The sequence below is a fragment of the Leucoraja erinacea genome, chromosome 21 (genome assembly GCF_028641065.1).
Source record: "Leucoraja erinacea ecotype New England chromosome 21, Leri_hhj_1, whole genome shotgun sequence".
NCBI classification, from domain to species: Eukaryota; Metazoa; Chordata; class Chondrichthyes; order Rajiformes; family Rajidae; genus Leucoraja; species Leucoraja erinaceus.
In genome coordinates this window covers 7,923,684-7,984,631 of record NC_073397.1, presented here as the reverse complement: position 1 = coordinate 7,984,631, position 60,948 = coordinate 7,923,684, and the positions used below count along the sequence as shown (strand labels likewise).

The window sequence follows — 60,948 nt, the reverse complement described above, 5'->3', positions numbered from 1 at the left end:
GTCTGGACCCGAAACGTCACCCATTCCTTCTCTCCAGAGATGCTGCCTGATCCGCTGAGTTACTCCAGCTTTTTGTGTCTATATTCGATGTAAAACGGCATCTGCAGTTGCTTCTTACACAATAGTCATCAAAGAACATAGAGCGGTTTACATACACACCGCTGGTGTGAGTGAGCTGCCGGGGCGGAACCGATCAGTCGCCTCCGCGCTCCGCATCCCGGAAGTGCCGGTTGAGCAGGCGACCCGGAAGTGCCGGGAGGGTGATGGCGGTTCCCATGGCGATGGGGCCTGGTCCGGGCAGCCGCCTACTCCTCGCCGTCGGGCTGTTGGCGGCCGCCAGATCAGCCCTGCCGCTGGGCACGGGCCAGTGCGCGCAGCGCGACCGCTTCGAGGAGGAGCTGGTGCTGAAGCCGCTCAGCAGCGGCGATGTGGCGGCCAATTTCCAGTTCCGCACCCGCTGGGATGTGGATCTGGGGCACGGAGACGGCGGCAAGAGCCGGGGTGAGTGGAGACTGGGGCCGGCGGTGGAGCAGTGCAGACCGGGGAGTGGGGGGGAGGGAGGAGCAGGCATGGAGGTGGCATCCAGGGCGGGAGAGGGGAGCCAGCAGGGACGGGTGAGTGGCTCATTTGTAGTGGAGGGATGGGTATTGCAACGTGGGAGAAGGTGGGGTAAAGGGATGATCACTGGAGTGTGCGAGAGTATGTCCTGGGCAGGGTGTGTTCTGGAGGAATGGTTACTGGAGGAGGGAAGGTAATAGTGGAAGATGATGGAGGTTTTGGTGCTATTTCCAGTAATGTAACTGAACGAGGTTGTCAGACAAACATGATCAGACCCAGTGACATAGACATAGAGACATAAAGCAAGAAAACAGGCACTTTGGCACACTGTCCTACATACACTCACACCATTTTGTATTCTCTTCACTTTTCATCAACATGCTCCCCAGTTCTCCTTCTTATCTACACACCAGTGGCTAATTAATGTACGAATCTGCTTTTTGACACGCGGGAGAAAAAAAGCTCCCAAGGGAACCCCACACGATCACAGGGAGAAGGTGCAAACACACAAATAGTACCAGAGATCAGCACTGAATCTTGGCTCTGGTTCTGTCCATGTGCTCAAAGCTTCCTTGAAGAAACACAATGTTCTGACTGATTCCTGGGTATCTCTGGCCCATGGCTGCTCAAAGTGAAGAGGGAGCATATGTTGTGGTGTTGGGGAACCTTGTAGCCATGAAACCCACAAGGCCCTGCCTAGTTGGTGATAAGAGTGCATGCTCTTATAATACACACCTAAATACACACCGTACTAAATTCACACGCTCCATCTGATGAAGAAACTACGATTTCCACATTAGCCTCATCAGTCACCACAGACCCCATAAAACCGCGTGAAAGCAAGTTATTCTCGATCCCAAGGGACTGCCAAGAACAACAACTAACGGTTATAGTTGGTGGGGCTGTTCATTTAACTCACTAAAAAATGTTTAATTTGGATTTAAGTTCTCCACTTCCCTTGTCAATTCCTCACAAGATTGTACTGTGATAATGATGCTCAGCTATAGTTTTATATTTGCAACTGATGCTAATATCCAGTTTGTGGCTGCAGTCTCTCACTACAGGCTCTTTCCAAAGTCACTGGGGCAGGTGCTCTCCAAATTCGCTGTACGTGAGCTGCATCTTTCTTTCACTCATGGTTTTTGGAGGCGGACAGGATGGGGGCAACCTTTCTTACAGGCCCCACCAGGTGCAGAACTCTGGGTCTGGTTTCAGCCATCCGTTACAGAGTAAGTAGCAAGTCCTCTTTGACACATTTATCTGATAATAATGACTGTTGATGACTGTTTACTGAAGACGGGCCATCATGGCACATTTGGAATTCAGCCTTCAAGTCATCTTTAAGTTTGTTGGAGCCTTATACTGAGGTCTTACAACGAGTCTCAACAAGATCAAGGTCCTGCACCAACCTGCTCCAAGCTCTGCCGTGTATCCTTTCGGCATAAGCATTGATGGCTTCAGTTGATCACTTCAAGTACCTGGGAAATGTCATCTCCTCTGGTGACTTGACATGGAAATAGCAGCTCAAATCAGTAGTCAGTCGCTTGGTCCACTGCATTATCATGCAATAAAACATGTCCCCACTGTCAACCAAGATCAAAGTGTACAAAGCAGTCGCACTCACAAGCCTTTTTTGGCTATGAGAGTTTTTGGCTATGCGACTTTACAGGAAACATCAGACAACTCAACTGTTTGCACATGAGATCTCTGATATCTGGGCAACTAGTGGCAGGCCAGGGTGACAAAAGTGGAGGTCTGGATAGGGCTGGTGTGGTCAACATTGATGCCAGAATCCTAAGGGCTCTGTTGTGATAGATGGGTCATGTAACCCATATGGACAGCCCAGAATGTCATGTTAACTCCTTTGCAGAGTTCTAATACTGGGCCACGAGACCAAGGGCGTGCAAGAAAGTAATACAAGGATTCTATCCAAGACAGCCTCAATCACAGTGGCATTCTTCTGGAGCTGGAATGTTGTGCAGGATTGAATAGGCTGTTGTGCTTTGACCAAAAGGCACCTTATTAACTTTGAAGGCAGCCAGCAGGGTGGAGTCACCAGAGCCAGGGAACACAGGAAGGGCCTCTGCCAGAGCATCCATGCCATGCCAATGATCAAATGATGTAATCTGATAATATTTTAAACCTCTTATGTTTCTTGGTTTTAAGTTTGTTGAAAGTTCAGATGAATAATGCAAAATGTTTGGACAGTCTGATCTTTTTGGAGAGACTGTAGTGCCTTCACTAGCTGTCATGTGTAATTAAACTATCACAGGTTTGCTGTTTTTACAGGAATTTATAATGGTGCTAAAATAATAAGAATAAAATTCCTGAATAAACACTGCATTTTGCTCCATGATCTCTAACCCTACTTTAGAATCATAGAGTGATACAGTGTGGAAACAGGTCCTTCGGCCCAACTTGCCCACACCAGCCAACATGTTCCAGCTACACCAGCCCCACTTGCCTGCATTTGGTCCATCTCCCTCCAAACCTGTCCTATCCATGTACCTGTCTAACTGCTTCTTAAATGTTGGGATAATTCCAGCCTCAACAACTTCCTCTGGCAGCTTGTTCCAAACACCCACCATCCTTGGTGTGAAAAAGGTACCTCTCAGATTCCTATTAAATCTTTTCCCCTTCACCTTAAACCCATGTCCTCTGGTCCTCGATTCACCTACTCTGGGCAAGAGACTGTGCATCTACCCGATCTTAATATCTTACATAAAGATATTGCTGTTCTCTCACAGCACCAGTGACCTTGGCTCAATTCTGAACACTAGTCCTGTCTGTGTGGAGTTTGCGCCTTTTACCTTGTGGCCACACAAGTCTCCCTTGGATGTTCTGATTTCCTCCCACATTTGTAGGTTAAATGGCCTCTACAAATTACCCCTAGTGTAAACGGCAGGTGGGAAAATTAAGGAATTTTAAATAGATTACATGGAAATAAATGACCGAAATGGGATTGCTCTAAAGAGCTAGTATAGCACTAAGGAAGCAAACATGTATATGTGTATCTTCAAAAATGCATGTATCAGTGGTGCTGAAAACCCAGCTTTTGCCCACTTATCAACATTGCAGATCCACTGAATCCATTGACAGCTGTTAGGAACACCACGTAAGCGTTGCAGACATGTGTAGCCCTCTTTGTTTTCCAAACCAGTTAATGTTTCAAGCAAAAACCTTAATCAGACGCAATGTGTAGGAAGGAACTGCAGATGCTGGTTACACCGAAGATAGACACAAAATGCTGGAGTAACAGCGAGACAGGTAGCATCTCTGGATAGAAGAAATGGGCGATAATTCGAGTCAAAACCCTTCTTCAGACAGTCAGGGAAAAGGGAGACTAGAGATATGTGCAAGATCCTTGTAAACCATCACTTAATGTTGGAAATGCTCTGATAACTTGCTGAACTAGGCACATCATTAAATCTTCAAGTCTTATTTCAGCATGGAATCGTCAGAAATGAATTTGATGTTGATCAGTTGCATTTTCTGTTGGATATATCAGAATTGTTGAGTTGCTTTATGAACTCCATTTGCTTGGCTGATTACAGGAAGCTTTCGTTGACTAAATGAAGTGTTTTAAAGCTAATCTGTTTTTATACTGTTAATCACTATTGTTCTCGCTAAATTGAACATTGGGAAAACACTGGATAGGACAACAGGGCTGCACATTAGCCTTTTTAAAAATCGGATTACTTGTTTTGAATTTAGTGTAAGCAGATAATGAACATTTTGATACCTTGAGTCTGATATGACATAAATTTATCCGTCCTTAATGGGCAAAGGTCTGAAATATAGAGGTAACTATTGAATTAAATGTTTAATTTTAGACCAGTTATAATTTCAACCCTTTTCTTACAGTGTTGACACCACCTGGAAGGAACTGAGTAATGTTCTCTCAGGTTTATTTTGTGCATCTCTTAATTTCATTGATTCAACAAACACTGTTACTCCAACGGCTTCTTTCAAACCTCTTGGCATCATTAATGGTAAGTAATAGACTATATTGGCAGGGCATATATAGTTATTCGTTTTGTCCAATGTGAATTCATACAGTGTTTGTCAATTGTCACATCTTGTGGCAGTGCAGTTAAATTATCATACTAATGATCCAGCATCTCAATCTGAAATCTGGGGGGGGGGGGGGGGGAGAGAAACGGGGGACAACAAGTTGTCTTAGTGGAGTTGGTCACAAAAAGTGCCAGATGGTCTTAATTCATTAATACATTGCAGAAGGGAATTATGCTATTCTTATCCATTCTGACATGTTTGAGTTCAGATCATGTGGTTGTCTTTAAAATGCCGTTTAAAATGATCTAATGTTAGGTTCAAAGGCAATTTGGGATGGGCAGTTGACCCAAGTTTTTTTTAAAAGGAAGTCACCTCTCACTGCATTTTGTATGTAATGATCTGTCGACACAGCTCATGTTCTTCTTCCAGCAGACCAAAGAGTGAATCAAGGAATGTGTGGAAAATGGCACTATTTTCTTTTGGGGCTAATAAGCAGAACATAAGCAACAGGGGCAGGCCAGTTCACTCTTTGAGCCTACTTCACCAGTCAAGTAGGTCAAGGCTGATCCAGTCTTGACCTCATCACCATTTTTCTGCACTCTCCCCATATCCAGATTCTTTTGTCGTTGAGATGTCTGTCAATCTGAATATATTCAATGATTCTGCGCTTACAACTCTGGAATAGAGAATTCCAGAGATTTATGACTGGGAAAATAAATTTGTGTGACTTTAAGTCTCCCCCCCCCCCCTCTCTCTCCTCTCCGCCCCTCCTCTTCCCTTCCCCCCCCCCCCCCCCCCCCTCTCCTCCCCTCCCCCCCTCCCCTCTCTCACCTCCCTCCCTCCCCACCCCCCCCCCCCCTCTCCCACCCTCACTCTTCCCCTATCCCTCCCCCTCCCTCCCCTTCTCCTCTCCCCCTCTCTCCTCCTCTCCTCCCCCCCCCCCTTCCCCCTTCCTCTCCGCCCTTCTCATCCCCTCTTCTCCCCTCTCCTCCCTCTCCTTCCCTCTCTCTCCCTCCCTCTCTCCACCTCTCTCTATCGCCCCCTCTCTCTATCGCACCCTATCTCCCTCCTCACTCCCCATCTCTTTATGTCCCCTCCCTCTCCTCCTCTCTCCCCTCCCCCCTCCCTCCCTCTCTCTCTCCTCCCCCCCCTCTCTCCCCCCTCTCTCTCTCCTTCCCCTCTCTTTCCCCCCCCCCCCCCCCCCCTCTCCCCCCCCCCCTGCTCCCCCTCTCTCCTCCTCCCCCTCTCCCCCTCTCTCCCCCCCCCCTCTCTCTCCCCCCTCTCTCCCCCCCCCCCTCCCCCCTCCCCCCCCCCTCCCCCCCCCCCCCTCCCCCCTCCCCTCCTCCCCCCCCCCCCCCCCCTCTCCCCTCCCCCTCTCCTCCCCCCGCCCTCCCCCCCTCCCTCTCTCTGTCTCTCTCCCCCCCCCCCTCTCTATCTCTCTCCCCCCTTTCTCTCTTCCCCCCTCTCTCCCCCCCCCCCCCTCTCCCCCTCCCCCCTCCCCTCTCCCCCCCTCTCTCCCTCCTTCCCTCTCTCCCCCTCCCCCCCCCCCCCCCCCCCCCCCCCCCCCCCCCCCCCCCCCCCCCCCCCCTCCCCCCTCCCCCCACCCCCCCCCCCCCCCCCCCCCCCCCCCCCTCCCCCCACCTACAGTGACCCCCTCCTCTCCCTCCCCCCCCACTCCCCATCCCCCCCCCCTCTTCCCCCCTCTCCCCCTCTCCCTCACTCCCCCCCCTCCTTCCCTCTCCCCCCTCTCCACCCCCCCCCCCCCCCGCTCTCCCCCCCCCCTCTCCCCCACCCTTCCTCCCCCGCCTACTCCCTCCCTCCCTCCCCAATCTCTCCTGGACCCTCCTCTCCCTTTCCCCTCCCTCCCCTCTTCTCTCCCCACCCCGTCTCCCTCGCCCCCCCCGCCTGTGAGTGTGATGCCGCAGCCCCCCTTCCCCATTAGCCTTCCTAATTACTTGCTCTACCTGCATGCCATCATTTTCTGTCATGCATTAGGGCCTCCTGTTCTCTCTGTAATACAATATTTTGTAGTCTCATTCCATTTAAATAATGTTAGTAATAAAAATAATAATCAACTTTTTTATTTCAAAGTGTATAACATATTTTCCCATCCACTTAAACTGGTATGGAACCAGCAGTAAATTGGAAAATGTGGCTCATGCTTTAAAAAAGGCAATGGAGAAAGATTTGAGGGAGGGAAAAGGTTAGAATTATGTATAACAATGTTTAGGAAAAGAGCAGTCATTTGGATAAAGATAGTATGTTATCAAAATGGATCAAATTTAAATGATAGCAGCATAACAATATATTAACAAAGAGTCTAATCTGGAGGAAATTAATGGAAGATCAAAAATGATGATATTTTATCTCAGTGCAAGAGGTATTGGTAAGAGACTGGATAATTATGGGCACAAGTAATATAAATGGGTTTTAATTTATTGTCATTGCAAGAGGACCGAGGGTTGGGAACTAAGAATGCCAGGATGTGAAATATTCTGAAAAGATTGGAATAATTTTGGGTGGATGTAATCATGATTCCAAATAAATTATCACGAGGAATAGGAATACTTTATTGTCACATGTGACTGGGCACAGTGACATTCTTTGCTGGCATACACAATGTATACAAATAGCAGCCACCTACAGCGCTGATAAAGTTACGAAGCACGCCGGCTCCTCCTTTTGTTCCTCCCCCCCCCCCCCACCACTGCGGATTCCCTACACCAAAAAGATCATGAAGTAGGGAAAAGAGAAAATAAGGGGCAGAAAATAATGGGATATTTCACAGCTTTCCAAATAATAATGATATATGACTAGTATATCAACAAATGAATAATGAAAAATTGTGACAAAGATAATGAAGTAACGTCAAAGGTTTTTTAAATTTGTGAATATCGACTGAATCAACTGGACTTAAATACTGCAATCACATTCCTGGAATATATGTGAGAACCAAGAAGTAAACTGGATATATCGGGCATCTAGGGGAATTGAAGGATGTGATGATGAGGCAAGAAATGGAGTTGAGATTGTTGAATAGTAGAACAAACTTGAGTGGCCTGCATCTGTCACTGTTCCTTGTTGTCCTGCAGCTAAAAGCCACAAGGAAGGTAAACTAGCTTCAATGTTTTCCCCTTAATTTATCTTCTTAATTACGGTACTTGCAATACCTACATGTTTCCCTTTGTCAATTTACAAGAGTCTACATGTCTCTCTGAATAAGAAAGTTTACCAGTGTTTTTCTTTTCTAAAACAAATATTCTTACCATAGTGGATAATTTCACACATTGAATCAACATACTGTTTCTGCCACTTTATCCCATTTGTGGAACTGGTATAAATACCCCTGGCATTCATCTCAAAGTTTGCTTTTCTATTGAGCTCTGCATTAGCTTACACTTACTCTCCACTTTTAAAGCCATTGATTAGATTGTAAATAGTTGAGGTCTAATGATATCGCCTTACAATATTCTTTTGTTTACAGCCTGCCAACCCTCAAGTGATTTATTTATTCCCAGATTTTGTCTTCTTTGGTTAACCAGTTCTCTTGACATGCTGATATGTTACTCCCAATCCCACAAATCCATGCCTTTTGTAGATTGCCTGATGACATTTTAAAATACTGTCAGGTAATTACAGTTCATCATGAATGTTGGTAAAATCCTTAAAAAAAAGATTTTCAAACTACAGTGAATGATTATGCTTTGATTTTTTATTAATTCCCTGTTACTAGTCATCTAAATTCAAGCTAACCAAGTGTAATTCTGTACCAGCTGAGATATGCTAAGATAAAATAATGGTCTCACTCCACTGCCATCTTCTATCTCACCTGCTTTGCATCTTATGCTGTTCATGTCATTGTAAGTTGCTTTATTTCCCAACAGAAACCAACCATAACTATTTAAGATATGCAACACTGCCGAGAGAGATTGTGTGCACTGAAAATCTTACTCCGTGGAAAAAACTCCTGCCCTGTGGTTCAAAGGTAAATCTTGTTAGAGTGAAAATAATCAGTAACATTGAAGATACTGAAAATATAATATGACTAACGAAATCCAGATGCAGGAAGTATTAGCAATAACTAAATTTTAGAATAAAAAGTGGATTTATATGTATACCAATGGGACTAATCTGAGGTAGAAAAAACATAAATAATAATCATTTATTAAATTTTCTCCAAAGATGATTGTATGATAACAGAGCACCTGTCTTGTGCGAAATTTTGGTAACTAATTACCCAGAAGGAATACAGAATAGTCAGCCCAGAATTAGCAACGGCAGCATCCAAGTTCTGGAGCAGGTGGCGTGTTTTGCCTGTCGAAGATAAGTGCTGATTTGGTAGCACTGGAAGGGAGTTTTGGCAGCAGAGCTGTTTTTGGATTTGAGGATTATTTGGAATATTGCTATTGTTATAATATAGTATGAGGCTGCACATTAGGTTTAGGTTTATTATTGTCACATACCGAGGTACCGTGTGCGGACATGGCATCAAAGGGCGAGAAGCTGAACCAAAGAAGTGGAAGCCAAATAACCGAACGGAAATAAAGCTGAAACGCCAACTAACCAAAAGGATGGGATGCCTAAAAGCAAACTAACCGAAAGGCCGCTCTGCCGAAACGCCAACTCAACGAATGGCTGCATCGCCTACAAGCAAACTCACCAAATGGCTGCTCTGCCGAAAAGTCAAATAACGGACATGACGTCGCCGGAGGGGGACTTGTCAGCGATTTGTCCAGAGCCCCGCGTCCATCACATCACTGGCCGATGGAGACGGGAAGGTGGGGGTCATTTTCTCACGCAAGCCATAGGTGACTGGGCACTCTGAACCCAAGCACCAAGTTATAAACGGCCGCAGGAGCGCATCCCTCGGGACAGCCCCCACTTTCCCACGGCCACGGCCGCCATCCGCCTCGTCTCCCCCGTGTGGCCGCACTGTGATGAGCAGTGTGTCGGCAGTGCTGGGTGGAGCAGAGGTGTGGGACAGGCTGGTCCCTCCACCCACCCAGAGTCACTGACCGCGATGCACCACCATCGGACCCCAACCCCCCTACCAGGGTGATTCACCCCACCCCGGCTACGGGGACAGACGGCTTGGGGCATTGGCAGCCATAGTAAATCGCTTTTAAAACATGGGGGGGGAGGGGACACAAATTCCCTGGCGGGCCAATGACAAGTGTGCATGACAACGAACAATTTTATTTCCTCCCACTCCTCCTTCTTCCCCCCCCCCCCCCCCCCCCCCCCCCGACAACAAGAAGCACATTTTATTTATTGTTTAAACACAGTAATACAGTCTGGTTGCCTGCGTAACACACACAATCTCCCACGCTCAAAACACCAGATAATCTGTAATCTGTTTTAACCGAAGATGGACACAAAAAGCTAGAATAACTCAGCGGAACGGGTAGCATCTCTCGAGAGAATGAATGGGTGGCGTTTTGGGTCGAGACCATTCTTCAGACCTGAAGAGTTGACCATATTATGGTCACTACCTCCTAATGGCTCCTTAACCTCATTCCTTTATCAAATCCGGTTCATTACACAACACTAAATCCAGAATTGCCTTCTCCCTGGTAGGCTCCAATACAAGCTGCTCTAAGAATCCATCACGGAGGCACTCCACAAACTCCCTTTCTTGGTGTCCAGTATCAACCTGATTTTCCCAGTCTACCTGCATGTTAAAATCTCCCATAACAATCGTAGCATTACCTTTACGACATGCCAATTTTAACTCCTGATTCAACTTGCACACTATATCCACACTACTGTTTGGGGGCCTGTAGATTAGTCCCATTAGGGTATTTTTACCCTTACAATTCCTTAGTTCTATCCATACTGACTCCACATCTCCTGTTTCAATGTCACCCCTTGCAAAGGACTGAATATCATTCCCCACCAACAGAGTTACCCCACCCCCTCTGCCTACCTGTTTTTGATAGGAGGTATACCCTTGAATATTCAGTTCCCCGCCCTGTCCCTCTTGCAGCCATGTCTCTGTAATTCCCACAACATCATACTTGCCAATTTCTTTCTGAGCCTCAAGCTCGTCCACTTAAAGAAGAAGGCAGGGAATTAATGCAAAAAAAGATATAAAATATATCAATTGATGTAGATATTGAATAATAGGTCCATGTTCGGGTTGAAGTTGAAAGGATCATAATGTTTGTGTGACACATAGAGTCATACAGCACGGAAAAGGCCCAACTTGCCACAGTCTGTTAACATGTGAAATGTTAGTTTGTCCTTTCTAGTGAAACGAATTGATTAACTTGCCACCAATTTTCAATCTATTCCATTGTGTCCTTTTATGTATTTCTTGGTTTTAATAAGGAGGTATGTTGTTTTTAGGCAGGGTTGGGTGTGCTGCTGAAAGCTGAACGGTTATTTCACACCAGTTACCATTCGCAAGCTGTCCACGTCAGACCTGTTTGCCGGGTGAGTGCTAAAATCTATTTTCCATTTTATATTACTTGGCATAGCACCTTCTGAATTAAGCAGTCTTATCCAAAGATCTTAGAGCAGAGCAAGATGGGCCACTCCTGCGAAATGCAATGGGCTGACGTGCAGTACGCTACGGAGGGGATCCTGGGCATTTTTTACCGCCCATTTTAGTAATCAGAGCCGATCTGACCCGACCCGACTCGCAGTGTAATCAATGTTGCGGGGCAACAGTTTGTGTGTGTGATATAAGGTTAGATTCATAATTCTGTCAGTTCATACTTCTTGTCAAGAATAAAATTTGACTCTGGTAATTGTCTTTTTTAATGTTTTTTAAATCATTTCTTTTTAAATGGCTCACAAGCAATGTTTGAGTTGATTTTGTAGTAACCGGAACCGACCCGACTCGCAGGGTAATTGACATTGCGGGGGAAGTTTTTGTGTGTGATATAGGGTTAGATTCATAATTCTGTTAGTTCATAATTCTTGTTAAAGAATAAAATGTTTATAAACACACATACATGAATGTGATATAAATGTATATAATCATATAACACACACAATTATACTTCTTCTGATCCAATGATCTATACTTCTTCTGATCCAACTTTATTGCAGACTAGACAAGGGACATTAAATAAGAAAACATTGTAAACCTCCCCCAACTTCACACACACTCCTTATGCCCCCCGGCACTCCCTCCCTGCTACAATGTCTCCCCCCCCTCCTATGCCCCTCTCCCTGCTGCCCCGGGCCGCACACCCCCTCTCGGGCCTCCCTCTCCCCGTTGCCCCGGGCCGCACACTCCCTTTGTTTATTTTCTGGCAGTGGTAGAATTCTGGATAAACCTAGTGGTGAAAATTTGCCAGTGGCCATTAGGATTGCAGTTACATTGGGATTAGCCTTGATCTTACAGAACGGTGGGTGGGCTCAAGGGGCTGAGAGGGAGAGAGGGAGGGGTGGAGAGAGGGAGAGGAGGGAGAATGGGAGAGAGGGGGGAGATAGGGGGAGCAAGAGGGAGCGAGGGAATAAGAGGGGGAGAGATAAAAAGGGGAGAGAGGGAGGGGAAGGGAGAGAGAAGGAGGGAGTGGGAGGGAGAGTTGGAGGGAGAGGGAGCAGAGACAGACACATGAGAGCAGGTTGAAAAAACGAAGACAATGAAAGCTGTTGGAGGCAATGAAAGCTGCCTTGACACACATAACACTGTACAAGTGAGTAACAGAAGCAAGCAGATACAGTGTCGTTACATAGATCTGTTTTGCCTTGTTCTTTGTGTTGTTGGGTTTTTTCGCGGGCACATGTTAACAATAAATAGTACACAAGAAGCATTTTTGAAAATTTCAGGAAAATACCATCAAATTCCAGGAAATTTGGGATTCTATTTAAGGACATTTTGTTTTGAGGTGTGGAAGCACTGCTTTGACCTGTCCTCTTTGCCAACTACTGTATGTGATGGGTGAGAATCTTAGCCAGGCCATTACTTAGACTGTTTAAATCACCCTTAGCTCCTGAATTGCATCTTTATTTCCAAAGATGGATAGCAATTAGAATTGCGTTAGGACCTGATGGAAACCAATATCGTGTGACTAGTACCAAAATATTTTTTAAATTATTATGTGTTCCATGGAACTTTTCAACCAATTAATTTAAAACCGGTTCACACTTCGGTTGCAAATTTGCGTAATCGTAAGGGATTTTTCCTGTCTGATATTTTGTACCACTAGTATTTGAATTAATTCATCCAAGGCAGCAACATTAGATTTATTTATTTATATATTGTCACCCTGATTGCTAAGAATTCATGAAATGCTTGTCAATGTCTTCATCTGTACCACACTGAAATGCTACTTAAGATAGGTACTTGACCCAGGAGTAGGACTTGATCCTATAATGTTCTGTCTTGGAGATGAGTGTTGCCAGTGTGTGGGAAGGAACTGCAGATGCTGGTTTACACCGGAGATAGACCCAAAATACTGGAGTAACTCAGAGGGACAGGCAGCATTTCTGGACAGAAGGAATGGGTGACATTTTGGGTTGAGACCTTCCTTCAGAAGGGTCACTGAGCCACTGAAGTGTCACGTGCCACTAAGTCTGTTAACATCTGAAATGCCCTTTCTAATGAAACAAATTGATTAGTTTGCCACTGGTTTTCAATCTATCCACATTTTCCACTTTTACTGTACTGAATATATTTTCATGCTGTCTGCCTAGGATCAGCTGTGCACCAGTATCTCCTGGGAGCTGACATTGAGCCTGTCTGTCGTGTTTGACCTCCATGCTGCTGGCTCTGGAAAACGAGGTAGGCTTATTAATATGAAATTAAAGAAATGAGAAAAGGATGAACAGCAGGATCCCAGACAGGCCATTGCTTGGGGGTGTTTAACTTGTCCTATTTAACTTATCAAAAGTTTAAACAATGTAACTCAGGGAACTTAATTTCCGGTAGCACAATTGTAGGCAGTCAGAATGCGTAACACAAAAATAAATGTCAAAGGAATCGGGGTGACATGGAAATGTTTTATTCCTTGTATTGTTCAGATCTGGACATACAGCCTTACAGGGTGTGAATGCAGTTTCAATAGTAGCTTGCATAAAGTGATGGGAAAATACATTGTCCAGGGAAAGAGGCAGATAATGGGATTGATTAAATAATTTCTAAATGGCTGGCACTTCAGACGGAAGAATGGTCCCGACCTGAAACGTCATCAGTACATTCCCTCTACAGATTCTGTCTGACCTGCTAAGTTCCTCCAGTACTTTGCAAACATGCCTCCATGATATTCACCAGCCTTAACTCACCAAAGTAAAGTTGATGCATTCAACAACATTTTGGATCAACAGAATGTCACTGACTTGCCACCTACACAACATCGCTGTCTCATGCTGCAGGAGTTTCTCAATGCCTTTGTTTCTTATGGACCTGACCATTTGAAAGCTTATTTATTCAGTTCCCTGCCCCCCACTCTCTGTCATAAATTAGCTCATTTAAAACTGCTACCTCTATTGTAACTCTGACCTCAAATTATTTTCACATGTTTTCTGAGTACTTAATGGCCATCTGTACAATTGCTTCAGGTCGATCAATGCCTCCGATTAAAAAGAAAAAGCAAACTTGTGTTCAAGGTTTTCTACAGACTTGTCCCTCCTTTCACAGACCTTGTCCAACAACTCCCAATCTCTATATTACTGTAATGTTGGCATCTTATCCAGCCTGCTGTGGTGGGCGGTGCCTTTTGCTGGCATGCCCTTGGACTCTTCAGTTTTCCACCTACTGCTCGTCTGTTCAGGATTTATGGAGAAATGGCATGTAAAGAAGTCACAGATCGGAGAAGTCACAGATGAGCTATAATTTTATTAAATGGTAGAAGAGGCATGTGCTAAATGGCCTATTTCTGGTTCTAAGTGCTCTCTCTTCCTTTAAGACTACTGCTGTAACGCACAACTTTCATAAACTTTTGGGCACTGGTTCTGTAATTATTTTGCGTCTGCTTACGCCTATGTGAAATGGGATGGGAATTCAGTTTGCATTGTGGTGCTATTAAATAAATGTACGTTGATTGATAGAAATTAAAAAAAAACTTGCATGTGTAATGCTTCTTTAATAACTGTGGGTCATCCCCAAAGTGCCTTAAAGCTAATGAAGTACTTTTCCTGGAGATGACTGGCTGCCTGGATGGCGAGGGTGTATGGTTTCTTGATACTGAAGTGAGAGATTTGTTTTAATGTAGAAAACACATGATGAAAATCATAACGTTGAAGATGTTGGTATTCTGAAGTAAAATCAGAAAACACTGATAACATTCAGTCCTCACGCCTGCGGAATGTGTTTTCTCTTCTTTTATCTTAGGAAATACACCACCCAATTTGCTGATAACAGGCTTATGAAAACTCCAAATAGTTAATGACCAGACTTTATGATGTTGATTGAGAACTCCTTGCTCTCCTTTGAAATTGAGACCATGGGCATTATTTGTGTGGTCACTTAGCAGGGTTGATGAGCCTCAATTTTTAACATATTAATAGCGTGGCATGATTATAGTAGTATTAAAGAAATAATTCTCTTCTTGAAATGAACTTGCTATTCATGGGTTGTTTTTTTTTACCTCCTCTGGGCCATTGAAGCATGCATCTGGTGTTCTGATCATGAACCAGCAAATCTCAGCTATGTCATATAACTGTCATATATTAAATAATAGAAGTTATAATGGTGCATTTATTCTCATTCACTATACTTACATGCTCCTGAGTACATGTGCACAAAAGGCACACAAACAAACTCGTAAAGATAATTGAGGCCATGTGTCACTGAGAATTACTTCCTTACTCTGTTCATATTTTATAGAATGGTCATTGTTTAAGATGTTTTCACGAACACTGACGGAGGTGTGTCCTCTGGCATCACAAAGTACAATTTACGTGGACGTCACGGGCAAAGAGAAGGTACTGTGCTAACTGAGACCCAGGTTTTACATCCCTTGCATTGTTTTACCAAGGAGCTTTTAAAGGGTGGGTTGCACTGGGTGTGATTCCCATATCTGTTGAAGACATATTTATTCTGCGGTGGCAGCTGTTGGATGGGGGAAAAATTGTGATTTTAAGAGAGAGTCGCTGATACCTTGTGCCATTGATGACAATAGTGGTGTTTCTCATACCTACTCTTTCAACTCTGGAAAAGACCTGCATTTATATTGCCCATTTATGTCTCCTTCAGAACTTCCTTCTTGCCAATTATGTATTTTTGAAGTCACGTAAATTTGGGCAAGCTGCAAATGACAAATTGACAATGACCTGATGATTTATGTTATGGATGTTGGTTGAGGGATATATTTTAGAGGGAAAACCTGCCTTCACATTCTTGAATCATGACTTGAAATATTTTAGATGCGTCTAAGGGGGTGGCTGAATATTTGGTTAGATTTTGTGAATGGTGGTAATTCTGATAGTGCAGCACGCTTTGGGCTATTGGAATAGATTTTAATTTCAAGAGCGATGATGCAAATTCAAAATACAGCAAAGGAAATGGTTTTCTAACTAAATAGTTATTCTGTGCACTAGAGGCATTACAAATGGTCTTCAAAAGCAAATGTTCTTTCAACTTTTTAGATTAATGACACCTATGAACTGATGCCACCGGTACCCATATGGCTTAATGCAACAGTACATGGTCAGAAGAGACTTTATGCTGTGTACAACTTGATGAATCCTGAGCTTTACAGCGCATCGTCACACTCCTTGAATGTAGTCTTAAAATGGAAACCATCCAAACAGTTTGGTAAGTTATACTGTTATACATTGGAATCTCTGTCTATATAGAGTAAGTAGAAGAGCTCAAGCCTTAAATTGGAGACACAAGAGACTGCTGCCTACCATTGAGTTCCTCTTAATCTGACGTAACAATACTGGAACTGACTTTGAATAGCAAGTACAGGAATCATGAAGGTATTTGTAGTTATTGGGGGACGTCTACCTTCAAATTCAGGAGAATTTGGACTGACATGGTTGGTACAGACTTAATATACAGATACTAATTAAAGATACTAAGACTTCTGAAGAAGGTTCCCAACTCGAAACGTCACCTATTCCTTTTTTCCAGAGATGCAGTCTGACCTGCTGAGTTAGTCCAGCTTTTTGTGTCTATCTTTGGTTTAAACCAGCATCTGCAGTTCCTTCCAACAGCATTTCTATTTCCTTTTTGTTCTTTCCTAGTATTTACTGACATATTCTCCTGAATTTGAAGGTAGACATCCCCCAATATCTACAAATACCTTGTGAAGAAGGTCCTTGACCCGAAACATCACCTATTCCTTTTCAGCAGAGATGCTGTCTGACCCGCTGAGTTACTCCAGCTTTTGTGTCTATCTTCAAAGAAAAATGCTGCACCACGAATGAATGGCCCAGAATGATAGAGATGTGAACCTCTCTTCATTGCCCAGTTTCACCCGAGTGATCATAGCAAGGTTGTATATGTAGGGGGATGGAACAATCAGAGACACATGGCCAATATGGACGAAACAGAAATAGAATTATTGGAAATAATCAAATGATACGATAAATTCTGCTTGGATTGACTTCGGGCTTGGCTGTCAGGAAATCATGTTGAATATATCATCCTTTGTGGTAAGCATCTAGATCTATCTTTAGGTTGCTCTAAAGAGCCTTCCAACAATTATGTCCAAGTACTAACTATTACTTCTGATTTATTTGAAGCGGTCCCTGAAGTGCCTGTCTTCCACGCAGAGAGATATGTGAGTGGCTTTGGCCTTTGGACAGGAAAGATCAACACCCTGATCTACAATTATCACCCCTACCGATCATTCCCAGTGCTGATGATGGAGGTTGTACCATGGTACCTCCGGCTCTATGTCCACACACTCACCATCAACACAAAGGGCAAGGAAAACAAACCAAGTAAGTAATTTCTCCCCCCCCCCCCCCATCTCTTTCTTCCTACCTTCTCTAGTGCACCCTTCCCTCTGTCTTGCCCTTCTCGTCTCCCCCCACACCTCTCTTTCTTTCTCCCTCCCCATCATATTTTATCTAGTCTTCCTTCTTTTCATGACAGTGATTAAAGCAGCAGGTATGTACAAAAGGTAATGAAATGGCCTGCAGAAAACTCCTATGCATGTGCGTTACAAATGTCATCAGATTGAACGTGGTAGTTCTTTCCTCAGCAAACCACAGACTGCTTCATTATTGTAGAAGTAAATTAATTTTGCAATCAATAGGGAACAACTGCGCTTATGATGTATTGGAGTTGGGGTCTGATGATTGGGGTGATGTATTCAAAGGTAACTGGGCCAAAGACAGTGTCTTGGAGCTGAGATGATTCTCTTCAATTGTCTCAACCATTTTCCTTTGACCAAGGTATGACAAAATTGGAGTGTTTTCCCTCGATTCTGATTGACTTTGATTTTATAAGGCTTCTCATTGCCTCCCTTGGTCAAAAGCTACCTTGATGTGAACAGCAGGCGGTCACTATTGGCGTCTAAAATTTGACTCTCTTATGTAGATTTGCAGATTTGGAACCAAATGTCTTGATATTATCTAAACCAAGCAGTTGAGAATGGATTCTTAAATGCAAGGGCTATGATCCACTGCAGCTGGAGTTCAAAACAAATGGAGGGTTGCTCTTCATTCATTATCGACCGAGTAGAATTATAAAGGAAAGTGTTCCCCTGAGAGAAGGCAGGTACGGGATACTGAGTTGGATGATCAGCCATGATCATATTGAATGGCGGTGCAGTCTCGAAGGGCCGAATGGCCTACTCCTGCACCTAATTTCTATGTTTCTATGTTCTGGGGGAATCTTAATACAAGCGCAATAGAGTGAATATCTGCATCTCATTCCTAATCTCGTATATTTATAGTTGTGTTACATGGAAGTCTTCAATGTAGTGCTCTGGTGCAAGGAAAGGTTGTACCACCATGAACAGCCACTTGGTGGTACTGCAACTCAGGGATACGCAGCTATTACCAAAGAGGAGAAAAGTGTATTCAAAATGTATTCTTCAAGTCCATTAACTCCCCTATCCACACATCTGATTTGATTTTGATTAGCCATCAAAACCTCCCTTGATTAACCCACTTAATAAATTATTCTCACTGTTCTGGTAAATATTTGTCCATATCTGCACATAATTAAAATTCTGATCTTGTCATCTTCCAGTTTGGTGGTTTTTCTATTTGCGCAAAAATGTTTCGCAATAGCGCTACGATTTTTCGCCAGTTCACTCACCATTCTCCTGTGCTGCGAGTGCACCATGTTTCGTTCCGATCGGTTGAATGTCGTAAATGTTAGCGAGGTTTACAAATCTTAAAAACCGCACGTGTGCAGATCGATCTCCTCCTGCCAGTCAGCCCCGCGCAGATTAGTCTCTTCCCCTGATAATTCCCCTGTCACTCCCTAGAACGGTCCGCCCCTTCCTGCGCCATCGAGTCTTTACCGGACTTTCGTAGGAACTAGAAGCAGCCCATCCCCAAGCAGCAGCCCAGCCCGGAGACGGAGACCCAGCCCAGCCCGGAATCGGAGATGTCGCCAAACGGAAAGCGGAGACTGACCCCGGCGGAGGAGAACGACCAGAGACCAGTGCCCGCTTTGAGTCACCGTCGCACCACAAATTCCAGCCACTACCCCTCTGGTTCCCCCTCCCAGTGATGCTCCCCCTTCTCCCCCATGGCTCTTCCCCGTCTTTTGTCTGAGCTCACCCCCACAACTCCGGCCCGCCCACACACCCCTCTCCCCCCACACACCCATCATCCCGCCCACACACCCCCCTTCCCCCCCCCCCCCCCAACCCCCCCCCCCCACACACCCCCCCCCCCACACACACACATCCCCGCGCCCACACCCCCCCACTCACACCACACCGCCCCCACACACACACCCCTGTGCCCACACCCCCCCCCCGCCAACCCCCACACCCCCCCACACACACGGCCCCACCCCACACACACACACCCTCCCCCACACACACACACTCCTCCCCCACACACCTCCCCTGCCCACACCCCCACAACCCCTCCTGCCGCCCCTTGTCAGATGCTCTCACATGGTATTTGCAGAGGCTTCTGTCCTTGACCTAGATAGTATAGATTATGTAATTGTGAGGAGATATTGAGGAAACCATTGCAAGTTGTAATAGCAGAACTTGTGCTTCCTTGATAAGTTTAGAAATGGGGTTATTAGTTGACGATTGCGCAAAGATCAACTCTGTTTGCATCCCATAACAAATAAGCCATCCATGCCTACCTGATAGCAATCGGGTAGATGCAGCAAGTGAAAGTCAAGCAATGGCTACTGCATAGGTACCCTAGATATCCAGTGGCATTGCCATTGCTGAGTCCCCCACCTTCAATATCCTGTGGGGAGTTTCACCAGTGATCAGAAAATCATTTGGACCAGGCAAATAAATATCGTTGCCAACAGAATAGATCATAAGCTGAGTATCTTGCAGTGAGTGATTCACCTCTACAAATTTCGAAGCTTCTCCGCCATCTACAAGCCACAAGTCAGAAATGTGATGGAATACTCTACACTGCCTTGGATTAGCGTAGCTTTGACAACATTCGAAAAACTCAATATCATCAAAGCAGCCTACGTAATTGGCCGTCCATCCACCATCCTCAATATTCAATTTCCCCAATACCACTCTGATATTGTCCCATTCCTTATGAATGAAACCATTTTAGCCCATTGACTATGTTGTTACACAAAGCAATCCTATTTCTCATCCCTTTTCTTTATAGTTTACCTATTCCATGTTCACTGGTGCCAAGCAGTGTAAGTAACCTATCCTCCCCCCTAAATCCTGGAGCTCCTTACTCAACAGTGTTATAGAATGCTTTCATGGGAAGGACGGTGATGTTTCAAGTAGATGACTTACCATCACTTTAAGGATTGGCAACAAATACTGGCTTTTCCAGTTATGGCCAGATCCTGAAAATAAATAAATTAAAGAAAAATCCTATAGAAGGAGCAGATGCTTAATGTAATAGGTAATAGAATGTAACAATCTGTGAATATAATAGATCAGCCATTTGCACTGGATGATGGAGACACAAGTGATTGCAGATGCTGGATTCTCGAGTCGGGGTCTCAACCTGAAACCCTCCACAGTTGCTGCTTGAACTGCTGACTTCCTCCAGCAGCTTGATGATGTTGACCCTTTTGAATATTATTGCAGCTGCACTCATCCACGCAAGCAGTACACATTATTACATAGACACACAGAAACATAGAAAATAGGTGCAGGAGTAGGCCATTCGGCCCTTCGAGCCTGCACTGCCATTCAATATGATCATGGCTGATCATCCAACTCAGTATCCCGTACCTGCCTTGGCTTACAATCATGGCTTGTACATTATAGGTTGTGGAAAGGCTTTGGAGGGAAGAGGTGAACCATTAAGCGTATGAATATTCGTGTGGCCACAACTAGCAATCTAAGTTATTAGAGTCAATGGAGAACCAAGCATCACGTACAATTGTATTCAACACTTCCCATTGTCTCCCTGGGGGAGGGGGGGGGTCATCTATTAATATGCTACCCATGAGAACTTCTTTTGATTTCTAAATTTCAACTTTTTTCTTGCTTCTCTTCATTTTCGCTTTGCTATTGTAGGACGGTTTGTACAGAACTTTGTCATCTATGTATCATATATCATTGTCGCCATCCTCCTAGAAGGCAGGAAGTTTCCTCAAGCAAGTTCTTCACCTTTTAGTCTGTATTGCCTGATTCCCATTCACCTTCTAACTTCTTCCAGCTCCTGAGCTTGATGCAATTAGATTACCTAATGTTGTAATTTAACATTATGACCAGTAGATGGCCTGGCCAGTTTTGTTACCATTTTAAAATATCTTTTTTTGAGTTGTCAAGCTACTACTGTGCTGTGAGATTCCCATTGGTTTCACTGTCTGCAATATCCTGTAGATTGCTAGTATACATTGGATTTCATAAATCATTTATTGAACATACGTTATTAGATTACAGCATTATTGTTTGTGAAATCGCAGCATTTGGTAGCATTTTATAATTCCTGGTATGTTTGATGATAGGTTACATTCATTATCAGCCAGCCAAAGATCGAGAATGCCCCCATCTACTGGAGATGCTAATTCAGTTGCCAGCCAACTCCATCACGAAGATCAGCATCGAGTTTGAGAGAGCTCTATTAAAATGGACGGAGTATCCTCCTGATCCCAATCATGGCTTCTACGTTGGGTAAGGAGGTGGAATGGCCTTGGAGCCACAAAAGATGTGGATGCTAGGAGAGGGTACAAAAGTAATAATGAGAATTGTGTGGAAGGTTTGGAGGACATGTGATAATGTTCAAATTAAAGATGGGGAGAAACTGTTCTAATTGTGGAAGGGCCAAGATTTAAGATGATTAGCAAAATACAGTGCATTCAGAAAGTTTTACAGACCCATTCTCTTTTTCCACATTTTGTTATGTTACAGCCTTATTTTAAAATGGATTAAATTCATTTTTTTAAATCATCAATCTACCCACAATACCCCAGAATGAAGGTGTCTAGAAATTTTTGCAAAGTAATTAAAAATAAATCACTGAAATATCACATTTACTTAAGTTATGACACTCAAATTTGAGCTTAGGTCAATCCTGTTTCCATTGATTATCCTTGAGATGTTTCTACAACTTGATTGGAGTCCACCAGAGGTAAATTAAATTGATTGTACATGATTTTGAAAGGCACACACCTGCCTGTATAAGGTCCTACAGTTGACAGTGCATGTTAGAGCAAAAACAAAGCCATGAAGACGAAAGAATTGTCCGTAGACATCCGAGAGAGGATTGTGTCGAGACACAGATCTGAGGAAGGGTATTAAATAAATTCTGCAGCATAGCAGGTCCCGAAGAGCACAGTGGCCTCTGTCATTCTTAAATCAAAGAACTTTGGAACAACTGGGAACCTACATAGAGCTGGCAGCCCAGCCAAACTGAGCATTCAGGGGAGAAGGGCCTTCGTCAGGGAGGTGACCAAGAACCCAATGGTCACTCTGAAAGAGCTCCAGAGTTCCTTTGGGGAGATGGGGCAATCTTCCTGAAGGATAACTATATCAGCAGCACTCCACCAATTAGGCCATTATGGTAGAGTGGCCAGACGGAAGCCACTCCTCAGTAAAAGGCACATGACAGCCCGCTTGGAGGCACCTAAAGGAGATTCTCTGGTCTGATGAAACCAAGATTGAACTCTTTGGCCTGAATGGCAAGCGTCACTTCTGGAGGAAACCAGGCACCGCTCATCACCTGGCCAATACCATACCTACGCTGAAGCATGGTGGTGGCAGCATCATGCTGTGGGGATGTTTTTCAGCGGCAGGAACTGGGAGACTAGTCAGGATCGAGGGAAAGATGAACAGAGCAAAGTACAGAGAGATCCTTGATAAAAACCTGCTCCAGAGCATTCTGGACCTCAGACTGGGGTGGAGGTTCACCTTCCAACAGGGCAACAGCCCTAAACACACAGCCAAGACAACGCAGGAATGGCTTTGTGACAAGTCGGAATGTCGAGTGGCCCAGCCAGAGCCCGGACTTGAACCCGATCGAACATCTCTGCTGTGTATCGATGCTCCTTAACGAACCTGACAGAGCTTGAGAGGATCTGCAGAGAAGAATGGAAGAAATTACCCAAATACAGGTGTGCCAAGCTTGTAGTGTCATACCCAATAAGACTTGAGGCTGTAATCGCTGCCAAAGGTGCCTCGACAAAGTACTGAGTAAGGGGGTAGTCTGAAGAAGTGTTTCGGCCCGAAACTTTTTCCATCTCCATAGATGCTGCTGCACCCGCTGAGTTTCTCCAGCTTTTTTGTGTACCTATTGATTAAAGGGTCTGAATACTTATGTAAATGCGATATTTCAGTTATTTCTTTTTAATTACTTTGCAAAATTTTCTAAACACCTGTTTTCGCTTTTTTATTATGAGGTATTGGGTGTAGATTGATGATTAAAAAAAATGAATTTAATCCATTTTAGAATAAGGCTGTAACGTAACAAAATGTGGAAAAGGTGAAGTATTCTGAAAACTTTCTGAATGCACTGTAACCAAGTGTTAGCATCCAAAAGGCACTGAATCTGATGGAGACAGCTTTGTTTGGGACTTTCATACTGGAGCAGTACTAAAAAATTGTGGGAATGGTGAGGAAAGGGCAGGTTGGTAAACCACCTTTCTATGTTTCGGTGAAATTCAATTGGCAAAGAACCATCTTAGACCCAAGGGGACAAATGTCCTTCTGTGCTATGAATATTGTTTCATAGTTTGCATTTGCATTCAGGGTATCATTTCAAAAAGTATTTTGGGAACGGAAAGGAATGAAACAGGATGGTGAAATTGAAATGCAAATTCCCAGAGCTACGTCCAAAATATGGAAGTCATCCCCTTTGGGTTGTTGGACAAAAAATAGGAGTAAATTTAAAAAAAAAAGAAAATACTGGGAATACTCAAAAGATCAGGTCTGATATGTGCAGAGAGAAACAGATGAAACATTTTGGTTCATGGTCTTTCAGTTCAGATCCTGCGTGATCTGTTGAGCATTGTGTTTTTTTCCCTCCCAGAGTACCAGCAACTGCAGTTTTATTTTTTTAATAGAATATTTAGTTAATAGTGAGAGACTGGGTTTGCAGAGAACTAACGGATTTGGGTATCCTTGCACACAGATTGCTGAAAAAAGGAACATTAGAGCTTAATAGAATGAAAAATGAAAAAAAACTGCAAATGCTGGAAATCCGAAATAAAACCTGAACATCCCAGAAACATTTAGCAGTTCAGATAGGATCTGTAGAAAGAGACATTAAGGTAATACTTAAAGTTGAAAATCCTTCATGACAACTAGGAAAGAGAAAATAGATCAGATTTAAAGAGCAGAGGGAGTGGACGAGGAATGGACAGGATAAAAAATAAATAGCTGCTTCTGTTGGGAATATCTTGGTTTGGCTACATCTGAAGTGTCCGAGAAGTCAGGCATTTCACCTTTTGGATTAATGCTCATAAAGTACAATCATTTTATTCATCTCTCATTGGCATGAGGAGTTTGACTAAATGATTGGAATTTGTGGTTCTTGTGTCGATATGTCAAATGGTGACTTTGGTGTCACCAGCCAGTATATTAGCTAAGCACAGTGGTCATGCTGCTGAAATACCTTTATGGGAGATGTGTTAATAGAGAAGCATTGTGTTTGATGTATGTTTCCTTCCTTTTATTTACAGCTCTTCTGTTCTGAGCGCACTGGTACCAAGCAGTGTAACTATGGAAACTAACAACACTAAACCCATGCCTCTTTTTAACAGACTGTAAGTATGAGTGATCTGTGTCATTTTAGATCTACGTGCTTATTTCCTTGCAAGAAAGATCTCATGCTCTTGTTTAGATTTTTTTAAATCTCAAAGCAGTCAAGAGTTAAAAGCAATAGTAGTATCGCTGTTTGGTGGAGCATATAGAAGGGTTGCATTGAATATGGTGGTGGTGCTCACTGTGGAACTCCCAGATTTCTCCCATATATAGTAGATGCTGGTTGGTTAATTGGTAGTTCTGAACTAATGTAGTGTAATGTTAAATTAATTAGGTTGAATAATGCTTAATGTGTGAGAGGGATACATAATAAAGGAATAGAAAATAAATAGAAACATAAAAGGAGGTGCAGACACTTAAAGCTTCACACCACCAGATTCAGAAACAACTACTTTCCTACAACTATCAGGTTCTTGAACCAAACTGCACAATTCTAATCCTGCCTCAACACCAGAACACTATATTTCACCTCTTGCACCACTATGGAATTGTTTTTTCTCCCCAATTGTGTTTTACACGAGAGTTTTGTCTTTTTGTACATTTTTCTTTATGCTAGAAATGTGAATGTTATGCATAAGTTATGCATAATTTGTTTTAGTGTGCGTTGAGTCTATACGCCTGCGATGCTACTGCAAACAAGATTTTCATTGTACCGGTACCTCCTCGTACTTATGCATATGAAATTAAACTAAATTTAACTTGAATTGTCTTCTGCAAACTAGCATGGATCCATTGATTGGCTTCCTCCTGTTCAGCTGTAATATAAGACATTAGGGAACATTGAATACAGGGGTAACGTACATATTCTTCTCCACAGAAGTTTCAAAGTCCAGTGCTGTCACAAACTTGAGCCAGCAAGTGCTGCCTATGGTGTTGATTGAGGTTGCAATGCATTAGTAGACTCCCCAAGGGAAGAACCTTTGCAGCCTCCTCAGCTCTCAGCCTGCAAACTCTGATCTGTGTGTGTTCCCCATTGACATCAGTGAGGAGAAACAATCATTGGGTGAATGGAAAGCAGACCATGTCAAAAGCAAGCTGTTGGAAATATTCAGCAGGCCAGGCAGTATTTGGAGAAGGAGATAGACACAAAATGCTGGACTGACTCAAGTAGACGATGATCAAGGAAATGTACAATGGTTTTTTGTTGGCTGAGGGGAAGGTGACAACGAGGCATAGAAGCAGTAAATTAATCAGGAGGACAGTGAAACTAGTAGAAGGACTAGGGGTTGGGAAGGACAGAGAGAGAGAGAAGGCAAGCAAGGGTTACTTGAAGTTAGCGAAATCAATATTCGTACAGCTGGGTTGTAAGCTGCTCAAGCGAAATATGAGGTGCTGTTCCTCCAATATGCGTTTGGCCTCACTCTGAGACTGGAGGAAGTCCAGGACAGAAAGGTCAGTGTGGGAGGGGGAGTTAAAGTGTTTACCAGGCAATCGCGTGTGCCCAGGCAGACTGAGCAAAAGTGTTCAGTGAAACGATCGCCCACACTAATATACAATAGTGTATAGGCATGGCATTCTAACCTTAGAAACAGTATTAAGGATATGCTTAAAAAGCCAGAGGTAACTAAATAGTTAATAACTATAAATCATACAAAAGTGCTTAATACCGTATGACAATTAAAAAGAGTTATATGACCAAATAGATAAGAGCTTCAAGGATAATATGAAAAGGGGCTTCTATGGAAATGACAACGTTAATGCACAATGTTTTTACAGTTATATTAGGGAATTATATAATGTGAGCTCCTTGGAAACTGGTAATAGTTATGTAATGGAAAAAGAGCATTGTTCATGTAAAGCAACTTTGGATTAATATTTATTGTATTTGAAGAGAGATCATGGTGGGTTATCTAAGGAAAGTAACAGTGATATGGTCTTGGCACAGCTAATGCAAGTAAATGAATCATAAACAAATATGCGTCAATAGGTGCCAGTTCCCAGGTTTTTAAAGGAATTAGATATCAAATTATATTTTTTGGAAAGTTCTCCTGATTCAAAAACCATTGTGCCAGATTGGAAAATTAGACACTCTATCCAGAATAAAGAATGAGATAAACAGGGAATTGTAAATATTTGAGCCTCATGTGTTCTGTTCAGAGTTGATAGAGACTATATTTAAGGATGGGTTATTTAGCACTGATCAGAAAGAATAGGTTGTGTCTGATGATTAAACATGAGGTGGGGAATGTCTATATATACTGCTTGGCCACAAAGAGATTTGATAAAATTCCTTGGATTTTGTTAGTTAAAGTTGAAGCTCATAGAACTGAGGTTATTGGCACAGTAAGTTCGCTTAGCAGCAGATCAGTTAATGGGATGTTGTCTAGTTGATTAGTTTAGATAAGCAAATATGGACTAGCAGGATCATTGACAGGTATAAAAAGTAATCAAACAGCTAATGGAAACTCTATCTGGATTATAACATGAGTTTGGAGTCGTGCTAAAGCTAGAGAGCTTTAAGAAGATGAATTTAATCATTTGTGGGCACCACAAGTTCAGGAGGATGTGTTAGCCTTGGAAGGGGTGCAGTGAACACACAAGAATGATACTTGAACTCCAAACATTAAATGTAAGATGACGCAAACTTGGTAATGTTCCCAGAAACTACCAAGAGAAAACCAAGGGTGATGTGTTCATAAATGACAGGGTAGATTATAGAAAATGATTTGTGATATTTATTTGCACGGATATCTCCAAAGTTTAGAGCCAAGAGTAAAGTTAGGAAACCCATCTCCAAGCATGTAATGGTAGAAGTTTGGTGTATACGGAATTGGGTCACAGGCCGGCAATGTTTAGTTTAGTTTAGACATAATGATATCAATGAAAATCAGAGTAGATCCTGAGCTAAACAATTTCCTATGTTCTTGTGTGAAGGGTACTGCAAATTCAGATGAGAATAAGTGTGGATATTCATCTTTTGTGAAAGAGGCACGGAATTCATTTTGTGACCAATGAAATATTTATTTTGTTGCAGGTTTCCATTCAATGATCCCTCGGTTTATTTTGTCAGACTTTACACCGAGGCCTTGCTGGTAAATTTACCCACACCTGATTTCAGCATGCCCTACAATGTCATCTGCCTGACCTGCACTGTGGTAGCAGTTGGTTATGGCTCCTTCTACAACCTGCTCACAAGGACCTTCCATATCGCTGAGCCCACTGGTGGGGTAGCAAAGAAGATTGCTAACGTAATCCGTAGACTGCGTGGGGTGCCGCCCATCTGAAGTTGCCACATTTATGAAAGCGGGTGTGGGGAAAAGCACCAAAATGGGTGACTCCTCCCAAATTGGGTTAACTGCATTTCATTGCTACATTAGTTTCTCATGCTCTTTGTTGAAATTATTTCAGTACTGTGAAGCTTTGATGTGCTATACAACTACTGTATTCACCAGGTCAGGCACATTGAACTATTTGTTGTAATTACATTGTGGGGGGGAGTTTGGAGGGGGTGTATTGAACTGCCTTTTGTTTAGTATGGTGGGGGACAAACATTGGTAAGGCTGATAAGCTACAATATATGGAGCCTATACATTGTAAGGAGATATATCTGGTGTCATATGCTAGAGACTCTTACTTAGATCTTTGTACACCACATCTTCTTTAGATCCATTTAGTCATTTTGTGGGGGGATAATTTTTATAAATGAACACCAACATAAAATTAGTCAGGTTGATGAAGAGGGGATACTTTTAACATCCAGGTGTTCACTATCCAATAGTTTGGGTGCCTCATTGCGCTGCTGAGGTTTATTCCTGTAGCCCCATTTTGTACTAACAACTTCACTGTGGTTTGCATCGTCATCCGGGCAACCTAACAACAGACATCTTTTTAGAGCTCATCGTAAGTTATATTGGAAATACCGGCTCGAGTCTTTGCAATGGAGCTTGCAACAAGCATTTGACTCAAAGCAGCAGTTGCAAGGATCCTCTGTTCAGTGACTTCAAGAAAATAACGAAAGGAGTAAGTGATAACATTTAAAGCTTTGGTTTGATATTTTCAATGGTAATAAGCTTTAGCCAGCATGATTTTGTAGTGGTTATCTTGTTTTTAAACTACCATTTGCATGACTCGTTCCACTTCATTCTTGAGACTCTCTTCTGAACAGCAAGATTGTTTTCTTCAACCTACAGTCCTCATCTCCAGCCAGGATTAGATATGGTCTTGACGGATCACATCCTATAGCCTGAGCAAAAAAACAAACAGAGTCTCAACCCGATACGTAGTTTGATGTTTGTCTATTCCCTCCACAAAAGCTACCTGAACTGCTGTATACTTGCAGCACTGTGTTCTTTTCAGTGCTCAGTCTCTTTGTGTCCGCAGGTTCCCAACCTTTTTTGTGCCCCACCTAATCACCTCTCCTGATAGTTTAATGTGTTTCAGAAGAAAAAACGCCAATACCTTGAATAACCACAATAAAGACCTTTTTTACACCCCAAAAAAATATTTACTCAAAATAACATCTGAAACACAATGATGGAAAATCTTTGTCACCATGTTTTGTGTAGGGCGTACGCCCCACATTGGGAACCACTGGTCTACATCCTTAGTTTAATGTGTTTGAAAATCCTGAATCCAGTCTTCACCCTGACACAATGTAACTTTGTCACCATGTTTTGTGTAGGATCCTCCTCAGATGTGGCACCTGTCTCTATGATCAACTCTACGCCCTATATATATATATATATATGAGAGAGTTTTTTTTGTTTGTATATTAGGGTTCCTGTAATGAAACTATTTCCATTCAGGAAGCACTCGACTGATTATGAGGAATTCATTCATTATTTCCAGGCCCAATTATGGTGAGAAATTAAGTGTCCTCCCTTAAATTAACAGTAAATTGTGGAAAATGTAAACGTCATGTTTAAGAGAGAGTGAACTTTAAGTTATGTTGCAATTCCACACAAAAGATTATAACAATGGTTGGGGTTATAAATATTGTATGTATAATGTCATTAAATGTACTCTGGCGAGTAATGGGATTGAAGCCACACAAAACTGAGGTAAACGGGCAATAAATGTATTACATCCCTAAACTGAATTCATCTCCTAAATAAAATATCATCTGTTCTTCTTTGGACTCGGTTTCAGTCTGAATGTTCCTTTCAATGGGAATGTCAAATTTCAAATTACATCCAGATTGGTCAAGGTTTACATTAATCGCACAAATTGATGTGAGCTAAATGGATAAACGTTTTCCATTGGGAATGAGAATTTGAAGTGAATCATTTCCTAAATGAGCATCAGTTGTTGTGATAACTAAGCAAAAAATCGGAATTGATTTTTTAAAAGTGTAGTATGCTTTTGAAAAGGCGGTCCTTCCAGGAATCCACTCGGCAACGACTTGCATGCTTTTGTATGGTACCTTTTAACAAAATTAAACATTGCAAGATGTTTAGGAGTATTATTAAACAAAAATGGACACTGGGCCACAGTGTGAATGATCAAGATCTTGGTCAAAGAGGTAGACTTTTAAGGGAAGGAAAAAGGCAAGAAGGCATGGAGTTTGAGAGGGGAACCCCAGAGTTTGCTTCCAAAGCAGCTGATAAGGGAGTAATACAAATTGTGAGTGTGCGAGAAGCTGAATTGGGGAACTTAGAAATCTAGAAAGCTTGTGCACGAAGGAATTGCAGATGCTGGTTTACACCGTAGACCCACAGTGCTGGAGTAACTCAGCGGGACAGCCAGCATCTCTGGAGAGAAGGAATGGGTGACATTTTGGATTGCGACCCTTCTGATTTACTCCAGCATTTTGCGTCAATTTAGAAAGCTTGTTGGTCTGGGGAAGAGGTTGCAGAGACAGATGTGGATGCAAGGTTGTGGAGACAATTGAAAAAGGTGAGGATTTAAAAAATGAGACATTTGTCGGTGTGGCAGCCAGTTCAGATATGACAGGCAAACATACATAGACATGGGCCTAAGACATGGGCAACTCCGTTTACAAAGGGTAGATGAAAGGCTGGCAAGGAGAGCATTAGGATAGACCAGACTTAGCAGTAAAGTTGTTAATGAGATTTCAGTGGCAACTGAGCTAAGTCAAGGGCCGAGCTAAATAATAATATAGGGTAGAAATAAGCGCTCTTCACAATGCGAGTGGTAGGTAAGGTCAATTAAAAACTCAGCTGCATCAACACACTGCCAAGGTTTCAAACTAGTCTTCAACCATGAATATAAATGATGATCAGGGAACAGAAACTACACACAAAGAGAACCTGATTATGAATTTGAATGTATCTGTAAGAGGAGCATGAAGATTTTGTTTCAGTGGCAGGGTGGAATGCATATACAATGGTTATGTGGAAAGATAAATAAGCACAAATCATTGTCAGGCTGCAATTAAATAAATCCAATGGAATGAAACCAACTGAATAATGAAGAATTGAAGAAGGATGAGGTGATTTAATTTGATGAAGCCAATTGGTTAAGAAAATTGGGGAAGGGATTATTTTAATACACCCCAGATCACAATGTTGTGTTTGTCTTTGTGAGGGATATTGTAATGTGAGGGGAATGATGGGATTCAAGCCAAACTGATGGAAAGATCGGGATGGATTAAAGAGGTCGCAAGAAGCTTAAGGGCTTTGGGCAGTAGGGCAACAAAACGGTGGGATTAAAGGGCCTGTCCCACTTGGGCGCCATTTGCACGTCACGCAGGTGGTGCGCGAAGATTTTGTGAATCCCAAAATCCTGGGGCGCAGTGCGCGTGACTGCGCGTCACTGCCTACGTCACCACGCACCATGCGCGCGTAATTCATGCCATGCGCGCATCACGTGCGCGTCACGCGTAAATGACGCCCAAGTGGGACAGGCCCTTAAGGGTGTGTTTTATGAAGACAACAATAATGACATAAGAAGGCCTGAACCTTATTCCTAGGGTTGACATGTCCAACACTAGAGGGCGTAACCATAAGGAGAGTGAGAAAGTTTCATGGAGATGTGAGGGGCAAGCTTTTAAAACAAACTAGTGAGGACTTGGAATGTATTGTTAGGGATGGTGATGGAGGCAGATACGATAGCGGTGATTAAGAGGCTTTTAGATAGGCACATGGAACTGCAGGGAATAGAGGGATATGGATCATGTACAGGCAGATGAGATCAATTTAACTTGGCACCATTTTTGGCACAAAAATTGAGCCAAAGGGCCTGTTCCTGTGTTGTTTTATGTTCAATATTTAATGACAATGAGGACTGTCCACAACAATGAACATTGAGCCCCAGGAAGGGAAGTTATAAATAGTTTGAATAGAATAGTGTTAAATGAACAAGAGGTGGATCTCATGGACAATATTAGCTTAAAAAAAGTTAGATAGGAGATGGCACAGAATTTAGAAAATAATGTTATTCCAGCCCTAAAGAAGCAGGGAATTATTTCAGATGGCTGAGCTGGCTGTCAAACAGGGAGCCAGAGGCAATCGAATGGGTGGTCTTGAATTTTAAGCTAAAATATCCTGGAGCTCTCTGGAGTGGAATGGGCAGAGTGGAGGGTGAGATGGCTGCTGATTGAAAACAGAGTCAGGAAAGACAGTAAAGGTTAAACAAGCCAAGGGTTTAGGAAGATGTTCTGGATGCTGTAGCTGTGATTTCTTCGAAAAACATCAGCCTTAGCCCTCTTCCATTTGTATCAGGAGGGTGGGGTGGTGGGTTGCAATATCTCCGATATGCAAGGGCAGTAGTCAAACTGATAAGTGCAGTGCTCATGGTAATATCCTTCCTCATTCATAGATAAAAAAAACTATTAAAACTCACCATTAACACTGCATTGTACCATGGGTTAGACGTAAAGTGTGGAGTAAATCTGCAGGCCAAGCAGCATCTCTGGAGAAAAGGAAAATATAACATTTTGGGTTGGAACCTTTCTTCAGACTGAGTCTGAAGAAGGGTTCCAACCCGAAACGTCACCTATTCCTATTGTCCGGAGATGGTGCCTGAACAGTTGCGTTATTCCTGCACTTTGTGTCTAACTTCGGTATAAACCAGCATCTGCATTTCTTTCCTACACATATACCATGGGTTTTTGACACAAACCTCCGGACTGAGACTTCAAGAGCTAACTGCTACAGTCCAGAATGCTGACATTTTTGGATGAATTAGGTTTAGCAAGCTGAGAGTATATTCTTGGTTATTGTTATCCGTATGTTCCATTGTTCAAAGAGGTGTTGATGTCATTGATTCAGGAAGAAGTGAAGGAGTACCAAGAAGGTGCAGCAAAGAAGGTCACAGGACAGTACTCAGACCGAGCTGCAAGGCAGCAAATTATTTTAATCGATCCTTTCTACTTAGTTTATCACTGCATCTTTAATTTGACCAGTTCTGACACGTACCATAATAATTTCTCAATCAATACAGCTTTATGGGTGTTCCTGTAACAATAATAATTTTATGAAGATTAATAATTTATCTACCAGCAGGTTCCATTATTAATTTCAGAAAAGGCCCAACATGTTTACAAATCTCCTGCTGCTTATTCTTCCAGCTCTCTTGATCTGGTTGTGTAATAGCTACAGCTTGGGAGGTGGAAAGCCTCCAAACTTTGCTTATTAACGGGGTAATCGTGGAAGTACAGACCAGCTGTTTGCCCATGGAACCCGTGCTACCCTTCTGCTCTGCTCATTGAAGCAGAATTGATTCAGCAGCTTGTGGGCAATGAAGTATGTATCCGGCCTTGAGGTTACACAGTGTGGGGGTGTACATTTCTGCTGGGTCTGGTAGTCTACAATTCCCCCACGAATGCCCATTTCCTAGCTGCTAGGTCTGGCCTGAGTTTAGCACGGAAACAGGCCCTTCAGCCCACCGAGTTCGCAATGACCAGCGATCCCCGCACACCAACACTATCCTACACACTATCCAAGCCAATTAGCCTACATACTTGTACGTCTTTGGAATGTGGGAGGAAACCCACACAGGTCACGGGGAGAGTGTACAGATGGCACCCGTAGTCGGGATTGAACCCGGGTCTCTGGCGCTGCGAGGCAGCAACTGTACCACTGCGCCACCGTGCAGCCCCAGGTTTATCCCACTGGATACATGAGAGGGGCATCTTTGGTGTGAAGGTAGTGAATAGCCGGCTGAAGGAAATCAGGCATGCAAAACAGCCCAAAATTAAGGGAATGTCGAGATCTTGAAAACAGAGCGCAGGAGGTTACAGAGATGGGAGGGAGTGAGGCCATAGAGGAACTTGTACATAATGTTGCAGAACTGATGACTCTCCTACCTGACATTCCTTCCAAAGAAGTTATGCTATCCTAGTCTCTTGCAGCAGAGGTTATTTGTAAACACTGCTCCTTAATTATCCACACTCTTCCTCCCGATTGCAGAATAAGACGGGGAAGCTCAAGTGAGCCCTTTACATCTGACTCTGCATCACATGGTCATTTATTTGCTTGTCCAATGATCTACTCAGAATCATTGGGCCAATAGGAATAAAAGTGTAACAGGGAAATATGTTCTGGACTTTATAAACTCCACCATCAATAGTGTCACCTCCCTCAAACGGGTGACCATATTCCCAAATCAGAAGCCATGGATGAACAGCGAGGTCAGGCTACTGCTGAAAGTACGGGACACCGCTTTCAGGTCAGGCGATGCCCAAGCCTGCAGTTCATCCAGGGCTAACCTGAAGAGGGGCATCAAGAAGACCAAGCACTGCCATAAGCTAAGGATTGAGGAGCACTTCAACAACAACTCCGACCCCCGACGCATGTGGCAAGGCATCCAGGCCATCACGGACTATAGACCCACCAACATCACCCCCACATCCAGCGACGCCTCCTTCCTTGAGGAGCTTAACCACTTCTATGGCCGCTTTGACAGGGACAATCTAGAGACAGCCATCAAGGCTGTGCTCCCTGCCGATCACCAGCCCCTCGCACTACGACGTATACGTGGCACTGAGTAGGACTAATGCACGTAAGGCTGCTGGCCCTGACGACATCCCCGGGCGTGTCCTCAGGGCCTGTGCTGCGCAGCTGACAGACGTCTGGGCTGACATCTTCAACCTGTCACTTGCCCAAGCAGGTGTCCCCACTTGCCTTAAAACCACCTACATCGTGCCAAAACATTCCACTGCGGCAAGCCTCAACGACTTCCGTCCAGTTGCACTTGCTCCCATCATCACTAAGTGCTTCGAAAGGCTGGTCCTGGCACACCTCAATGGCTGCCTACCCCCCACACTGGATCCCTATCAGTTTGCCTACCGCAAGAATAGGAGTACGGAGGATGCCATCTCAACGGCACTTCACTCCGCCCTCTCCCACCTCGACAACAGAGAAACTTACGTAAGAATGCTGTTCATCAATTACAGCTCAGCATTCAACACCATTATACCCTCTAAACTGATCACCAAACTCGGTGACCTGGGCATCAACCCCTCCCTCTGCAACTGAATATTGGACTTTCTAAGTACAGACCCCAGTCTGTTAGGTTAGACAAGCACACCTCTTCAACCCTCACCCTGTGTGCTGAGCCCCCTCCTCTACTCCCTCTTCACCCACGACTGCACACCTGTACATGGTACTAACACCATCATCAAGTATGCAGATGATACAACGGTGATTGGCCTCATCAGCGAACTGCATTTCGTTGTCTCTGTACTGTACACTGCACAATGACAATAAAGTTTGAATCTGAATCTGAATCTGATGAAAGCCCAGGCACAGCTGTAGAGGATCTGGGTTAGAACGTGACCTCAAGTGCCGTCTGTGTGGAGTTTGTACGTTCTACCTGTGACCGGTTGAGAAGGAGTTTCTTCCCAGAGGCAACTCGGACTGTAAACGCCTATCTCACCAGGGACTAACTCTACTGAATGTTTTTCCTTCCATTATTCATTATGTAAAAGAATATGTGTGTTATGATTGTGTTTATAGTTTGTTTGGTTGTTTTGTTGTTTGTCTTTTGCACAAAAGTCCGCGAGCATTGCCACTTTCATTTCACTGCACATCTCGTATGTGTATGTGAGAAATAAACTTGACTTGACTTGACTTGACCGCATGGGTTTCTCCAGGTTCTCAGGTTTCCTCATACTTCCCAAAGAACTGCGGCCTCAATTAATTGCCCCCAGTGTGTAGGGAGTGGATGCATAAGTGGGATAACATAGAACTAGTGTGTATGGGTGGTCGATGGATGGCGTGGACTCTGAAATCTCAAAACTAAAAAAAGTAAAAGAGTGAGAGGGGACCCCTGCTAGCTGACGTTGTTGGCTCAAGTGAGGGAGCCCCCTTCTTGGGCAAGTGACGACACTTTGGTTTCTCAGCATTGTAGCATAGACGATACATGCATTCATAGAATGCTAACACAGTGAAGTGGTCACCAGCCCAGAGATGGACCCTTTCTCAGGGCGATTGGGACCAGAAATACTAACAGAGGCCTCAGAACCCATTCCTAATTCAATGGCTCTTTCATTCCTGCAGTCAATGGCCATGCAGTGGCATTGTCCAGCAGAGCAACTCACTTGGTCTTGGCTGATGATTGCAGCCTGCACTCAGTTTGGCCATGAGGACAGCTTATCTCTTTTTAAAAATTCTATTATAATCTATCTATCTATTTATTTATTTATTTGTCTGTAAATAACAATAACTTAATAATAATTTAAATCAACTATTTACAAAAATGATATGCACAATACAATGATACAAAGAAACCCACCACCATACACAAAGTAAAGCAAATATTCTTAAATACTGAATAAACTCCTATAAACCTATATCACCATCCTTATTGAGGAAGCATTCCACCCACCCGAAGGTTGTGTAAGAGCCCAGCGATCCCGGAAATCCCCCAGGGTGCCAGTGGACAGCGCGTAGCCCCTTGCTAGTACCACCCGACGTAACCCTGCAAAAGGGGCAGGTAGCCAGCATGGGCAGAGCCCTCTTCTGAGTCATTCGTAACTGTCACTGTATGTCATGTTGTTACTTGTGGGCGGAGCATCAAGGCAAATTCCTTGTATGTGAATACTTGGCCAATAAACTTACTTACTTCCGCCTGGCGCCATGACTCGCGGATGGCCAGGTCTAGGAGCAACCCAACCAGGACATCTTCGGCCTTACCCGCTCCCCCACGCACAGGGTCTCCAAAGATGAGGATGGTGGGTGTGAAATGCAACCAGAAGGCAAGGAGCAGCCCCTTTAGATATTGGAACAGGGGCTGCAGCCTCACACACTCCATACACACATGGTACACAGACTTTTCCAGCCCGCAACAGTGGCAGGGGGCTGGCGAGTCTGTGAACCGCGAGAGAAACAGGTTGCAAGGGACTCCTCGTTGCAGTACCCTCCACCCCAGGTCCCCGATGTAGAGGGGGAGAATCCCTGCATAGAGGGCCCTCTCGCGACCAAAAGGCAACACAGACCGCAACTTGGTGTCCGGATGGTGGACGAGGGCGAGGAAGTGCAGGGTGTGGAGGAGGAGCCTGTACAGGAGACGCCTCCCACACCTTAACTCTTCGAAGGGTGTGTAAGAGTACAACAGTCAGCCAACTCCTGATGATCCGATTTCATTCCGAACCCCCTTATTGAGCTCTGCACTGGAAGAACCACAGAGCTCTGCAAAGGAAGAACCAGCTTAAATTTGCAGGTCCTCAGTGAAGTCTCCTTAAATGGGGAAACATTGGGAATCTGGACTTCCCTTCACGTCCGCTGCTGACAAATTCTTTACCCCCGTGTTCATGAAGTTACCGTCGTCAAAAGTAGCCTGGTAGCACCTCCAGCAAATGCCCGTCTGTTATAGGAAAGATGTTGTCACGCTGGAAAATGTGCAGAGGTGATTTACGAGGATGTTGCCAGGACTCGAGAGCCTGAGCTGTAAGGAGAGGGTGAGCAGGCCAGGACTTTATACCTTGGAGCGCAGGAGGAAGAGGGGTGATATTACAGAGGTGTATAAGATCATCAGTGGAATAGATCGATAAATACACAGAATAGGGGAATCAAGAACCAAATTCAATGATACTTTATCGTCACATGTACCGAGTTACAGTGAAATGCTTTGTTTTGCATACAACCCAGTAAACTCATACTGCTGACCTCACCTGGGCAGCACACAAGGGTTGCCATGTTTCTGGCTCCAACACAATTACAAAAGTCCCCCCCCCCCCCGCCCGGTAGCTCTCGACGGTACCTCAGTCTCGACCATCCCCCTATGATCTCGGCAGTTGCTCCCGCCAGCAAAGGACATAGGTTTAAGGTGAGTGAGGAAAGATTTAATAGGAACCCGAGGGGCAACCAAGGATGGTGGGTGTATATTACAAGTTGCCAGACAAGGTCGTTCTGGCAGATACCAACACAACATTGTATAAACATTTGAACAGGTACATGGATAAGATCGGTTCAGAAGAACACGGCCCAAACGCAGCCAGGTGGACTACCGTAGATGGGTCATGTTGGTCAGTGTGGGCAAGTTAGGTCGAAGGGCATGTTTCAATGCTGTATGACTCTGCAAAATCTTCGGACGTTGCTGCTTTGTTCTCCCTCTCACTCACCAAACACAATTCTGATGAAGTTTGCACTAAAATAGCTGAGTATGCAGGTCACAGTCTCAACTGCAACGTGGCCGCAGTGCGGAAGCAAAACTGGACACTGTGTTGATACGCACAGTGAAGTGTCAGTGGTGAATGGAACATCGATTGAGAAGAAGGCATCCAACCATCTATGCAGTGATCAGCTATGACACAGGGGTAAGACTCCTGTGTCCCAACAAAGGATTGAACTCTGAGCTGCGCATTTCTACCTCTCCATCTGGCAAGGCTCTTGCTTCCTAACTAGCACTTTCACCTCCAGGTCACCTATGAGCAGAACCGTTTGGAAAAGGTGAGGAAAGGTTAATTGGCAGACCTTGTTGGTCTTACCCCCTTTCTCTCTCCCCCCAACCCCCACTCAATCAGTCTTAAGTGTCCTGACCCGAAACACTACCTATCAATGTTCTCCAGTAACGCTGCCTGACTTGCTAAGTAACTCCAGCACTTTGTGTCATTTTTCGTGGTAAACCAGCATTTGCAGTTCCTTGTTTCTACATCGTGATTGGCAGACCCCTGACTGGGTTTCACTGCAGAATAATGCATGCACCTGTGTGACGACCCTTGCAGTTGAACTGAACTCAGTTGCATTGTTCAGCTGATCATCTGCGGTGAATAATCCTGCACTTCGAGCTGTACATATAAACCTGGCTTTCAAAAAGGAACAATCATGTCTGTTCTATATCAAGTAAATTGAAATCCAGCAGTGTCACTTATATATTGTTTATACATCACGCAAATATTTAGTCCTCCTCCTTGCCAAGGGACCCTCCACCTAAGGCACGACATTAAATCAGATTGTCTCATGATTCAGCTTACAACTAGTTGCAGAACCTTACTGCCAATTGACTACTGTGCTTCCTATGTCTCTCACTATACTGTAAACACACCACATTGGCTATAAAGTCCTTCAGAACATCCTATACTCCTTATCAATGGCAGCTGTTTTTTCCCCCATTCTTTTTATTTAACATTGGTCTGCAAGGCACACCCCGAGACAAATGCAACTCGTCATGACATGAGAATAGGAAGGAATTGCAGATGCTGGTTTCAACCAAAGATAGATGCAAAAAGCTGGAGTAACTCAGCTGGTCAAACGGCATATCTGGTGAAAAGGAATAGATGACATTTTGGGTCGAGGCCCTTGGTCAGACTACGAGAGTAGACTGGCCACAATGGCTCTCTACACAGAAATATACCAGCCTGGCCTCTACCTGTACAGGTTAGGTATGTTTTAGTCAATACATACCCTCTTTAAATGATCCTGTGCTTCCACCTGCTAGTTCTAGACCCGTCTATTGTGGGTGTGGCCAGGCAAAAGCTCATGGTCACTGGGACAAATGACATCACCACAAATAACATCACAACTGATGTTATCTCCTTTTGTGGATGTCCTGCCCCTTAAAGTTATACAGGTGCCTTCAATGTCTGCTGGAGGACTGAGGAGGTATAGGAGACAGTGGGATCAGTGTGTTACACACACAGTGCAGACCCACCTGTCTGCTGTTAATCATCCTGTCCTGGGTTCGGATTTGGTGGGAGCCTCAAGGCACCGCATCAGATTTTCTGTCTGACCAAATATTCCACCCCTCAGTGTGAACGAGTTCCCTGCAGCATTTAGAACATTTTCTCTTCCATTTCCTGTATGTGCTGCTTTGCTGCTTTCTAATTTAAAAGCACCACTTTATTTTAAATTGAATTTCCCACACATAATTGTAAACATTAGGCCCCAATCTTCAAATGATGTATAACACAGTGAGACAAGGCCTCACTTCCCTTTGCTGGCACCTCTCCAGGCTATAACTGCTCTTTAAGAAGTGTTGTGCTGGACAAGTGTTTGCTAATTGGTCCCTGGCACTCACTCTCCTCGTTTCCTTCAAATTCTCCACAGCTGTCCTTAAGTGATTCCCTAAAAGAGGCAGTTTGGTTAAACTTTTGCTTGTTTGGAAAGGTCCCCCCCCCCCTGTACACTGGGCTGCCATGGCTGTGCCCACTCCCTCACGGATATCCTTGCAGGAACTGCTGACTGTTCAAGGGCAGCCTGTGACTGAAGGACAGGCGTGGGCTCTGTGTTACCATGGCTGCCTGGCCATCCAGCGGCAACAGAGTCCGGCCGGTATCTGGGCTGGCTGGTTGATGAATTGGAAGCAACCCCTGTTTCGAACTGTGGATGACTTGATCCTGAATGAAGATGGAACGGTTGTGTGTGTTTCTGCTGGTAATGGCAACATAGGAGGAAACTTATTGACAGGGGTGTAACAATGCCCCGCCCATTCAGTGGTGAACTTGGACCCTGTGGTTTAGTTTTTATGTAGTTTTGTTTGAAATGAAGTACTTGTACATTTGGATTAGTACACTCTTACTGTGTTTTTATTAAATTATGGTTGGGATGGGGAGAGATATTGGTATAGTTAGCAATAATTACACACCTTCAGGTGCCTCCTTGAGATACTGAGATAAGGTGAGTGATTCTAATTCTGAAGCAGAATGGTGGCCAGCTCAAATGGAAAATTAGAGTTTGTGATATTCACTTCACCCTACATCTTTTCTTCCACTTCTTTGAGATTGTTAGTTTATTGGAATGTGCTGAAGAACATATTTTAGAGCACACTGGTGCCTCTATAATAATGGTAGATCTTTGGGATTGTGAAAGGATGTTGATCTAATGGTTTGTTTTCCCTGGGTATCTTTTCGGCACCCAGCTAGAAACAAATGCTTTTCTTCACACTCTTGACATGGCTTTTTAAGGTGGTGGGGAGTCGTTGTGAAGCTGAGTTTCTTAGCTTTGACCTGCTCCACCCTGAGTCCTAGGACATGTTTGCCCAAATCACTGCCCTTGGTTACATTGGCAGGCAACACTACAGCGTAAATACATTCATCTCTGCTTTTGTGTGGGTAAAAAGGAGTAGAGACCTGTTCTTTGATACCTCTGATCTGCTGCCTGCGGACTCCTGTTGGTGTAGTCATGCATCTACTCTTTGGTCCGTGGGGTGTGGGAACCTGCTATGTTTCAGATAGAAAGGGAGTGATCAGGGTGCTAGGTGGCACAGTTTAGAATCTTGCAACTTCAAAGTTTACACAGCATGTTATCCAGGCAGCTTACTAAATCTCTTGGATAGACAAAGCTGGAGTAACTCAGCAGGTCAGACAGCATCTCAGGTGAAAAGGAATAGGTGACCCTTCTTCAGACATGAGAGTAGACTGGTCAACAAGGTTCTCTACACAGAAACATTCCAGCCTGGCCTCTACCAGTACAGGTATATAGAACAAATGAATGAAAGATATGCAAAAAAGTAATGACGATAAAGGAAATGTGCCATTGACAACTGAGTTTGGTGAAAATGAGTTGCAAATGAGACTCAACATGACTACTGAAGCTAGGACAACGATTTAGGTGGAGGAGGGACGGCTTTTTGTGTCTTTCTTCGGTTTAAATGTGTAGTTCCTTCCTATACATCTTACAAAATCTTTTGGCGGATGCTTGGAAAGCAGTGGTGTTTCTGTCTGTTGCCTATTTCTCTGCAGACTTGCCTCGTGGTTCAGCATAGTGACTACCAGTGTGTTTTTATAAGGTTGACATTGTAATTCTTTTATCCGATCAGATCTACCCGAGTTTGCCAACCCTTACATTATTCGTTCCAACCTTGGGTTCCTATTGGAGACATGGCTATATGGGAAGTGTTAGGGTTAGAATTATACAGGGGGCTATAGGTTCAAAGTTGCTCTGAAGAGCTGTGGGAAGTAAATGTGGACTTGAGTTGGTGCTTATCCCAGTGCTGCCTTTCAAGCACTGGTTTCGCAAAAGCCCCAGGTGTAACAAATGATCACATGTGAGGTATAAAAGCCCAGCACTGGTTCTTGGTTTCTTGGTCCTCCAAAATATTCCAAATGGAATTTAAACTGGAGGTGGTGAAGGGAGGGATTAAGCCAGAAAGGGTTATTGGAAAGAAAGAGCTACTTTAAATTTAGTTGCATTTGTTGGGTAACTATAGTTGGGTGGAGATTATTCCATGCTTTAATTGTGCGGGGCAAGAACAAATTGCTGTACATATCTGTCTTTGTAGCTGGGATCACAAATTGGATCGAATGCCCTCGTCTGCTCCTAACTGGTTTGGGTTTGGTGTAGGTCTTGTAGTCTATGTCGAGCTGACCATTTAACATTTTGTAAAAACAGGTCAAACAGTGAGCTTCACGTCTGTCTTGGGGAGGGTTCCACCCCAAAGAATTCAGAAGTTTGGTGACACTCGCTTCTCTCTCGTAGGTGTTAGTAACAAATCGAGCTGCCTGTCTTTGGACACGTTCGATGGAAGAAATGTTTTTATTTGTGTATGGGTCCCATGCTGCAACTGCGTAGTCCAAATGAGGTCTAACGAGGGTGAAGTATAGCTTCTCCTTGACAGAAGTTGAACAATGATGAAAGTTGCGCCTCAAAGTTTAGGACACCTGTTGCTTTCACCGTTGCATGATTAGTCTGACCATTCCAACGCAGATCATTCTGCAATTTGATGCCAAGATGGTTTGTTTGGATTCTTCAAGGGTGGTACCAAGTATATTGTAAGAGGTTTCGCCTGGATTTCTCTTTCTGGTGGTAATGTCGCAGGCAGATGTCCCGTGTGTCCATACATTTATGTCCATCAGGTTCATGGTGTTAATGATGTAATATTCATGTCTGGAAGCACTGCCCTTTGACTAGCTAATGTTAATCTTTTGTTTGGAGGTTTGGCTCATCAGATGGCAACAGTTGACCGCACACACAGTTTAAAGGTGGCAATGTTTTTAAAATAAGATACCGTATTAAATATTTGTATTCCTTTCAGCTCTCTCCTGAGGAGGAGAAGCAGTGTGGAGGGCAGATCTGTTTTGCATAACTCGTACATGGAGCTGTTACTGTTTTACTCTGAACATTAATACGTTGGTGTTGTAAACAAGGAAGGAGATTGAGGGTACAGGGTCAGGACGCATATGATGATCATTTGTCGGCACTGGGCTTATATTCGTTGGAGTTTAGAAGAATATGGGGGACCTCATTGAAACGTACAGAATAGTGAAAGGCTTGGATAGAGTGGATGTGGAGAGGATGCTTCCACTAGTGGGAGAGTCTAGGACTAGAGGTCATAGTCTCAGAATTAAAGGATGTTCATTTAGGAAGGAGATGAGGAGGAATTTCTTTAGTCAGAAGGTGGTGAATCTGTGAAATTCTTTGCCACAGAAGGCTGTGGAGGCTGTCAGTGGATATATTTAAGGCAGAGATAGATAGATTCTTGATTAGTTTGGGTGTCAGATGTTATGGGGTGAAGACGGGAGAATGGGGTTAGGAGGGTGAGGTAAATCAGCCATTATTGATTGGCGAAGTAGACTTGATGGGCCGAATGACTTAATTCTACTCCTATCACTTATGATCTATGATCTTATGAGTACACTCCTGTGCTGATAAGTCTGTTAAAGTGTGAATGAACTCCAGTTTTTGAGGCATGTGACCTGAAAGCCAAGAGGTCTTCAGGGTGGATCCATATGAAGATCCAAATTCACCTCAATCGACAGTGTTCTGGCAAGTAGTAGAAAGAATAGGATGGACTTTAGATTTGTGAGGATCTGGAGCGAAGAAGCAGAAATTCACAAAGAGCAGGAGTAACTCGATGGGTCAGGCGGTATCCCTGAAGTTACAACAACTCTGGGGTTTTTTGTAAAGCAGCGTCTGCAGTTCCTTGTGTCCACAAACATACATAAATATCTTTACTGGACTTCTTTGTTGTCAGAATATCAACTGAATGCCAAGTGGCATCATTGATACATACGATGTATTTGATTAAAATAATGAAACCCTAAGGCAGAGTACATAAGGTCATAAGGAATAGGAGTAGATTTAGGCCATTTGGCCCATCAAGTCTACTCGGCCGTTCAATCATCTGTCCCTCCTAACCCCATTCTCCTGCCTTCTCCGCATAATGTCTGACACCTGTACTAATCAGAAAGCATGACAGCGGACTATTTACAGCCACTGAAGGGACCATTAATTCACGATTCAGGACAGAAGTCACAAGATGTCCCTCCCAGTTGAGATGCTGGCATTCCCATCTGCGTTAGTAGCTGAGGCAGAAACTTTCAATGCCAATGAGCTAGGAATGGTGAATGCAGATGAAGGGGATCAAAGGTCATCGAAGAGCAAATCATTGCGGTGAGATCTATGCGATTACAAGCTGGGACAGAAGGCAGAGCACATGTTGATCTCGCATTGTGAGTGGTTCAGCTGTTCTGGATGATGTTTAACTAACTTGCTGCTAAAAGCAATTTCTTTAATTTTCAGATGATAAGAAGAATATGTGCACAGAGGAGAAGGTAACCATTTACTTAACCTGAAGTTAGACTTTTCATGATAATGGCGGACTGATTATTGTAGAAGATAAATGTTTGTTATTGTGCTCTTCGTAAATGGGGTAAACTTTATGCCAAAATGGAAAGCCAAGAATCTTTATTTGGGGAAGAGGCCCCGGCAAATGCCCATCCATGTGAAATCCTTTGGCCTGGACCAGGGTTTAATCTGTTCACTGCAAATAATTGGGGTTTTTTTCACTTGTATACTCTGACCCTGTGTTAAGTGTGGGTCTTGGTTTTTTTTTGGTAATGTAAGACTGTAGAAAATGCAATTTCGTTCAAACCAAGCTGTTTGAATGACAATAAAAGGCTTTCTATTCTATTCTACTCTGGGGTGGCACTGAACGGGTTAATTCTATCCGGTGAGGATGGGAGGTTGTGGTATTTAACATCACTTGGTTTGAAGGCGATCCATTTCATGCACCCAGTGGTCCGGTAGAATAATGTACACTTGTTGCATTAGCTGTCAGAATTTCAGGCTGCTGACCCAGAAGCATGTTTCAAATCTCCGTGTTGGAGCTGAGGAATTGAAATATGAATAATTAGAATAAATCAAAAAATGTTTGATTAAATGAAATGTTTGTCTTGGTGGCTGGAAAACAACTGAATTGGTGCAAAATGGTTGAATCTGCAGTCCATACCTGATCCACTCTCAATGAGACTCCAAACTCGCCTATGTGGTTTACTCTAGACTATGAGTGCTTCTAAATACCATGTCACCAAAGCAAATAACTAAATTGAAAATAGCTCAATCCAATCCCGAAACCAGTAAGGGGCCCACAGGCGTTTCCTCACCAGTTGGCTGCTTGCCTTCTCTCTTCTCATCGAGCATCTCTCATCTCCTCAACACATGCCTTTGCTGAATCTTTCTATTGGCACTTTGACAGAGGTGGATACAGAGGCAACAACCAGTACTCGACTATCCCCAAAGTCTGTCCCTTAGTGGTGGTTTGTGAAGGGCTGTGGGCACCTGGCAGATGGTCTGGTCCTGCCCTTGTCACCTTAGGGTCTGGGGAATGTTATTCTAGTGTTGGCTGCCTTCAAGTGTTAATGTGGAGGGCTACGTGCATGCACTAGCAACATGATCTTCATTGGCTCGAGACGTGAAGCCCTGTGGCAGGGAAAGGCCAAGATAGATGGATATGGATCCCTAGTTCTCTGCAGCATGCATCTATTTGTGCAGCAGTACACATTCAGTAATCCGATTCCATCACATCCACAAGCGAGATAGTCTGGTTTGCTGGCTGCACTGAGACTGAAAACATTCCTGAATGGAGCAGGGAATCTCCTCCATATTTTATCTTGGGTGACAATCTCCTGCTTGAGGCTTCTCCCACCCTTCGATGCTTGTTTGTCGGGCGGGGGAGATGAGGAAATGACTATATTGGCACGCTATCTTGTGCTCGTGTTGCACTAAACTGTGGAAATAGTTAAAAGAAGATTTCTTGCCTTTGCCTCAAATTTAACATGGGGATGAATTACATTGTGGAGACCAAGTGGGAGAATTTTCTGCCCTAACGTAGAAGATTTGCATCGCACTCTTCCTGCCTTCATGTGCAGTACACATGGTGGCACAGGTGCTGGAGCTGCTGCCTCTCAGGGTTCCATCCTGATTTGTTTTTAGTTCAGCTTAGAGATATAGAGTGGAAACAGACTCTTCATCCCACTGACTCAGCACCGACCAAAATCCCCATACATTAGAACTATCCTACAAACACACACACACACACACTAGGGACAATTTACAATTTTTACTAAAGCCAATTAACCTACAAACCTGTAACGTTTGAGGTGCTGACATTTGGGGTCCTAATTCTGTAGCATAGTTTGGGTGGCTGCTGGCCTGGCCAAATGTGAAACTGCTCCCTGAGTTACCATGTATGACCATTGAGATCTGTGGAATTGGACTGTAGCTCCCCTTGGAATAAGTACCAAGTCTATTTGCTTTCTCACCATTAAAACATAATCTAGATGCCAGCTTTTCAATGCGGAATGGTTAGAATTTATCTGAAAGTCACAAATTCTCTGAGGTTTCAATTCTGCAGAAAATTGGGAAACAGCTGAAGACAGAGGAAATATAATATCAAAAATTGGCAGGACGTTAATCTAGGTAGCTCGAGGTAGAAAACTTGCAGATATTTGAGGGAGATATTTGAGAGATTTTTAATCTTGTATTTGGACTTCACTTCATTACTGTTCTTACAAAGCCTCTTGTTAATTCTATTTCACCCCTAAATTCTTCTAATGGTGTTACTTTTGGTCGAGTTGGGTGAAAATCTATGGCATTGACTGGACTGATGACGTACGATGGGGAATGTTTTGAATTCTCTTTGTGCTTTTCTGTATCTTCCACTTATGGTGTACCACATTTGTGTCGTTTTGAGCTCTACACTAGCTTGTCTCTCATGCCCCTCCTTCCCTTGGTGCTATCTTTGTCCAAACAGGCAGTGGAATCTTCTGTTAGGTAGTGATTCCATGCTGCAATACTAATCCTGCAAACAGCTCTTGAACCATCTCGTTGACGTTGATCTATTAGCTATTAATCTTAGGACATTCTCTAATCCTTTTTATCCCATGAATTGTATTTGGAGGGCTCAGTAAATACATATACTCTCTCTGCGTTTCTCAGCTAATGCTGATTTTAAAAACATGCAAAGGCAGTAATTCTTCATAGAATATTGAGCCTTTAGTCAGCAAACATTGTTTTATCCACAGCTGATGTCAACGGCAACATCCAGTGGGCCATCTTCATTGCACATTGAAGGGTGTTTTTTGTAGAAGCCTCTGAGTATTTTCTAGATGCTCCTGATTTTCACCGTTACTGTGTTACAATGGGTGCTCCCATAATTTAATCGCTTGTGTGTAATGGCATGATTTAATGGACCAGTTTCACCATCTGGGTGTCTGTGCTTTACCTGCTTGCTCGTTCTAGAGTGTGCACTGATCTTTCTCCATTCTCCACTAAAAGGGAAAGGTCCTTAATGGTTATGCCAGCTGTGTTTAGCTGCTAAATATTGAATTGGGACTGGCTCGTTTCAGGTCATTGAGTTTCTGGGCGTGCTGATATACAAGGCTCTTGACTGGAGTCTGGGTGAAGAAGAAGAAAGGGTTCTCAGCCTGCCTTTGGAATACCTGATCCAGCAGATGGTGCTGAGGTCTGAGGACCAGTCACCCGTCACGATTAATGAAATTCTCAAGGTAAAATTCAAGTGTATTGTGTGGAACTAGATGACTTGGAAGCATCTTCTTCAGGGTGGCATGGTGGCACAGCGGTTGAGTTGCTGCCTTAAAGCGACAGACCCAGTTTCAATCGTGCCCGGATGCTATCTGTATGGAGTTTGTACCTTCTCCCCGTGACCATGTGGGTTTTCCCCGGGTGCTTTGGTTTCCTCCTACACTTCAAAGATGCACAGGTTTCTAGGTTAATTGGTTTTAGTAAAATAGTAAATTGTCCGCAGTGTGTGGAATAGTTAGTGTATGGAACGATCGCTTGTAGCAAAGATGTGTTGTTTTTATCCAACTTAATTTGCTGATCCTTACATAGTGGAGTTTGCATCACTCATACGCTAAGAATGAATTCCTCATCTGCCAATGCACCTTGTTGCAGCTCTTGCACTTTTTACCTATACTTTGTCCTTCGTTGTAACATTATCTTCTACCATGTGTTTCTTTTTCTCTCTTGCACGGCCTTAGAAACATAGAAAACAGGTGCAGGAGGAGGCCATTCGGCCCTTCGAGCCAGCACCGCCATTCATTGTGATCATGGCTGGGCATCCCCTATCAATAACCCGTGCCTGCCTTCTCCCCATATTCCTTGACTCCACTAGCCCCTAGAGCTCTAACTCTCTTAAATCCATCCAGTGACTTGCCCTCTGTGGCAGGGAATTCCATAAATTCACAATCTCTGGGTAAAAATTTGTTTTTTCTCACCTCAGTCTTAAATGACCTCCCCTTTATTCTAAGACTGGCCCCTGGTTCTGGGCTCGCCCAACATTGGGAACATTTTTCCTGCATTGCCTTGTTGACATTGATCCATTTGACCCTTCATCCATTTCATTCAATTACCTACCCTTCTCTGTGTAGCCTTGACTCCAAACCTGATGGTACGGTCTGGTACTTTATTTGTCACGTAAAGAGCTACAGTGAAGTTAATTTTTGTATACAGTTCAGTACATGTATCACTAAGCACTTAGATACATCTTGGATATCATCTCAGATACAGTACAAGTGTATAGCAGTAGTACCTGAGACAGTAATCAGAGTCACCATTTCCGAGTCCCATTTGGTGTAATTACAGGGTTTTCGGCCTGATCATGTTGGCCTGGCGGTGTTGCAGGGTCGGCCAGGCCAAGCGTAGCCATGGTGACCTCTGCCACTGCTCTACCGCTGTATAAAAAAAAATGCCAGTGTTGGATGTAGAACTTGCTGCTCAAGACCGCCAACAACTTCCCATTTCCTCCAAATCCAAGGCGTAGCTATGGGCACGTGCATGGGCCCCAGCTACGCCTGCCTCTTTGTAGGGTACGTCGAACAATCCTTGTTCGAGGCGTACCGTGGCCCTATCCGCGAACTCTACCTCCGCTACATCGATGACTGCATTGGTGCTACCTCCCGCACCCACACAGAACTCACTGACTTCATCCATTTCACCACTAACTTCCATCCGGCACTCAAATTCATCTGGACCATTTCCGACATCTCCCTACCATTTCTGGACCTCATCATCTCCATCGTAGGTAACAGATTACTGACCAACATCTACTACAAACCCACTGACTCCCATGGTTATCTGGACTACACTTCTTCCCACCCTTCTTCCTGTAAGGTCTCTATCCCCCCCCTACTCCCAATTCCTCCGTCTACACCACAGAGTCCCCCTTGTCCTCACCTTCCACCCTACCAGCTGTCACATACAACAGATAATCCTCGGACATTTTCGCCACCTCCAATGGGATCCCCTCTGGCCACATATTCCTCTCACCAGGGGTTCAGCTTTTCACATAGCTCTCCTCTGTATCTCCCCGGTCTCTCCCTCTTAACAAGGGCAGAATCCCCCTGGTCTTTCCCCTTGCAACTCTACCTGCTACCTTGTCCTTTAACCCCCCCCCCCCCCCCCCGACTCCATCCAAGGGCCTAAACAGTCTTTCCAGGTGAGGCAGAGGTTCACCTGCACCTCTTCCAACCTCATCTATTGCATCCGCTGCTCTAGGTGTCAGCTGCTCTACATCGGTGAGACCAAGCATAGGCTTGGCGATCGCTTCGCCCAACACCTCCCCTTGGTTTGCATTAACTAACCTGATCTCCAACCTTTCTGTCCTGGGCCTCCTCCATGGCCCGAGTGAGTCCCACCACAAATTGGAGGAGCAGCACCTCATATTTTGCCTGGGTAGTTTACACCCCAGCGGTATGAACATTGACTTCTCCAATTTCAGGTAGTCCTTGTTTTCTCTCTCTCTCTCCTCTCTCTCTTTCCCCTCCCCTTCCCAGCTCTCCCACAGCCCACTGTCACCGCCTTTTCCTTTCTTCTTCTCGCCGCCCCCCCCACCCCCACATCAGTCTGAAGAAGGGTCTCAACCCGAAATGTCACCTATTCCTTCGCTCCATTGATGCTGCCTCACCCCCTGAGTTTCTCCAGCATTTGTGTCCACCTTTGCTGTTCAAGAGGATCGCTGACATAAAAGTCAAATTGAGAGACAAATGAAGAATGTTTTATTATCATGCGTACTGAGATGGAACAATGGTATGTTTCAATTCAATGTGTTACTGATTTGGGCATCAGTTTCGTTGAGGCAGTCCCCACAGGAAATGGAATGTGAGTTTTCAGATTTGCTTGGTGTGGGACAATTTACAGTTTGAAGTTGACGCAGTGGTGCATCGGTGGAGTTGCTGCCTTGCAGCACCATAGACCATTTTCCCCGTGACCATGTAAGGTTTTTCCACGTGCTCCAGTTTTCTCCCACATTCCAAAGACGTGCAATTTTCTAGGTTAATTGACTTCTGCAAAATTGCCCCAAGTGTAGTATATGGGTGATCAATGGTTGGCACAAACTCGGTGGGCCAAAGGGCCTGTTTCCACATTGTATCTCTAAACTAAATATGGATGTGTCTGCATGTGCTGGATTGGAGTTTGTGTCTCAGCCCCCTGCAACATTACTGTTACACTCTGGAATCTGGGCCATGTGGCCAATGTGCAATTTTTGGCAAGGTTCATGAAAGATATAGATTGGGGAGTATTGTGCCTATAGTGCCTTGGTCAATGTGAGCAAATTGAAATACGTTGGGCTTGCCGACCCAGATATTGATGGTGATAGTAAAAGCCAGCCGCCAGGCCTTGTCGGGATTATTTTTTCCCTGAACAACCATAAGCACTCTGAACCTTAGAAGATCAAGGAGGTTCAAGGTTAAATAACCCCCGAATTGCAGATGAGTGAGGTACAGATTTGACATGATTCTGGTCAAGTAGTGGGCTGGGCTTGAGGGGAAATGGACTCAACTCTGTTCTCATGAATAAATCAAAACTAGGATTTGTGAGCACTGTGCCTGTGGCTGTCTCCACCCAAGTCTGAACTACTGACTTGCTGCTTGAGTGTCATGGTAACACCAGATCACCAAACTGTGGGCGTCCATTGTCCTGTCCCCGATATATATCTGTGAAGGAAGGAACTGCAGATGCTTGTTTACACCAAAGACAGACACGAGATGAAGAAGGCTCTCAACATGAAACATCACCCATTCCTTCTCTCCAGAGATGATGAGTTACTCCAGCCGATTCCCAATATAAATCTGCCAGGACTCAGCAAGACTGGCTGGCATGATGATGGGTGTAATGTGATGATCTTCCCAGTATCCATGTCTACACACCTGCTATCATAAAACAGTCCCATGCCAAGCTAATTTGGAAAGTCTCAATCCAATTCCTATGGAGAATGACTCGAACTATTCCAGATCAGTAACTTGATGAACAGGCAATGGGCTGGCTCTCGGTAAGTGATGGCAAAATGGATGGCATTTCAAATGATAGTCACATGAAGTAACTTTATTTGAAATAAAATCTTATCCAATTCATGAACCCTGAGTTCCTTTGGGATGATATTAATGGCTATGGATTGTTAAACCAATGACTTTAAATCTTCTGCATTAAAGTTAATCTCTTGTCCTGTAATTTCAGTTGTGCCAGAATCACTTGCAGGACTCCACAGCCACATTGGACTTTCAAGCTGTCAACAAGGCTCTGTATGCAGAGACAATGGAACTGCGCAAAAAGCTCAGCTATATCACAAGTGCAAAAAAAGTAAGGGAACCTTTAACAGCTGCAAGCATTTTGTACAGCATCTTTGTTGATGTGGTTAAATAACACAAGGGACTTCAGTGCAGGCCAATGAAGCATTGAGGGAAATTGAAGAATGTCAGGGAGAAGAGAGAAAGCCAGAAGACACTAGGAAGGGAATTAGACCACAGCCAACCACAGGAAGGGTATGCAAGATAGACACTCAATCATTTAGTTAGATGCTTTGTAGAGAGTTCAGACACTTTGTTGGGAGTTGATATGTGACAATGAGGGCGTATTTGCATTCATAAATCCAGATGAGCTGAGGGAAACTTGGAAGTCATTATTCTCAAGCATTTGTTGCCTAGGGTGGTTGGATAGAATTGGTGAATTGATGCAGTGCATCTTGTGGATGATGTTCATGCAGCTAAGGTACTTGTGATGGAGAGTGTTAGGATATTGATTAGGATGCAGATCGAGCTATTTATATTCATAGTCATACAGCGTGGAATCGGGGCCCCTTGGCCCAACTTGCCCGCACCAGCCAACATGACCCAGCTACACTAGTCCCACCTGCCTGCGTTTGGTCCATATCCCTCTAAACCTGTCCTATCCCGGTACCTGTCTAATCGTTTTTTAAATGTTGCAATAGTCCCTGCCTCAACTACCTCCTGTGACAGCTTGTTCCATACACCCACAGTGTGCTATCCTAGATGTTGTCAAACATCTTATTGATCACTGAACTATGAAAGCAGGGAGGATTCAATCGCCCTCTGATGTTCCTTATTGATGGAAAGGTTCTGAGGATCAAAGGATTTGCAGCCAGGATACTTTTGGCTGGTCCTGTTAGGTTTCTGACCAACGAGGCCCCCATGGTTTGTGGATGTGGATGAATTGTACATGAATATTAAGGAGAGGTGGTTGACCAGCTGACTTTTGTTCAGAGGTTTGCCGCATTCTTCATCATCTGAAGAATATCAGTGTGATCTGAAAACACTCTCAGCAATAATTAGAGAACACCCCAATTCGAACATTGGTGACGGAAGGTGATTAACTTGGGTGAGTTCGGTTGGAGCAGGGGACACTATACTGAGTGGCAGTAGAATCCTACCACTACAGTAATTGCCATTACCAGATGAAATGTGTCCATTTATGAACGATATCAGCTGATTATTATCCCCAATACCCTAGCTTAAATATTCCTTGGATGTGTAAGCAACATTGTGGTTCATTGGCCCCTTGATTTTATCGGAACTCACTATTCTTCCCTTTGAATTTTTTTCTTTTGATTGTATTACAGATGCACGGTGGCGCAGCGGTAGAGTTGCTGCCTTCAGCACCAGGGACCCGAGTTCCATCCTTACTACGGATGCTGTTTGTACGGAGATTGTACGCTCTCCCCGTGACCCTCATGGGTTTTCTCCGAGACCTTTGATTTCCTCCCAACCACTAGTACCTATAGGGTTTGTAGTTTAACTGGCTTGGTACAAATGTGAATTGACCTTAGTGTGTGTAGGATAGTGTTAATGTGCGGAGATTGTTGGTCAGCTCAGACCCGGTGGGTCGAAGGGACTGTTTCTGCACTGTATCTCTAATCTAAATTAAAGCTAAATGATTCCGACTTAATCTAAATAGTTTAGCAGGTACTGGTGAGGTAGTTGCCATCTAACAGCATTGCCAGTCACTCTGTAGATAAATGAATAAGCTGAGGGAGCAGTAATTACATTTATCCTGCGTTTTGCAAACACTGTATACTTGGGCATCTTCTAATTTTGCCAGCCGGCTGAGTGCCAGCAGTGAAGCTACCTTGAGCGAGCTTGTGTGAAGGTAATGCTGCAGTGCTGACCCTTGCTGGTCCATAAACGGTGGTGTCATTTACATTTCCATTTCCACACACTCTGTTGTCAACATGGTGCTAACCCACTGCTAACGGTACATTTCAGGAAGGTATGGCCTGCTCAGAAACACCTTGCACCCATTATTCTTTGAGGAGGGTTGAATTTGATAGAATGATTGATGTAGAGGATTTTGGCAAAGCTTCAGACGAGATCCCGCAGGGCAGTTTAACTCTCCTTCCCATTCCCACGCTGACCTGTCCTGGGCCTCCTCTACTGTCCGAGTGAGGTCAAACACAAATTGGAGGAACAGCGCCTCGTACTTCGTGTGGGCAGCTGACAACACAGTGGTGTGAATATTGATTTCTCTAACTTCAAGTTACCCTTGTATCCCTTCTCTCTCCATCTCTCCCCAACCCTAGTTGTACTAATTTCACTGGCGTCTTGATGAGTTTCATTGTCTGTAACTGGTTTTCACCTAGCCCACTGCTAACAATGGACTGTTTCCTTGATCATCGTTCCATTTTTGCATATCTTTCATTTATTTGTTCTATATTGTCGTCTATGTCTCTCGTTTCCCTTTCCCCTGACGAAGGGTCTTGACCCGAAATGTCTTCCATTTCTTCTTTCCAGAGATGCTGCCTGACCCACTGAGTCACCCCAACATTTTGTGCCAATCCCATAGGGCAGGTTGGTCAAAAATGAAAGCGTTTAAGGGAGAGGGGTGAATTGGATCTGAAACTGTCTCGATGGATGCAAGGATAGGGTCATTTGGTTTAGTTTGGAGATTCAGAGCGGAAACAGGCCCTTCGGCCCACCGAGTCGCATCGACTAGTGATTTCCGCACACTAGCACGATCCTAGTCACACTAGGAACAATTTGCACTTATACTGACCAATTAACATATAAACCTGCACGTCTTTGGACTGTGGGAGGAAACCAAAGATCTCGGAGAAAATCCACGCAGGTCACGGGGAGAACGTACAAACTCCAGCGAACAGACAGCACCCGCAGTCGGGATCGAACCCGGGTCTCTGGCGCTGTAAGGCAGCAACTCTACCGCTGCTCCACCCTGCCACCCCCGTTCTAATGATTGTTACCGGTATGGTTCTCCAGAGTTTGATAATATCCCTTGCTTTATGCAGCATATAATAATGAAATAGACCGTACTGTACTGGCCACAATGTAGATAAGACAGATCTTGGCTGTGTTGTTCATGGTGAGATAAACAAACTGATATAGATTGTCTGCCAAAGGGTTTTCAACCTGAAACACTAACGTGATTCTCCTTGCAGAAGCTGCATGACCCGACTCTTTCCAGCACTTTGTTTCAGATTTTTTTTTTCCTCAGATGAAGTACTTGGAGTACCATATTGCTTATGTCATGGAATCGTTTTGGTGGATCCCAGCTGGCTGGGCTTCAGTCTAATACTAACAGTGCAAATGTGACTTCATTGAGTTGTTTAACCTGGTGTAATATTGACAATTCATTTTTGCAGACTCTGAAAGTACTGCTGGAGGACGAGTCTCATGATAAAGCAAATCTGGAGTCTCCATGTTGGGTGAGAACTTCAGAAACCATCTCCACCGTCCCACCAGTTGCTATTTGTTCACAGTTAACTAGAGCAGGGGTAGGCAACCTTGTTCTGTATAGGGGCCAGGATGCATGTCTGTGAGTGGGTGGCGGGAAACATCCATCACATGTACACTTGGATCCTGCTTCCATACTGTCCCGGATGGCAGGCATCCAATCACATGTTCACATAGATCCTGCCCCTTCAAGGACACCACCAGGAGTACTGGCCCCTAGTTACGGGCGCTCACCAACATGGCGTACCTACGGACCATTGCCTTGGCGCAAATACTCATGCTCACTCGTCCCTGGCCTATTGACAACCCCGATCTCCACAGTGAAGCCCAGAAGGTGCGCGGCCGTGCCGGTGGCTTTGCGCAGGGTACGGTACAGCCAGAGCTCGCCGCTCACTGCTGCTCGGCGGCTCCGTCATTGTGGCCACCAGCGCAGGCCTCCTTTCGTCCTTGCATCAACGTGCCTGGGCGCTGTGGCCTCTGGCCAGGGAGGTACCGGAGATGATGGAAGTCTGCGGGCCGGATGATTTTGGGTTACGGGCCGCATTTGGCCCGGGGGCCGTAGGTTGCTGACCCCTGAACTAGAGGATTCCAATCCTCTGGTTAGTTTGGTGATATTATTGGCTCAGTCCCATTTGAAGGATAAAACCTGCCCAACCCTTGGACTGGTTGAGTGCTTTCCTTGAGGGAGCTTTGCATAATTCTGAGTGGAACTCAAAACCTGTCTCAGTGCTGGTAGACGGTTAAACAGCCCAAAGCTCTGCAAAAGGAAGCTCTCTTCAGATCCGCACATTCATTTGTATCTCAAACAAAGTAGTATTTAGACAGCCACTATAGAAAGTTTTTGTTTTCACTGCAAAATCTTATTGTTCTGAAAACCCTGAAACACATTTGCATCACAATGGCAGCATGTGCAGATCTGTCTCTCTTCAATATTCTGCCCATCTCGCTGGCTGGAGTTGCTTGGTCTTGAGGCACGATGCCCACTTCATCCTTTTCCCATACCAGCGTTTTTTCATCTCACTGAGAACCAACTGCTTTAAGCCTTAATCTTCCCAGGTCCCTGAGCAGGCTGAGCCAGCAGAGCAAACCCCAGTGCCCATCACTAACTCAAACCAGCAAAGATTTAATGAAATGTATGATCAGCTTTGCTCTTTGCTAATGATCATGCTGCTGATTTATTGCTGAAGACGGCGCAAAGTATCAAATTTCAGCAACCTGTGGTTTTTCAAGTATGTGGTTAGGCAGCTACATCGTTGCAGTACAATTACAAAATGGAATGGATTTTGCATTATGATGAAGAATTTTTAAATGGGGAAAATGAATGGGAGCAGAGGAAAACATCTCTGAAATAGGGCAACCATTGAGAGTTTGTACTCTAACCTGTTATCAGAAGCAAGCTGTAACAATGTTACATTTTTTAAAAAAAATCTTTGTCGATGAATTTTTTAATTTGTTGTTTACATGGTACAATTAAAACCTCAATGCTAGGTGTAGCTCAACCCTGCTTTGATCAAAGTTGCTTTGATTTAATGGTGGAGCTGACAATGAAAGGCTCCCATTCCTGCCCCAATGTTTTCTGTAACTGGTGAACTCGGTCCTTATCATCTTCCTCATCTCTCACCCAGAGCAGTGTGTGGTTTCAGCTGATGAAGGAAGTGCGAAGTGGCGTGCGGTTACGTAACACCAGCGAGCGACGCTACACGCCTGTTCCCGTGAAGCCCGAGTCCTCTTCATTCATGAAAATCTTGGATGACATTAAATATAAACGCTACATCCTTCACAAGGTGGCGGTGAGTTCTTGCGGAGTGTGCGGTTGGACCGCAGCTATGCAGCATGGGGGTGAGGATGGGAAATGCCACTCCAACGATTCTTGTTGAAATGCATCAGTCTTGGAGTCCTGCATGTGGCGGCAATTAGAGTAAAATAACATCTGACTATACAACTAACATAAATTGGGGTGGGTTATCAATTGTCAAATTCTCTTTGTTGCCTTCCCCTCTATAAATGTTCTGAGGGAGTTTGATTGTTCTTTTGAATGTAAAGAGCTTCATGGGCTTCCAATGAGCTACCTCAGAGGAGCTGCTAGTTCTTTGAATAATGATCACAAATTAAACTTGGTATTTGCTATTTACTGGCTTCACTGTGCATCAGGCTTTGGAATGCACGATGCAGCAGCCGTTCACACGTGCGCTGACAAAAGATCAGTTAACCATTTTGAATGACTGAAACTGCATTAGGTAAAGACCAATGCAATGATGTAATAGTTAGGGTTGAGATTCCCTGGTGTCCCACTGATCTGGTATTGGAACTTGGACACGACACTGGGGAATTGGGAAAATGAAGGAAACAAAGGCTGTCGGGAGGCTGGCGCGGTTTAGCTGCCACTGCTCTCTCTTCACATTGTGTTTTTGATTTTTTTTTGTTTTTGGATCGAATTCGGTCTTTAATTTGTGTGTTGGTGATGTCTTTATTATTTATTTTACTCCGCTTATATGTTTTTTACTCTTGTTAAATTCTGTAAGGTGTCCTTGAGACTTTTGAAAGGCGCCCATAAATAAAATTTGTTGTTATTATTATTATTATTATTATTATTATTAAAGGTGAGGGGGGGGGGTTACTTGGCAAAGAGCTGAGCAGTCAGGTGCAGGTACACTTCCCTAGTGTATATAGTAAGGAATGGTAGTAGTGAAACTTGACATTGCAAAGCTAATATTGTGCAGAGAAGCAAATTGCTGGGGAAACTCGACGGGTCTGGCAGGATTCTGTAGAAGCAAAGGGATAGTTGACATTTTGAGTCGAGACCCTGTAATTGGACTTTGTGCGGAGAGGGGAGATAGTCTGAATGAGGCAGAGGCTGGCAGGTGATGTCAAAACAAGGTAAGGTGGGAGATGATGGGCAAGGGAGAAGTTGGGAGATGGTAAGTGAAAGGTAGAGACATAAGATGAAGAGGGGGAAAGGAATGGCCACTATCCTACCCCCCCCCCCCCCCCCCCCCCCCCCCCCCCCTCCCCTCCCCTCTCCTACCTGGCTCCATCTTCCCCCTTTATGGTCTTTGTTTTCCCTTGTCTCTACTTTCGTGCCCCCCGCCACTGTCTCCCTAACCCACTGGCTTCATCTAGCCATCTCCTCCCTCATTTAGCATCACCCATCGTCTACCTGCCTCTGCCTCATCCCCCTCCTCCTCACCTCTTTATTCTAACTATCTCCCCTCTACACTCAGTCCTGAAGCAGTCCTCAATCTGAAATGTTGACCATCGCCTTGCCTACACAGATGTTACTTGATCCACTGAGTTCCTCCAGCAATTTGCAGAAACTATAATCTGAAGTAAAGTCTTTAGTCTCTCTTATAATCTTCAGAGCTTCAAACTTCATCAATTATTGGCGATATTTAAGTAGTTCACAAAATATATTGTTGATTGTTATTTGAAGGTATAATTATCTTGCATTCAATATTAGTGCTGGGACTTTGTTGTCAATTAATAGCGGCAAATATCAAGTCTGAAATGACTCTCCATAAATAAGATGAGTGCAGATAGCTCTGGCTACACTTTAATTGCATTGGATGCCATTTCTTCTGTGACAATTTGTTTGCTCTTTATCGACGATTGCTCTTTCTGTTTGTGCTGTTTTAATTGAGCAATAAATGTGGGTCCGAAGGCATCACTAAGTTTGCAGAGTTTCCAAAGGATGTGCTGTGCAGAAATGGCCAATAAAAACTTTCCTGTCGCATGTCTTTGTAGCTTTTGGGCAATATTCCAAGTTCTTGCCAGAGATCCTTTCCACTTTAATGATGGTGATTAAATATTAATAGAAACCTTTAGCTAAAACTGCTGTCCCTGTACAGCCCAGTGTGGCTTTTGTAGAGGCTAATGTAGACATTTAGCTGAAAGGACCACGATTCTTTCAAATCTAACTTCACTCTTGTGTTAATTTTCAGCTCATTAACAATGAACCGGGAGCGTCTTGCAAGGCGGTGCTGGACTTGGGCCTCTTGAGGTCCCTGTTGAAACCTGTACGTACAAGTTGTTTACCTGTACACCAATATACAAAGCTCAATAGTTTAGAATTACTAATGTACTGTAAGACCTAACAAATGAAAGAACATTGATTTCTTAGGCTGAATGCTTCAATAGAATTTGTTCCCCATGTATTTGCATGAGAAAACGGGAGCAAGATGAGGCAACCAGGCCCCTCAAGCCTGTCCCACTATTCAGTGTGGTCATAGCCAATATTCCCCAGATCTTCACGCCTCTAACTATTTGCTACTAATAGCAGTTAGTTTTCACATAGTCATCAATTCCTGGATCTTTCACATATTTATGTGTCTCCGCTTTAAATACATCGAATGATCCAAACTCCACCATCCTTGAGGTAATTCACCATTCACTCCCCTCTGCGAGAAGAAATTTCTACACGCCTCAGTTTTAAATGACAGACCTCTTATTCTCTACCTCTGTCTCCATGTTGATGATATTCCCAACTATCTCAGCAACTGTCAAGCCTCCACAGTGAGTAGCTTGTAAAAGGCATTGCTCTCTGCGCATGTACACGACTCCAAGCTATCACGTCAGTGTACAACACCTCATGTCATCACACAACCATTTGTAATATATTTAATCCTCTATGCATATTCACCAACAACCTTTTCATTTTTAGGATTTTAAAAGTACAGAGTTGTTTTTAGGTGCCAACTAGTGGTAATCCATTCTACAACCTTTTTTTATGGGGGCTGTGTGAAAATAAAAGTCAAATTTCTTGATTTAACCCTGCATTTAAATTGGATATAATTATCAAGTGTTTATTCTTGACATTGATTATAAATATATCACTCCAAAATTTATTCATTTGTACATCCTACTGCATCTGGGAGAGATGTTTGGATAAAATTTATTCAATAATTAAAAATACTTTTCCCATCTATCCTTCGAGATCTTTATCATTAGCAACCACTCTAGTTTAATATTCATTGGGATTTTTGGAATCTATGTTTGTAGTGATTATCAGCAAATGGATAACAGTTTGCCCGCTTCGTTCAACATTCCAAAACCTTTCATTTTTACTGTGTGATAAAAGTCAAAGTTGATTTAATGCATTGGGATATAATTATCAAGTCCATTGCCAACCAGTTGGTTTAGTCGATCAGTCCTTGCCAACCGTACACTAGTTCTGTGTTAGACCACTTTCTCATCCACGCTCTCTACACACTAGCGGCAATTTACAGAAGCCAATTGACTTACTTTGCACGTCTTTGGGATGTGGGAGGAAACCAGAGCACCTGTGAGGAACCCACATGGTCTCAGGGAGAACATCTAAACTCTCCATGGACACGACACAGCACTCGAGGTTAGGATCAAACCCAGGTCTTTGGATCTGTGAGGCAACGACTCTACTGCTGTGGTATCCATGCGCCACTATTTAAAATGGTTGATGCTACAAAGCACTTTATAGCTGAGTGTTTATTTTGTGCTTTGTCAGGCTACTGCAAGGAAGCTCCGAGACGTGCCGCCCTCCAGCCCTTGTTTGCATGAGATGCTGATGAGCGAGATACAATCGGCCGTTAAAAAGCTGCA

The 60,948-nt window shown here is 44.0% G+C and overlaps 1 protein-coding gene across 1 annotated transcript; it reads left to right on the top strand.

The window, feature by feature from the left end:
- The first annotated feature begins 232 nt into the window (after positions 1–232).
- Positions 233–29,017, top strand: pigt (phosphatidylinositol glycan anchor biosynthesis, class T). Its single transcript, XM_055652035.1, has 12 exons — positions 233–501; positions 1,610–1,787; positions 4,423–4,550; positions 8,457–8,557; positions 10,921–11,007; positions 13,222–13,309; positions 15,353–15,450; positions 16,114–16,282; positions 17,218–17,418; positions 21,563–21,728; positions 24,734–24,817; positions 27,790–29,017. Exons 1-12 carry the CDS (start codon positions 264–266, stop codon positions 28,037–28,039), a joined length of 1,788 nt encoding a protein of 595 aa, XP_055508010.1. The 5' UTR covers positions 233–263; the 3' UTR covers positions 28,040–29,017.
- Positions 29,018–60,948: the final 31,931 nt, after the last annotated feature.

Coding starts and splice junctions, on each gene's coding strand:
- pigt (XM_055652035.1), top strand. CDS start 264: ATGGCGGTTCCCATGGCGATGGGGCCTGGTCCGGGCAGCCGCCTACTC. Junction 1,788..4,422: donor TTTCAGCCATCCGTTACAGA/GTAAGTAGCAAG, acceptor CTTTTCTTACAG/TGTTGACACCACCTGGAAGG. Junction 24,818..27,789: donor ATGCCTCTTTTTAACAGACT/GTAAGTATGAGT, acceptor ATTTTGTTGCAG/GTTTCCATTCAATGATCCCT.